Source organism: Thermobia domestica, chromosome 1 (genome assembly GCF_964235325.1).
Source record: "Thermobia domestica chromosome 1, izTheDome1.hap1.1, whole genome shotgun sequence".
NCBI classification, from domain to species: domain Eukaryota; kingdom Metazoa; phylum Arthropoda; class Insecta; order Zygentoma; family Lepismatidae; genus Thermobia; species Thermobia domestica.
In genome coordinates this window covers 319,297,402-319,358,349 of record NC_137454.1, presented here as the reverse complement: position 1 = coordinate 319,358,349, position 60,948 = coordinate 319,297,402, and the positions used below count along the sequence as shown (strand labels likewise).

Genomic DNA, 60,948 nt, shown 5'->3' with positions numbered 1-60,948 from the left:
TCAACGTTTAAGTTTAAGGATTAAATTTCGGGTTGTGGAGCCAGAACTAGTAAAAATTTGCAAGATTTAGAGGAGAATTTAAGTAGAAAAATGTTTTGTATTGCACTTTGAGTGGGGGATCCCGTGGAAGTAGTTAGTTTTCATATAAAAACGTTGTAAATTGGAAAAAGGGCGCCCATGAGGGGAGACAAGGTAGGGCGCTCGCTCCACCTTTAGAGGAAGTTGTGCTTCGGTAGATCGAAAACTCAATAGCTAGTTTAGAATCCTTACCGCAAAATTTGAGACTACATTTGCAATGTCGCTTACACTTGCCCCACTGGAAACCACAACATGGCCGCCCTTGAATTAGAACTACTTCTTAGTCGCGTACGCGTAATAATGTTGTAATTTAACATGAAAGAAGCAGTTATGTTTTACTCGATACTAGATGGGTGTAGCGTTTTACTTACATTGAGAACAATCCGTTCCCCGGACAGTGGTATATTCTACAAATATACGGAATCCTCTTGCTTAGTACAAAAATCAGAACAGAGCATACGTTATACGTATGCTACATAGGCACTGCCCTTAGATGTTACATCATGCCGTTGCAGGATGTTTGATGTCTAACAGTACATACATACATGTATGTTACCTTCGTCAGCTATATGTTATATACGTCCATTTGTATGTGAGATCCTGACCGCCCAGATTGTTTCATACGGAAAGTATATATAGATGGAACACTTGTACAGAAAGTATTGTAAAACATGCGTTTTCAGTTATACGCTTGCTGTAGGTTAAGTCCAAAAAGTACAGGATTGCAAATGTAATGTACGATCTTATGTATGCCGCATAATTTTTTCTCAGTGTAGCTTTGAATAACATTATAGTATTTTTATACTGTTTTGGTATGTGTTTTCTTTGTATAGTGTGCAGGTGGTTCATTTATATAAAACGAGTTTAATTAAAGATTTTATACAAGAACTTGGTATAAATATTAAAAAAACTTCAAAACAAGGGAATTACTTCAAAGTTACCCGTCCACCTAATTTTCAACAAAAAACATAATAAAATCTACAGTCATCAATTTCTACTTGAACTTTACTCATTTTATGTTCTGTTACGTTACCTCGAGGGTGTGAGTAAGGGAGGGGGACCACAATTACATATGGAAATCCATTGTTAACCTAAAGGGAGACTGGCGGGCCGCGAGGAGCACGGTTGTGGTTAGTTAATGGTGGGTGCTGAGTTGAGAGGGAAGAATAAGCGAAGCGAGAAGCCGAAGTAAAGTGGGATAACGCACTACTAGGTTACTTAGGTTTGGTTATGTCTACTTCGCCCTTACCTTAGTGCGTACTTAGGTTTGTAGAGCTCTCCTATCTCAAGCAGAAACTCGTGAACGATTGTTGGTGGTCTTTGTTCTTTCATTCATTAAGCCATAAATATTCAAAAAATTAACCTCATTATTACATCATGTTTTACAAATGTTAGTACTGTCAATTCACATCCAGCGCAAAGACCCTGTACACTTGAAGTCATATTTACTCGAAAATTATCACAATTAAATCGTCCTGAACCTAGAGACAATTAGTTCCCTCTACTTGCGAATTAGTCCCGTCTTTATAACCGTTTATCAAAAGGTATTACACATAAATTACGCTTCACTTACATTTATCAAGCACACAAGCAATCAAATTATTAAATTCTTCTAGGTAAATTTTCAAAATTTTGATAAAAACGGAAGGGCAACAAGAGCCTAAGTAAAGTTGAATTTCCTTATTTCACAGTAGATCATCTCTCGTTCTTGATCTTAATGTTAGTATTACATGTGGGACTATTAAAACATTTATATTTTAATTCTAATTCGTGTAGTTAGTAATACCCATTCAATAAAATTAACGTTTTTTTTCATGTACATTACAGAATGTTAACTTAATGTGTGTGTGTGTGTGTAGAGGGGATAGTAGAATTAAGTAGAAGCGAAATACTTTAATATTCAAGAGCAGATATGATGAATTGTTGATGTTACTATTTGATGAACTATAATATGGTTGGCTCGGCCCCCCTAACTTCTACCGTTCCCCTTCTACATTTTTGGGCTGGCTACGGACTTGAAGAGAACAAAACCAAATCAAACCCTGCGGGGCTTCTAACTCGTTCCTGTTATTATTATTATTATTATTATCATTATTATTATTACTTTTACTATGGATCCGTATAGTAAAACTGCAATCTTATTTTAATGAAAAAATGATGTGAATTTTTTTAAACAAAAAATAAAATCCCTGGATCGAACTTGAAACCACACCGGAAACGATTTTCGCTGTTAGCATATTGCACTAGCACGCTTTCTCTTCTTTTTATTTTTGAAAAAGTTAACTGACTCACCGAACGTGTCTCAGTAACGTACTTGAACTACTTATTACGAATTCTATTTCTTTACTCGCTTTACTAGTAACCTAGAACGACAGAGACACGAACACAGAAACATCGAGCACAGTTAAAATCACAAATGCTCTCCCACCGGGAATCGAACCCGGGACCCCGCCCACCAAAGGTGCACGTGCTAGCCACTAGACCAGTGGGGAGGTCACACGCTCGGCTACGAGGTCCGACAGTCCTTGGCGTTTACTTTGTGTTGTAGCCTATGTAGGTGATCACAATTGATTCCTATTTGTTTCGAATTAGATCAGCGAATACAGGGGTGAAGTAGAATTCGGTGCCTCATACATTCATCTAACCAAGCCTTATTATTATTATTATTATTATTATTATTATTATTATTATTATTATTATTATTATTATTATTATTATTATTACAGTAAAAATTCTCTTAAGGGACACTTCTATGATACGAACACATTTTTTGTCCCTGCAAAAATATATGTTCCCTTATGGAACAAAACCCTCTCTTTTACGGACCCTCTCAGATACGGACGCGGACAGTCCTTTTTTCCCCCCAGACCTTTCAAAAATTCTTCATAACGGACAGAAATTATTCTCGGTTCTGCGATATATTATTCCTCACAAGAGTATCTATCATGAGTCTAGACCTGGTGAATCAGCAAACAGAACAGCTTCAAACTGAACTTTAAATTATTCTTTTTTCCGCCCTCAATAAACTTACGGTAATTTAGCTTAACTTTATTCTTCTACGAGAACAATCATATGAAAGTCTTTGCAACCATTACTTTTCGGTGAATGTTCCACCACAGTTCTTGTTTTTCATATCACACCAAAATAATTTGGACCCTACTAGAATCAATCGCCTTTAACGGAACTCGGGGCTCTTAATTCACTTCACAGTTAATTGTTCCACAGTTACTCTAAGGTTTGCTGTTAACGAGGATTTTGCAATGCATGTATGTACTACAACTACACAGTAGAATAACAATAACCTACCGCCGTTACTGCAATCAACAAAAGATAAACGCTTTATTCCTGCTGTGTTCTTATGATTTGGCTTGCAGCAAGCACTTCACACTTCGTCTCCTACCTTCCAGATCGCTATTACAACTGTGGCATGAAGTATTATGAACATATTCCTTCTTTTCGAAAAAACTTGCTTCAATATGTATAGTGTCATTTCATATCGAGATTCGAGAAGACTGACAAACTTTACTTTAACTTCTTTATAATATTTTTAGAAGTGTTCATAAATAGTTAAAATGGAAAAATTCTTGGAATTCTTACATCTGGCCATAATTTGTGCACGACGTGTCGTTTGTGGTAATCTGGATGAGCTTGGATCCACAATGGAACTTTATCAAATGCACAATTTATTAAAGCATTAATTATTATTTCCATTTTTATTTTTATTTTTGTCTCCGCATCTCGCAACGTCGTCTGACTTCACGCTAAACAAAATTTCTTCTCTCACGAAGCCCTAAATTTCTCTGCAGACGACTCTCCATTCGCACGAATTCGGAAGGAATAATCCCAACATGTTGGAATCGTTCGCATTCGCATCTTCTCGTCGATTTTCGTAATTCGCAGGTAGGAACTAGTAGAGGCACTCGTATTTATTTACACGTGTTGGGAAATTCGCATTTGTATTTGCAATCGCATTCGGAAGGAATGGAGGCGCGGCCTTAGTGTTTACACATAGAATTAATCGTTTTTTTTTTTTTTTTTTTTTTTTTTTGCAAGCCTGCCATGAACATTTGTGTGGGTCCAAGAAAAATTTAAGGGAGCCCGACCCGTCCTGCCTCTCCGTTGATACGGACCTGATTCTCTTGCCCACATTTTTCTGCACATTTTACATGACAAACTTCAAACAACTAGCTAGGGTAGCGCGCGAAAAAAATAATATAGGATAGTGCGCTGAAACTGAAACTGTTGGGATCGGCGTTAATGCCTACGACTTTGATTCCAACCATAGTTTTTCACTGAGACAAAATGCTTGGACTTAACCTGAAAAAGAAAATGATGATGATGACATTATTTCTGTTGGGGAGTTTGGTTTTGACACTTTTAACAATTAATTTTATCCACTTTTCTCTTATAGTATTAGCAACACTAGCGGCACCCCCTGCAACAAATGAAGAACACATGCGAGCTATTAACATTCATATTAGAAATATGGTTTCAACGAAAATAATTGTTTTGTTTTAATATAATATATGTATTGTTCTTATACGTAGGGAAATAGTATCGAAACACTCGCCCAGACAATGAAGGTTTTGAATAGACGTTGTGTTTATAATCTACGATCACTTGAAACTTTCATCTGTTATCATAAAAGTGTTCATTTCAATTTTCGTAAGTTTCATTTTAATTACTATTTTTCAAATTTTGATTTTGGAACGAATTGATGTAATGAAATGGTATTACTCGAGCAGACGGTTATACCAAGCATTAACGCATTTCTTACATACAAGTTAGAGCTGTGTGTTTCTTTTAGCACAGTATGCACTAAATAAGTTCCAATGCTACTTGCAATTTGACTTTAGGAGAGTTCGGTATAAATACAATGTGGACATATCATGAAAGCTACAGTGCATAAAACGGAATCCAACTTGTGTTAGATGGCCACTGAAAAACGAATGCTATCTAACCCAGTCAGGGCAGGAACGCAGCAGGAGAGCCCGCGCGTTAGCGAGGGGGTGCGTCCGTAGGGAGCAGGCGCACGAGCGACAGGGGGTTATACGCAATAATGAGGTTTAGTGGAAGAACACAAACTCTGTGCACTGCAGTAATTACTTCGATTCACACACACATTCCTTCACGTAAAATGTTTCATATTGTATTTTACCTATAAATTTTGGTAGAACCGTCTGCTCGAGTAAATACGCATTCGCATTTTTAATATTCACCTAGCACAAGTTGGTTCGTGTTTTATGCACTATTTTTTTATGCCATACGTCCACACTGTTTATACTGATTCCTCCTTAATTTAGCCTGCAAGTAGTAATGGAGCTTCTCATTTAGTACATGCCCTGCTGAGGAAATACAAAGCTTTAACCTAACCTGAAGATGCAGGAAATGTTTCAAAATATTAAGGAACCGTCTGCTCGAGTAATGCCGTGGCCACCTAACAGGATACGTTGAGTTATAAGTCGCCTTCAAAGCAGAGGCGTGTAAACTTTCCTAATCTCGAGAAGAAAATTGTGTACAATACTTCCGTATTTTCAATTCGTTTCCACACTTACGAAAAACTATTCTCCTATTCAGTAGCTCGTCTCTTCCACACAATTTTAACAATTGACGCTCGTTATTTTTTTATGACTATAAAATTCACACACGATATGTCACAACCTTAACATATATGCACCATTTCTACACTGCCTTTTCCGCCATTAAATCATAATAATTGTACCTCTTCGTCATGTAGTCCCTTATCACGGAAGTTACGAGTGGGATATTGTAAGTTACTAAACGCAAACTTATTTCAATAAGTAAATGGTATTGGAATGTGTATATTGTGTGCAGTGCTTCCGTTATGAAGGATAATATGGCAGTGACACAATTAATTTCTGACCTTATTATTTTAGATGCAGGTATCCCACCTACAAAACTAAGAGTCTCAGGCGTTGTGAAGCAATAGTTAGGACTAGTTTTATCAAATACAGGTATAGTTACTTACCTGGGGTGTTCTGGGTTGAATTTGTGTTTTCGTATAATCTTCCGCAGATTGTGGCCCTGAATAAGACGCCTGTTTTCAATGTTATATTGCTATTTTTTTTTTTATTATTTATTTTAATATACCTTACATAGACTTGTTTCATTTCCGGGGCACATTGGTTCAGTGGTAGAGCGCTTACCTCTGGTGCATGAGGTCCCTGGTTCGATACCCCGGCCAAGTGTTAGTGGTGGACGACATCGTGTGTGAGAGGGTTCTCGGGGTACTTCCGTTTCCTCTCACTTTCTCATTCCACAACTTCTGTCATTCACATGCCTTAAGCATCCATCTCTCTTAGCCAAACGGGGATAATCATGGGACGTTAAACTGAAATACTATTTCATATTTTCCTTCTTTAATTTCTGTCTCTCACTTACATGTTAATTACAATTATTTCTTATTTTAATCCTTTCTTTGTTCTTGACAAGATATGTATTCCTCCCTATTGTATTACTTTGAAAAGTTAGTGCTGCGCGGTAATTTTGCCATTAGTAGTTTTAACCTGGTAATTTTAGCACCAAAAACAGCAAACGGAAATACAGGAAAATGATAATATATTCTCAATACGATAAATATTTAAATTATATCTTATAAACTAGAAGTGTTCCAGCATGAAGAGACATACAGTGACGGATGTACAAACACCAGTAAAAGATAATATTGGCAGCTTCATTAGGTATTCAAAGGAAGTAAAAATTATCCCCTAATGGTTTTGTATTTTACTTTTACTTTCATGTGTATACAGTAACAGGTAATTGGGACTATAGGAATTATTGAATTACGGAAAATATTGAGGATGCCATTTAATAACTCTCTATCTACGTCTCCGGATCTGTGCCGGCATAGTTAGCTGTTGTAAAAAACTTTTATGCGTATATCCATCGTCCCTGACGCGCCTGGTCCCTAGGAACTCACCCCGTCGCTGTTGCTCGGCCCGCCTGCTGCACTCCTACCCTTATTCGATTAGGTGGCTTTTTAGTGGCAACCTAACACAGATTGGTTCGTATTTTATACACTATAGTTTTTATGCCAATGATTACACTGTATTTATACTCACCACCGTTCAAATAACGGACCATAATCAGTACCAATTGACTTGAGGGCGAAACTAAATAATACTCAAATTCGAATATACATTTATGCCTGAAAAACAAATGAATTTCAACATGTAATTTAATATAATATATGATTCATAATAATACCAATTCCAATACATTGCACTTTATATTTTCCCGATGAGGGTACTCGGTCGAGAAAGTGTGAAAAGCTTTTTCAGACCAGTCATCCTGAATGAGGTTTTCTTGGGTTTTTTTCATTCATACCAGGGAAATGCCGGGATGGTATTTCACATATAGGTCGCAGGCTACTTTGTTCCTTGTTTTCCCTGGATAGTGTGCTCATTGATGGACGTCATCCGTCAAAGGTGACAAGCTAACATAGCCATCAATGCCAACAGCCCAGAAATGTATTTTTAAAATCATGCATTTTATATTTACACCTGTAAGTTTCATTGTGCACAACATTAAATGAAACAGGATGCAAAAATTCTTCCGTATTATTCGTTCCGGATTGTATGCTAAGCACAGATTTTAGATTCTTTTCTGCGAATGCTTCTAAATTTGCTTCGTCTTCTTGGTTGACTGTTTCCCTATGGCAGTCTGCAAAAGTACTGGCAAGGCAAAAGTAAGGCAAGACCATGCCTTATTCTTACTGGATATATTGGATTAATTTCCAGATTGACGGATGAGACATGTCAACCAGATGTTTTAACTTGTAATTAAAGGACTCGTATATATATTGTTTGTTCTCGGCTCCTTGTTTAATGTGGCATCGTGAACATTCCATACTTCTTGAAGGAAAAGAGCGCGCATATTTCTCAAACGGATGTTATCATCGTTACTTCCAAAAACACGAACACGCCGATATGTACCGGAAACGTAGATCTGGTCGAAGTAATCCATAAGCTCTACTATTTCTTCTACAGCTTCTTTAAGGAGTTTCATTCTCTGACGTTCATTTCGTATTGGAGAAAATTCAAAGCTGTTCAGTTTTTCGCAAAATACGGAACTCGTCATTCTGTTTGTAAATATTTGTAAGGTAAAGTTCTTGAATAGTTCTCCACGTAGACTGAACTAAGTGAAAAAAACAACCTTATTGTTTTGATTGTGTTCATTGCTGGTATTTCAAAATCCATGATAATGTTTGCAGGGATTCCCGGCGGGAGCTTATGTGGTTCGGATTCCACGTTAATCAGTACGTCTACATCTCATATAGCCTCGCTGCTGAACGGGACGTTAAACTCAACTCAGCTCAACAACGTTTGCAGGGAAAAGGAAAAGTTCGTTGTATCGTTGAATCACAGCTCGAAACAATTCCTCGTTAGAATCTTGGGTCTTTCTCTTCATCAGGGCATACACTGTCGTGATATACGTCTGTCCTGTTGGCATTCGTCTTACACACACTTGGCTAAAATGTTTAGGAGCCTACAAAAGATTCCTACCATTAACCACGTATCAGCACTAGATAATTCTCTGACACAATTTATGTCCCAAAAATATACATATATTTAGGAGACTTGAATATATTTGAAAGCTGTGTTTGTTACTTGCCGTTATGCAGAATTAAAATGCCATGTCAAATAAGACTAGAATTTGATTTTATGAGACCAATATGTGAGAATGTGGTATTTTCGTTTATACCAACTTTGCCTTTTATATATTATAATTAAATAATAGACTTATCGTGAGCGAAGCAAACAAATTTTACTTTATTATAAAACATGTGACAGTTTCGTCAACTAAACTCGATAGTATCTGATGAACCAAGTATTTAGTTGGCGAAGCTGTCACAAGGTATTAGTTTTATAATACACTTGCTTTACTTTGTTTAGCGATTAGTTGATTATTTAATTAGAGAATGTGGTAACAGGAGGTGGTTTAATGTATTGCACAATTTTCAATTGATATATTTGATCTTTCAAAAAAATCATAGGACTACAGCAGAGATCGTACACACACATTCCAAACGCAGTATATAATTTTAATCAGTAATATTTTTCTGTTTAAAATAAAATAAAAAGGAATAAATTATAAACTTTTCCAGGGATAGAGTATTTTAATATTTTGCCGAAATTTGCACGTGAGAAATGGTGTCCGAGGCGTTATTTGTGGCGGCCTGTGTCTCAGGCTAGGATTATTATTATTATTATTATTATTTTGGAAAGGGGGAACAAAAAACAGGTTTCTTACTTTGTCCTGAATTTTAACATCTGTTATATTGAATAGCATCTGAGACTATGAATATAAAAAATTTTTCTTTGCCTGACTGAATTGGTGTGGAGTAAGCCACTTCTTGTATTGCAGGTTATGTAAAAGATTTTTTTTTTGTGGGGAAGGGGGAAGAAGGTAGTCATACTAAAGCTACAATTGAGCACTTTCGAACTTTGCTTCAATCTGAGACTTATACTGTGTAACCGCTCAATTCTTTTCGACACTCTTACCGCAGATATGAATTTTTTGCATTTAGACCATTTTTGGAACTTTTACTCTTATTCTTATTCCTGCTCCCCAAAGTTATAACGTATAACCTTTTTCTGAACTTCCTTTCTCAGCATTGAGATATAGAATCATTAAGATGGTTATGGATAAAACTTCTTAAAGTTCTTATTTTTTGTCTTTTATAAAAATTTTTAACGATTATACCTATATATATATATACTTCTGTCTCTCTCTCTCTCTCTCTCTCTCTCTCTCTCTCTCTCTCTTATATATATCGAATTTAAGGAATAAATCCAACTTACTAAAACTACTGTTTCGAAAATAAGGTTCACAAATAAAAAGAAATGTATATGGATCTGTATCCGCACAGTAAATTCTGAACTCAATACTGACAGAGGAAATAATTACAAGAACTGAAATGTCACTGTAAACAGCTTTACTAATAGAAATCAGAAATTAAACTTACTTTACAATTTGTAGATGGTAATTGGTTAATATGACTAACACTAACTATAAACGTATTTTCCGCCAGGCAAATAAATCTTTAGTAATATTTTTTTCAATTCCTAACATCATCGATTTATAGTTCTTTTTATTATTATTTTAGGCTGTTTCTCCACGTTACCACTAACCAGTGAAGAGGTTAGAAAGAAAAGAAGTTACTTGTTTTCAAAGGAACAAGAGAGACAAAGGGGTATTATTGGACGAATAGAGAAAATACAAGTAAAATATAAAGGCCTTCCTAAAGATGCCAATCTGCTCATGAATAAAAAGATCTCTACTCCGTTTAACTGCGCGCAGCGTAAGTTGATCATTTCTGTTTTTTTATGCTACTTCTGCAATATTAATGCTTATTATTTAAAATTACTGAAGCTTAGCAGTTCTTCGTGATGCATATTTTTTTTGTACATCTGTTCTTAGAGTTATTCTTGTTTGAGAATAATTTTTGTAGTATGAAATTTCAGCAATCATTGCTACTTCGAATTTTAATATTTACTACAGTACTTTTAAATAATGAAAAATATTTCCGGGATAGAAAAGAAGCAGAGTACTAGATATTGCATTTACACGGTTTAGGAGTTTAAAACGTTGTAAAACAAAACTTTAAGCCAAATTCAAGATAAGGTAGATTAGAATAAGGGAATAAATTATAACAAGTAAGCATAGTTTATTATTATTATTATTGTAAAGTTCAAAAGGAAAATACATTTTGCTGAAATTTTATTTACGTTTCCTGCCACCACGTATACGAGGGTCACTACGAAAGTTTTGAGATGTGAAATAGCTTACACAAAATCAATTTAACACTTTCATTTTCTCAAAGTATTCACCATTACACTGTACACACTTTTTGCATACTCGAAAACCACTTTTGGAATCAGTGTTGCCAGTTTTTTTCTTCAAGTGTTGAAAGTTCATTCTTTTATGCCACTACAGCTTCTTCAGGGCTGCAAAATCTCTTCCCACGCATGCGATCTTTGATTCTGGCGACCAGAAAAAAATCATGCGGGGCCAGGTCAGGGCTATACGGCGGATGAGTCATAAGTTTGACCTCCGTAGATTCTAAAAACTGAATTGTGATGTTGGCCGTGTGTGCGGACGCGTTGTCATGATGCAGCAGGATTCCACGCAATCCAGTTCTTGGACGCCGTTCCCGAAGCTTCTGTGACACTTTTGTTCGGCAAACAGTGGTGTACCATTGAGCAGTAACAGTCCTTTGTTCTTCAAGTAGAACAGTTGCAATATGGCCAGATTTGGAGAAGAAAGTTGCGACCATCTTCTTTCTCATACTTCGCGGTCGTTTCACTTTCGTGGGTGGATTTTCGTCTGGAAAGATCCAAACTGTAGACTGGCGTTTATTTTCAGGGTCAAATTGATAGATCCAAGTCTCATCACCAGTAGCAATGTCAAGGACGCGTCGAGAATTGCCTCCATCAAATCTTGCAAGCATTTCTTCACACCATTCCACACGTATGAGCCTCTGCTGTTCAGTCAAAGTGTGAGGCGAGATGAAACCCTCCTGAGCCGAAGATGATCATAAAGAATTTATGTTACTGCCGGCGATCCAATGTATGGTTATATATATTTGTATATGTGTATATATGTACATATGTACGTGTTTGGAATTGTTCATATGTATATATGTATGTATGTAGGCATCTATTTACAAGAATATCTGTGTTGTTTGTTTTCTTTCTCTCTCTCTCTCTCTCTGTGCATGTCTATATGTATGTATGTGTGTGCGTGTGTATGTGTGTGTTGTGGCTCTGCGTATGAATGTGATGTGTGTGGTGGTGCATTACCGTGTTTGTACATAGGTTTGCCTCTGTAGGCTTTGGTAGGCTTTTGTTTTGTGTTTGCTGGTGTATTATTGTGGATTTGCGTATGTATGTGATGTGTGTGGTACTGCATTACCGTGTTTGTACAAATGCATACCTTTGTAGGCCTTGGTAGTCATCCCTTTGTGTTTGCTCTTGTATTACTATGGTTCTGCCTATGTATGTGATGTGTGTGGCAGTGCATTATCGTGCTTGTACATAGGTTTGCCTCTGTACGCCTTGCTAGGCTTCCGTTTTGTGTTTCTTGCTGTATTACTGTGACTTTGCTTATGTATGTTTCTATCTGTGGCAGTTCATTATTCTAGGTCCGCGTATATATCTGTTTTATGTGGTGAAGCATTAGGGTGTGTATACATGTGCATGTCTGTATGTGTGGTTGTGTATTGTAGCTTTCCGTATGTATGACTTTGGATGTGGTGTTGTGTTGTATGCATTGGTAAGCATGTGTATGTATGTGCACTTACATTGTTTTGTGTCCTGCATTGGTACACATGTTTTTATATGTGATATTCTCCTGTATGTATTATGCCTTTACACAATTTTAATTTTAATATCATTTGAGTATACAAAAAGTTTTTCACTTACCTAAAGGCTTCTGCGTAAAAGATATTTGTTTGCACAAGTAGGAAATTGTCTTTGATTTGAATACATAATCATTAATATTGGGTTGCGGCAACGCGTCGCGACGCGGGTTGCGCGATTGGAAAACGCGTCCGGACGGAGACGCGAATGTGAAGACAAACATTACAATGTGACGCGCGCGGACAGGTACGTGTTACGCGAAGATTAGTAATGCTATGACAACGTATGGTATCTATACACACCGCTCCTGTACACAAGAGAACAGTAGTGATTTTCATATAGGTACGATATGTAGTCTTGCTGTTCTTGTACGCAACACATTCAGTAACCGATAATACAGGCTAGATTTGTGTACTGCTTGACAGTCACTATTCAGGTGCACGTGTACTTTTCCCGCCAGGCACAAATTTGTTCATTTTTGTGCGCGACGGCTACCAGTATCTGACATGGTTGCGCAGTAGGTACATTATATGTTAGTTAGCAGTCAATGTTGAGCGTGTATATTCTCCCGACATGTTGAAATTAATCCATTTTTGTGCGCCAAGGGTACCAGTAACCAGACCGGAATACAGCAAATTATGGATGCGTTAAAATATTAAATAATACTTTTGATAAAGTGGGTAGTTGCAAATAAGTAGGATCAATATTAACAGAGGAAAATCATATTCACGGAATTAAATGTCGACTAAAAGCAGGGAATTCGTGTTACTATTCGGTTCAAAATCTCTTGTCGTCGCGAATTCTGTCGAGGAATTTGAAGCTTAAAATATACAAAACGATAATCATGCCTGTTGTTCTGTATGGCTGCGAAACATGGTCACTTACTCTGAGGGAAGAACATAGACTGAAAGTATTTGAAAACAAGATCCTGAGAAGAATATTCGGACCCAAGAGGAACGAGAATTGGGAACGGCGGAAACTTCATAACGAGGAACTAAATAATTTATATGGTTTATCCAACATTGTTAGGGTCGTCAAATCTAGGAGGCTTAGGTGGGCGGGTCATGTAGCTAGAATGGAAGAAAGTGGAAACGCTTTCAGTCTTGACTGGAAGACCAATCGGTAAACGACCATTAGGAAGACCTAGGCACAGATGGGAGGACAATATTAAGATAGATCTTGCTGACATGGGAATAGAAAGTAGAAACTGGATGCAGTTAGCTAAGGATAGAAGTCAGTAGATAGGTTTTGTGAACGCGGCATTGAACCTCCGGGTTCCCTAGGCCATAGAGTTAGTTAGTTAGTTAGGGTACCAGTACATAACATGGTTGCGCAGTAGGTATATGTTAGTTAGCAGGCAATCTTAAGATGAGCGTGTACATTTTCCCGTCACGCACAAATTATAGCATTCTTTTTGCGCAAAAGCTAAATATTAGTAAATTGGATGTGCAGGAGATATAGTTACGTATTATGCAGTACTAAGAAAAGACTAACAGAGTTGAGTTTGCAGTACTAACAAAGTTGAGTGCAAACGTGAATGCAAACTACAAACTTTTACGGGAACTTATAATAAAATGTTGACGGAAGTATCTTTAATGATACCCGATAAACCAAAATGTTAAATTTCCCCGCTACTATTACATTTTTGCCTTTATTAGGATTAGGACATTGTTTTTCCACTATTCCACATTCCCTATAGGGATTTTCACTATACTATTTAAATATTTTTATTGCTGATGTCCAGATGGACATGTTCACTTTTCTCTTTTCTTCATTTTTTATTTTTCTAATGTTCTGACTTCCCTATGCTGATTTTAAATATACTATTTAAATATTCTTATTACTGATGTCTAGTCGGACATGCTCACTTTTTTCATTTTATTTTTTTCCAATGTTCTGGTGTCCCATTGATTTTCACTATACTATTTAAATATTTTTATTTCTGATGTCCAGACGGACATGTTCACTTTTCTCTTCATTTTTTGTTTTTCCAATGTTCTGACGTCCCTATGCTGATTTTCGGTATACTATTAAAATATTCTTATTACTGATGTCAGACGGACATGATCACCTTTTCTTTTCTTAATTTTAGTTTTTCCAATGTTCTGACGTTTCTAGGTTGATTTTCACTATACTATTTAAATATTCTTATTCTTGATGTCCAGACGGTCACGTTCACTTTTCTATTTTCCTCATTTTTTGTTTTTCCAATGTTCTGGCCTCTCTATGGTGATTTTCATTATACTATTTAAATATTCTTACTACTGATGTCCAGACGGATATGTTCACTTTTTTCTTTTCTTCATTTTTTGTTTTTTCCAATGTTCTGGCGTCCTTATGGTGATTTTCACTATACTATTTAAATATTCTTATTGCTGATGTCCAGACGGACATGTTCACTTTTCTCTTTTCATATTTTTTTGTTTTTTCTAACTTTTTGGATTTCCTATAATGATTTCAACATATTTAATATTTTCACTAACATTCAAAAGATGCCTATGTAAGGTTTTCTCCCACCCTTATAATTACACTGTAGGCGGCATGACTTTGATCCCCCCTTCCACTCAGTCGGCTTATCTTTGTTTTCCTCTCCTATTCAGTCGGCATTCCTTTGATTTCCTCTCCCAGTCACAACAATCTTTGATTGTGAACTGATAAATTGTTTTCCTCTCCCACTCAGTCAACCTAACTTTGCATTTATTTTTCACTCAGTCGGCTTAACTTTGATCTCTCCCACTGTAGGCGGTATTCCTTTGATCTTCCCTCCCACTCAGTCGGCTTAACTTTGAATTCCTCTCCCACTGTAGTCGGCATGGCTTTGATTTCCTCCCCTATCCTTTGTTTGCAAAACATGTTGAAACTTGCTTTTACACTATATTTGTGTGTCGTCATACTTTGTAATGTATATATACCGTATTGTTGTACAATTATAATCATTTGAATGCTGACGAAGATACTTGCATGACGTAATTTTATTACATCCTCGATTTTAAATTATTCTATATTATTAATCAAGTTAAAATTGCACATAAGAAAATATTGAAAGTTATCTGATCACATAAGAAGAAATTATTGTGGTAAACAAGACAAAACAATCAGATATATCGAAGTCGAAGTGACTGTATTAAGGGACATACAGAAACACCAAATTATTATAATATTTATATTAAGAAACTCAATTCCTGATTACAGATGGAGTTCTTCAACTTAGAATTCAATGTGGTGGACGAAACCCTCTTCCAAGAAGAATTAAAGGGTCTGCATAATGGTGAAAGAGTCCTGGTGGCTTGGCAGAAAATTGTAAAATTTTATAAGGATGGACATAGAGGAAGTGAAAGGTGTGAGTACATGCTTTTATTATTACACCAGTATTTTGCTTCTAATGAACACACAGTTTTGAATACATGTCTTTCCTCTGCAGATGTATTAGATCTTTGCAGGATTTTTCAGAGGGGAGAACATGTATCATCTAGCACACGAGAAGTTTATTCATCATTTTAATAGGAGGAAGGACAATTTGATAGAGTAAATGATAGAGAAGTATCTGAATTTTATCAGTATGGCTCGCGTTTTGTTTTGGCTCAACGTAATGTTCTAGCATCGTCATGTAACAATTCCGTAGCCAATACCCACCAAGGAAATTCAAACTTGGGTAATATGATGGATGATAGAATGATTGTTGATGATGCTGAACAACAAGAATATAATCAAAATTCCGTTAATGATAATGATGATTATATAGAGATATTGGGAAAGTTTTTAGAAGAGTTGGGTATCGATGCAGTTTCATCTGCTCAAATAATTCCTGTAAACAGTGTTCATCCAGATGTGCAATGTTCACGGGATACTATTGGCTATGGATCAGTATCTCCACAGCCAGGACCATCTCATGGAAATGTGTCGCATAGGCACGACCAAGTTGGTCACAAACAATTTAAAAAATCAGATGATGCTAACTTCGAAATCGTAAGAGATAGCACAAAAAATTTCACGAATTTTAATCTTCGTGGAAGAGAAATCGCAATTCGTCTAGCCGGTGATCACAATATTCAAAATCCGGAAGGATATATTAAGAAATCAGTTAACTTTGCGTTAGACGAGGTTCTCGCTGACGCCCAAGCAGAGGATTACGTTGGTCTCTGTATCGATAGCTCGAACAGTAGAAACAAAAAACCAGCGTATATTCTTGGAGAAGAAAGAGCGATTTAAGTGCTGAGGTCATTTTAACTTCATTGGAAAATATACTAAATTCCAATGAAGAATTCTTGCTCGGAAATGAAGTCCAATTTCGGTTTCATATAGTTAAAAACGTAAGCGGGCAAGGTATTAGGAATGATTGTAAAGCCGCCCGTTATGAAGACATGGAAAAAGTTCTTAACCGCCATATTGTTTATATTAACAGGTCTGACATGCTTTGTCTGCCAAAGAGTATTGCTTGGCATTTGGAGAAATATGAAGACAGTAAATACAATGTATAATTTGAAAAAAAGATTATGAGAAAATTTGGAAAAGTAAGGCAGAGCAACTTTGTAGGGATGCAAATGTTAATTTTAAAACAAAGAATGCTTGCGATTTAAGCGATCTTGATACTTTTCATAAATATTTTTCAAAAAGGTATCGAATTGTTGTTTACGAAAGAGATGAATCCGTTAATGAACGTAAATATAAGGTACATGTCCCTGGAACTCCTGCACCAAAGTAAGTGTATATTTTTTTTATGAAAGAGGTATTACAGTTGGCCATTTCGCACCAATTAAGTGTATTACATCGTTTTTAGAAAATAGAAAGTACTGTACTAAATGTTTGGAAGCATACGATGATCGTCGGCATAAACACAAGTGTGAATTGCAGTGTTTAGCCTGCAATAAGCAGCATTACCAAAACCCGACATTACGAAAAATCAAATGTGATGCATGTAATAGAAAGTTTACTGAGGGTGAATGTTTTAATAATCATTTGGCACGTAATAAGGCTGGCTTTAGTGAGTGTCATTATGTAAAGGTTTGTCCCGACTGTAATCGCATGACTGACAGTAGACTTCGAAAACTTGCACATAAGTGTGGTGAACATTTTTGTGCCACATGTAAGGTTCACGTAAAACCTAATCATCAATGCTTTGTGCAAAAATTGAAGCCTACACATATCAAAAGGTTTATGTATATTGCATATGATATTGAAACGATGTTAATGCCGGAAAATGAGAACGGTGAAAGGAAATATGAAGTTGCCTTGATTTGTAGCAGACATACATGTTCATACTGTATGAGTAAATCTTTGGATGATTCCTGCAACTTTTGCGGTGATAAAAATAAAAATAGATCGTTTTCTTTTAAAACAATAGATGACTTCATTAAACATGTTTTAATGGGGCGTCCAGTGTTTCAGCGGATAGTAATTTTAGCGCATAATTCTGGGCGTTTGATGGTATCTTCTGCTTAAATCTAATTGATAAGCAACATATTATTCCTGATGTTCTGATACAAGGTCAAAAAATATTTTGTATGAATATCGCAAATAGATTCTTGTTCCTTGGAATTAAATTATCCAAAATACGTAAAATTTTAAGTGCATCTGGAAATTTGAAGATGGAAGATTTCCCATATTTATTTAACACTTTCGAAAATCAAAATTATGTAGGTCCGGTTCCCGCTCTTGAATATTTTGACCCTGACTCGCGAAGCACGGAAGAGAGACAACAACTAATCGCCTGGCACCAAGAACGTGCTGCAAGTGGCGAGGAGTATGATCTCCAAAAGGAAATGTTGGCTTACTGTGAAAATGACGTTAGAATTCTTACAGAAGCTATCATCAAATTTAATAACATCATAGAAGAGAAAACGAACGGTCTCCAATGTTTTATTGCTTGTTCGACGGTTGCAGGGTTAAGTATGAAAACGTACCGTACCCTGTCCTTACCGGAGAATACCATTGCTGTAATTCCGCCAAAGGGATTTCAACATAATGTGCGACAAAGTGCAAAAGCACTCTTGTGGTTAAAATATGTTGAAAATCAACTTGGTAGGAATATCCAGTACTGTGGTACTGGTCCAGAGGTACGCTTCGGTAAATACAAGGTTGACGGATATGATCCAAGTACGAATGCAGCGTATGAATTTCATGGTTGCAGTTTCCACGGGTGTGTTTCATGTGCTCCTAATAACCGCAATGAAATTATTCACATTTCTCAAGATATTTGCGATACGTATGCAAGACGGTACGAACAAACCATGAGACGTCGAGAATACGTTTAAAATCTTGGTGTAAAGTTACACGAGATCCAGAAATGTACTTGGTACAATAAGGTGAAGACAAAGATTTACAAAAGTTCATTAAAGAACATTGTACTCATCTAGCGAATCCTATTGTTCCTAGAATGGCGTATCAAGGTGGACGTAGTGAAGTCTTCAGATCATACGTTAATTGCAAGGATAATGAGATAATTTGATATTTCGATATTATATCTTTATCCTTTTGTAATGGCACGTAGACCAATGCCGATTGGAATGCCTAAGATTCAGAGGGAGCCGGATTTTCCAGAAGTGAAAAATACTCATGGGCTAGTGAAATGTACCATCATGCCTCCAAAAGATATGTATTTTCCTATTTTTCCATATGTGGCAGGTGGACGCTTACTTTTTGGACTGTGCCGGACATGTATGGAAGAAGAGAAAAATAATGTTGTAGGGGAATGTACACATGAAGGAATGGATCGCGCAATAACAAGTACATTTTGTACTCCAGAGCTACACCTTGCTCTTAAAAAAGGTTATAAGATCATCGATATTCACGAAATTTGGGAGTTCGAACTCATAGATCCAGAAGAAGAGAATTCAGGTGGTCTGTTCGGGAATTACTTGAATTCCTTTCTTCAAATGAAGCAGGAAGCTTCAGGTTTTCCTACTTCTTGCCAAACTGAAGAAGACAAAAAGAAATATATCGATGAATATTATGCTCATGAAGGCATTAAATTAAATTATGATAATATAAGGAAGAACACGGGATTGCGCGCTACAGCGAAATTATACCTTAATTCGTCGTATGGGAAATGGGGTTAGCGCCCGGACACGATGAAGTGTACAATCCTCAACAACTCAGAAGAGTTTCTTAGGTACCTTTCATCAGTGATTCCAGTCGGTGATAGGCTTTTACCTATGAACTACAAGGACTTGGAAAATGATAACAGCCCGTTAGGATTTTCCAATGTCGTCTTGGCTGCATTTATTCCTTCGTGGGACAGACTTAAACTTTATGACTTTTTGACTGCTGTAGGACCTGAACGTGCACTTTACTGTGATACGGACAGTATTATGTTTTTGCAACGGAAAGATGAGGAACCCGTGTTACACTTGGGTAATTATCTTGGGCATTTAACAAATGAAATAGATGAAGGGTGGGAATTTATCACTCTGATCGCACTTGGCCAAAAAAATATTTTATGAGGCTTAGAAATGCCTCAGGGGGAATTTCGGCACATTTACAAAATTCGGGGGATAACACTGAACCATAGAACCTCTGAAAAAATTAATTTTGAGAGCTTCTATGGGTTAGTGCGAGAAGAAATTGAATCTGTAGTAATAGAAAATCCTACAAGTATTATCCGGAAACGCGGGTTCCAAATCTTTTCAAGACGTGAAACCAAAACACCGTATGGTTAACAAAAAATATAAACGTATTGATGACGAAGACGATATTCTTTTACATGACGTACAAAAGACTAGGACCATACCATACGGTTACCAAGAGACTTAACGTTTGACCCACGAACGCCAAATGCATATTTTTGACGGTTCGCTTCATATTGAAGCTCTGTTTATTTATTGACACGTATTGATTACTCGAACAATCTATGATTGTGATTATATTAAGAACCCGCTTTCAAAGAAACTCGTTAGCTTTAATATTCTATTTGATTTAATATTCTAGTCATTTTAAATAGTCTAGTCATTTTAATTTTGAGTGAGTGAGTGTGTGTGTGTGTGTGTGTGTGTGTGTGTGTGTGAATGTATAAAAGGTGAGCTTTCTATTCCATGCATTCATTTGATAACAAGATGTTAAAGTTTAATAATCCTTCTACCATTTTAATTGCTGGTCCTTCAAGGACTGGTAAAACTGGTTTTGTAAATCGTTTACTTAATGAACGTGAACACATGTTTATTACAACATTTCGTGAAATTGTATGGTGTTATGGTGCAATAATACCACACTTAGATTCCCATGCAAATATTCGTTTCGTAGAGGGAATTCCAGATATGAATACTTTTCACATTGAAGAAAATTCATTATTAATATTAGATGATTTAATGTCTGTGCATTTTACAAAATATGCACATCATAAAAAATTAACTGTTATATTTCTAGTACAAAATTTGTTTCCAAAAGGAAAACATGCACGTGATATTAGTTTAAATGCTCATTATATTATAGTATTTAAAAATCCACGTGATAAATTACAAATTCAATATTTAGCTAGACAAATCATGCCACGACAAAGTAAACATATCGTTGATGTATTTGATGAAGTAACACGTTCGCCTTATACTTATTTATTATTTGATTTAACATTGATGCATTACAAATACGTACAAACATATTTCCGGATGAAACAGTGTACGTGTACACAAGCGTAAAAGACGAGGAAATGATAGTTTATGTTTAGTTGGTATCAAGATGTTGAAGGTGAAACAACACTTTAGTACACTCCGTGCTCTGTGTAAATGTAAAGCAGCAGAACGTAAACATATTCTGAAAAGTGCTTCAGGTGATTTAATACGAACCATTTCACAAGTTGCTAAAAATACAATAAAAGGGAACGTTCCATTAAATTCTCGTCAGAAGCAACGATTACGTAGAAATAAAAAGATCTTGCGAGTTCTTTCTCAACAACGTACAGCATTAAACAAGAAAAGGAAGATATTACTTCAAAGAGGTGGTGCGTTCTTACCAATGTTACTAGGTCCAATTCTAGGAGCTGTAGCAAGTAGTATTTTTGGAAGGTAAAGAATCATGTCATATTTACGTAAAATGATTTTAGTTCCTGAGAATGCAATGCATCAATTTCAATCAAATGCTAAGTCTATAGATACACATCAATCACGATTAGATGAAGAAATGAGTAGTATTTTACAACGTCGTGATCTTAGTCTTGAAGAAAAATGGAAAATGTATCAGCAAGCATTACATTAATATTTACAATATTCATCTACACAAAAACCTGTTACATTTCCTATTGTTGAAAAAGAAGTTCAAAAAACACCATCTGAATAAAAGAATCATTCTATTTTACTTGTATCGTACATTTTACAATCAGTACTGAAAACACATCGAAGGAAAATAGATCTATTAATGAAACAATTAATAAATTCAAATAAAATAGATTGGGATCAATCAGGAACAGTAAAGATACATGTAAAACAGATTCCAGGTTCAAACATTATAGATTTAGTGAATGATGTTTGTATGCCAAAATATTCAAGACAACCAGTGGGAATTCAAGAGTTTAAAATTTTGTTAGAAGAACTTAATGTTCCTAAAGAATTTATTTCTACTTCTGTGAGTCCACCGAAAGTTGTTAGTAGTAAAATTCGTAAAACAGATTTTTTAAAATTTTAAAAAGAATATAAAATGTAATAAAAATGATAGTTATCAAAAATATATTATGAATATTCAAATCCTGCTTCTTTATCTAGTATTAAAACATTGCATCGTAAAACTAAAATATCACAAAAGAGAACAAAAGAATGGTTAGCATCACAAGACGCTTATACATTGCATGCAGCAGCACGGGATATTATCCAACCGCGTACCATTTAGTCGAAGAATTAAATAAGGTTTCCAAATTCATAATATTAATGTGTCAAATACAGTATTCGTAGATTGTGATCAACGTGTTAAATCACTTACATTGTCACCAACATTGTCTTTACAATTAGGATTTCCCGAAAGTATAGATCTTGTTTTACATAAACGTGGATTTAAACAATCTTACGTTGATATTGGTTATTCACATCAAATTTTTGTGTATAGTGATATTGTCTATCTATCTATGTATCTCCCTTGCGGGAGATTTTAAAATTAAAGTCACAGCACTAAGGCCAAGTTGACTGTTTCACTAAAATTGTCTTAAATCTTCTTGTTGTTGTTATAATTGTAAAAAGATGGCCCGTTCCAAAATGGACGAATTGGCCTGTTTCAGATAGTTCTGTTTCCACACTAGTTTGTGAATTAAAAAGGAAGGCAGAAGCGTAGAACATACAAAAAATTATGTAAAACACTATAAAAATTGTAATGCACTATATTATGTCCAGAATGGAAATTGTTGTTAATAATTAAATTGAAATAGTTAAAGAGCATGACGCTCTATGATGTAAAACATTCTACGCCATCTTGCCAACCCTAGTGATATTGTCCAATATCAATATTTAGGTGATACCATAGCACCATTATTACGTATTGCAACAATTTGCAATGTGAAATACGGAAAAGTGCAAACAATTACATTTCAAGATATTCATTATTTACCAGTTTCAAAATTTTGTTTTAACAATATCGAAGTACTACTAAAGGACCATGCAGGGCGAAATTTGCCGTTTCGTTCCGGGACATTGACGGTAACACTTCATTTTAAACGCGCTGCTCCTAAATAAAATATGAAATCTTGAAATCTTTGTATTAAATTACTCCGAACAAAAGGTGTTTTGTTTAATGCACGCTCCAAATACATCTTATAAAGTAGTGCTTCAAGAAGTTACAATGTATGCACGACGTGTTGACACATCTGCAGATATTATTATGGAAATAAATTCAGGTATGGTGCATAAAACGGCCAAATTACCTCTTACAAGAGTTGAAACTCGATCATATATAATACCTCAACAAGTAAATTCATACAATCTTGATAATCTGTTCCTCTTAAATGTACCTAAAGCAATCGTTACCGGATTTGTCTCTAACGCAGCCTGTAATGGGAGATCAGATATTAATCCTTTTGAATTCCGAAACTTTAACGTTAACAAGTTGCAACTACAAGTTGGTTCAAAATCATTTCCTCCCAATCCCCTCACCCCTGATTTTTTAAATAATTTATACGTTCTAAGTTACCAAACTGTTCTCCGGTACAGGCATATTTTACAAAGATGAGGGCCATACTGTTATCTATGATGAATATCCACATGGATACACTCTTTATTCATTTATTCCATTCCCTACTGCTACATTAGATGATACTACATGGGATGTTGTGCGCGATACTCCCGTTAATTTAAAAGTATCATTCAAAGAATCATTAACACAATCAATCACTTGTATTGTGTATGCTCAATTTGACTCGCTCATACAAATAGATAAAGATAGAAATGTATATAGCGATAATTTATTTTAAATTTTGATCAGTTGAGTAGTATGAGTGTTGTTCACTTCTCCGCTTGCCGTGGGGAAGACGACGATGAACTTATTGTTAAAGAGTTAGCAATAGCTAATCCAGATATATCATTCTTACAAAACTGGATATTTAAACCTCCGTGCGCTACTACTGAACTGTGTGAAACAATAATAGAGGCGAAAAAATACTTGTGTGATAATTTTTATGGAATCCAATGGCATGAAGGGGATGTCGAATACTCGCACCTTAAAGAAATTCTTCGCAAATATTGTACAAATATTTCATCTGTTTACACTTTCGACATAGCTCGTCAGGACTTTCTGCAGGAAATTCTTCAATGTGATATTATCAATCTCGAGGATTTGGACTGTCCACGGTACACATCTCTAGGATTTCATGTTTCAAAGTGTGCACATTATAATCATAGCTTTGGACATTACAAGTGCAGTGTGCATGAAGCCTTATTATACAGTGACTATGTAAAAGTGTATGACTATGTTTTGTTTGTGAACAATACCAGTGATAAATATATTCCTACTCCGTTTAAAAAAATAAAAAATCATGTATACAGATGAAATTTTAAAAGTTCTTCTCAGTGATAAACAAACTAGATCATATGTGAATGGAATTTATTCCATTGATACAATTCCATAAACAGTGCAAACTCCTCTTGAACTAATCATTAATCTTGATACATCAAATTCCACAGGAAGTCATTGGGTTGGACTATACATAAACAAATATCATGAAGGATTTTATTTCGATAGTTTACGAATGCCTGTGAATGAAGAAATTCATTGATTCTTATGTATACTAAAGTTTATTATGTAAATAGTCAAACATACCAACACGAAGAATCAGTGTTGTGTGGATATTTTGTATTATTTTTCATGTATCATATAGTACGCAATAATTCATTTGAAAAAAACTTTAAGTTAATTTCATAAGAAATTTAAAAAAGGATGATAAAATTGTACATAATAACGTAAATAAATTTCTAAAAAGAAAAAATATTTATCTGAAATAATATCGTTTGTATATATTATGTACATAAATATATAAGTCAAAAAAGATTTTTTAAAATAAAAGTTTTAAATTTTACTTCATGTTTTTCATTTCACAAACATAAAAATAAGAAAGTCAAGTTACATCATTGAAAACGTGTTAGTTAATGCTGTTGATCGTTGAAACTTCCACCAAAAATTAAGTTGTTGTGCATTTCGATATGCACAACCTGTTTTTTCTCAAGTTGTATATTTTGTTCATGAAAAGAACAATATTCATTCATAACATTTGCACATAATTCATTTAATGGCGGACATTGTTTTGTTGCAAGATCAATAACTATCTAACAAAAATAGTTTCTTAATCCAAATGGATTTCTCTGCACCTTTACAATAAAAGGTTGCATCTTGCAAACATAATCGATATACAAGGTTACGTATATGTGATACAGTATATCCGTTTTTATTATTCCAAGTTAGTCCAAGTAAGTTTGATATTAACCAATCAACTTGTTTCTGACATCCTAAAGATAATTGATTGTATTCAATCGGAGATTTTACTAAACAATGAAAATTTACTGTATCATCACATGCAATTAAACAAAATTCACGAATAATGAATTCATTTGAAAGCTTGTATGTCGATAATGTATTCATTAACACATGGTGAAATTTCATGTTTACGATTCAACAAAACGGAATTGTGTGTCCTACAAATTCCATGTTTAAACATTCTCGCGTTTTTCGTATAAAGTTTATAGTTGAGATTTTACTATGATGATCTTCAAATATTTCAAACAAATCAAGAAGAGTTATTTCGTTGGATAAATGCTGTACAGCAAAAGTTCCAATATCATCAAGAAGCAAACACCGGTGTTGAAGATTCAACGTGCATTATTCACAGGAAATAATATTTAAACATAAGTATACATTTATAGTTTTTAAAACACACAGTTCACTAATATTATTGTCACTACAAGATACACAAATATAATCATCATCACCACTGATATGAGAATACATCTTTTTTCAAACACTGTCACTTCAGTTTGCACACAATTTTTTCACTTTGCAAAGCCTTTCTTTTTATCTTTACTTTCGAAAAATTTAATTCAGTCAAAAAATTAGGGTCCTTCAATTAAATCCAAAGTGGTTTCATAAAAGTTCTTGCGTAAATATGCCAATAATGTGCGTTCTTACATATACGTAAAATAAGTCCTCCACTTCAACGTCTAGCAGATTTCAAGGCGTGATCTTCTAGTTCCTCTGGACTCAAAAACAAAGTCGTCCCATTTGATTAGCCAGTGCTTCTGTGCATCCTCCACAAATTAATATTTTCTCAGTGTCCCAATTCAGAATTGCATCAATTACACAATCACGATCCACTTTTTGACTAGAACATAAACAGTTTAAACTCCAACATTTTGAACTTGATCGGCTTAACAGCGATGTTGATGCAGGTGGCGTTGGCGACACCGTTGGAAATGGTGTCTCTGGTTCCTCCAATTCGCCTTCTTAATCCGAAGATGATGAATAAATTTCATCATCCGAAGATATGTAGACTACTTCAATAGATTCCGGGGAATTTAACCTGTTGTCGTTCTTTAACTTCTTCGTTCCCGCAGGAGGCGATGATAGTGTCTCTTCGTCGTCGATTTCGCTAAAAACTAACTTTCGTACGGGAGCCATAGCGTAATACGTAAAACACTCTCCTGAAACTCTGTATTTAAGCGTTTACGTCACAACAAAATGGAGTCCTAACAACAGCAAGTTCATACAAGCCACTATCACGTAATCATTAAAAGAAAAAATCTTGGAATTTTTTCCATGCGTACGTGACTATTCAAAGTCGAATTACTTCTCTGTCAACAATAGAAAAACTTTAACGCACACCTGTGTTCTACCTCTCCCCCAAACAAATATAAGCTTTTCTTAGAAATTCCAAAAACATCTATTGTTCATGTATATGGTCAAGGTTAACGCAATTCCTGAATACAATAAAAACTTTTAACGCAAACCTGTGTTCTACCTCTCCCCCAAACAAACATAAGCTTTTCTTAGAAATTACAAAACAAACTTCTGCGTACGTGACTATACAAGGTCAAACTACTTCTCTGTCAACGATAGAAAAAAATTAACGCACACCTGTGTTCTACTTCTCCCCCTAACGAACAAAAGCTTTTCTTAGAAATTTCAAAACACTTCTGCGTATGTGACTATTCAAGGTCGAACTACTCTGTCAACAATAGAAAATAATATAAACAAAAGAAAGTAATATGCGCTTCTCTCATCTCCACCCACTACATTCTTCAACCACCTTCCTAAATACGAAGAATAAAGGAAGCCGGCATGTCAATGACCTTAATTTATTACATATACACATCTGCGGCATCCATTGTTCGTACACGTGTACATGTGTACTCAAGGATAAACGACATTCCTGTAAACAAAGACCTATTGTCAAACACCATTATCTTGACGCCAGAAGTCTCAATTTGGACCTAAAGGGTTGAACTATCTTTACATCCATCTCCTACTTACGTGTTTCGTATTTTCCTGAAAGAAAAAAAAAACTTGAGTGGACCGATTCGTTGAGTGGCGGGAGGAGTGAACCGAAGCGAATGAAATTGTATATAGATATTGGATATGTAAAACAAGGCCTTTTATGTTTTATAAGTGTCGTGTCTTTATCCATTTTTTTTCAAATTTGGGATATCAACTACAAGCACAAACAGTATAGCGTATTTTATAGTATTTCAGGAGGAATCTTTAACCCTGACAATGTTTTTACGCATAAAAAAAGTGTCAATTTATTTCCAGTTTGCTGTTGATCTGCCAAATTCGAAGCAAAACGTATAGGCACACTTGAGAAAGACAAATGGCCTTATTTTGCATTGGGTCTATATAATATCTACACACAATTTCTTTTGCTTCGGTCCACTCCTTCTTGCACTATTACCTTAATATTTACTTTTTCCGGATGGGGCTTAGCCCCCGCACTGTTTTCCGCAAATATTAAAACACGTTTCATTTATTGTTTTACAAATTGTCCCTATACGAAGTTTCGTTGCAATTTTCCAGTTTACGAGCTTCTGACGTATGCTTATTTGCACTTTCGATATTTCGTAATCAACGGTTTACAAGGTCCGTACCTCACTCAACCGTTTTTTTTTTTTAGGAAAATACGAAACCCAATTATCTCATTTTACGCCTACAATATCTGTACACAACGTCATTCAATTCGGTGCATTTTTTGTTGCCTTTTGGCCTCAAATTTCAAAATTTTGGGTGGGGGCTTTTGCCCTCTAAAACAGTTTGTCCGCAGAAAATAAAAAACCGTATTCGTTTATTTTAGCGTGCTGTTCCTACACAATGTGTCGTTTCAGTTTTTCATGACCTTCAAGCACATCTGACATACTGTTATTAGCACTTTTGACATTTCACCATCAGTTTTGGAGGGGTCTGTGTCCCACCTAAACAGTTTTCTTTTTTCAGGATAACAAGAAACCCACTGGTGGCGACGTAGAAAAATTCGCGTGTAGAGGGATAAATGGCTGAGGTCTTTTTAATTTGGCCAATCAGAGCTCCTTTAATCGTGTATATTCGACAACAGCAGCTTCGGATCAGATAAAATACACTCGCCATGTAATTTTATTACAAAATGACGCGTGTCTGTTTACTTTATTTCATAGTTTTCCCATATTGACTTTCTAATGATCGGCGACAGTTTTCACTTACGAGGACTGAATACCGCCGGAATTTTTAAAATGATCCCCATTGATTTATATGGGAAACTATTCCACTTTTTGGGCCGAAACGAGACGGAATTTCAAGATTGATTGTATTGATTCCTTCTGTGTAATTATTAGGTTGTCTGTATCTTAGTGAAAATTAATTTATTTCGTACGCAAATTTAATATTATTTAAAATAGAAAGAAAAATGCGTTACTGAAGATCAAAATCATCTGATCTATTTCTGCTTGGGAATTGAGAGAAGGCAAAAAGCTAAAGACAAATTACATTATCTTAGGAAAACGTATGATGCAGTACTAACGCAATTGGTTAACATTTCTAAGTGAAATTAGTGGAATTCAAATCGTTAATTGCTCGTTTCTCGTAACTGCATCTTATATTACCATCTAGTGGCGAGCAACAGAACACAGTGATGAGTGGATGTTGGTCTCGTGGAGGAATATCAAGCTCGTATGTTTCTGCTACTCTCAATTGCTAAATTCAAAGTTCAGTACCTGTGTGGAAAAAAAAAATCATGCCACGAATAAATAAAAAAAAAGGTCGTTAGTTTTTATCAACGAAGAGAAAGAAGGAGTTTGAACTTAAAATCTTGGAGAAGAACATAATATTATAAGCGAAGTTCAACGTAAAATATACAATATAATTTTTGTCATTATACAGAAACCTTGAATGTAGGTTGGAAGAATCACTCAGAAGTTTCAGCTCGTATTAGTTTCAGGCGGGCTCGCGTGTGGCGTTGCCAATTCTCCTGTACCTGTTCTGAGTGCGGCACAGTCACTATTAGATCAGCTGAGGGAAAAAAAGAGAAAAACAGCTCGCACAATCAGCGAGTTGTTATTATTCTCACTATATTTACGTTTTAGTTTCTTACTATATTATTGTTTATAATTAAGCCATGACCTTCTGTGCAGATTACAGTCATCTCCAATAATCAGTGCCAGGTCTAGGGGAAAGGGGCAGCAAACGCTCCAAGCGGCAGTTTAGGGGACGACAAGCTGCAAAAGTAAAAAGTAAAAGCTCCTAAAAGGAAATACAATCATCTATTGAATTCAATTTGGCCTAAACGTCTTTCAAATTTCAATACCAGTATGCTCATACATTTGTAATGTTAATGCATACAACTTACCTTCCTCTGCAAATCAAAATACTTAGGCAGGTCTCCATTGAAATTTTTTTTTAAAAAAATGGACCACATGATGCGAGACCACGGTGGCCGTCACGTCGGCTAGTCGTGTTGTGTAGCTAAAAAAAGATGACTCTTCTCTTCACTGCCCTGATTAGGCCCTTCAAACTTTTTTCCTTCTATCGAAGCCAGGACTGCCTATTTAGGAAGTCTCAATGTTGAGGATTGCTAGTGGTAAAAGTGATGCATCCGCCGTTCTGTTGGAAAGGGTGGCGGAACTGGTGGTAAGTGCCGTAAAATTTTACGTTGCCCCAATGGGAGAATATCTAGATTCGAAACTACCAATATATATATATATATATATATATATATATATATATATATATATATATATATATATATATATATATATATATATATATATAACCAATTGAAAATAACTATGTTTGTGAGTAAATCTCCTGAACCGCCCAACCGATTTCGATCAAATTTTTAACATGGACGAGTTTCAAGTCTGGGTTGGTTTTAGGCTATTCACTTTGTTGGTAAAGCTGAGGGGAGGGGTGTAAAAATAAAACTTAATAACTCCTGAACCACTCGACCGATTTTGATCAAATTTTAACATAGATGAGGTTCAAGCCTGAGACCGTTTTTATGATTTAAATTTGACGGACCACCGTGAGGAAGGAGAAGGAGGGGGAGACATATAAAAATCAATTTACATAAGACTGAAAGTGACTATTTTTGTAACAATAAATGTTGAACTATCTGACGGATCTTAATCAAATTTTCAAGATATATGGGGTTTGGATCTGGAAACAGTTTTGTAATTTCACTTTAACGGTACATCCCAGGGGAGGGGGACGTATAAATAAAAACTAATAAAACCTAATAACTTTTGAACCAACCAACCAATCTCGATCAAATTTTCAACATGTGTGAGGGTCGGGCTTTGGGTGTTTTTTTTTTATCGTTTCACTTTGACTAGCTAACGTAGGAGAGGAGGAAGGGAAAATATATGTAAAAAATTGAAATAAAAATTACTACCTTTGTGACCACCACTCTTGAACCACCCGACCGATCTAAATCAAATTTCCAACATATGTGATTTTAGGGACAGGGATTGTTTTAGGCTATTCACTTTGACGATGCAAAGTAGGGGAGGGGGAGAAAAATTTTAAAATGATCAAAAATGACCGATATTAGTGTTGAATCCATAGTTTTCGGGGTCGATGAGAGAAACAGTGACACTTCTGATGCTGTTTCAATCCAAGCTCAGCCCTGATGGTTTAGGAGCGGAAGAGTACAAAGTAGAGGAGGGGAATACACATTTAAAAATGATCGAAAATGACTAATATTAGTGTCGAATCCATAGTTTTAGGAGTAGCTGAGATTAACAGTGACAATTCTGATGCCGTGTGCCGCAGCACGGAGGAGGTGGAGGGAAACTATATATGATAATAATAACCGAAAATGACCAATATTGGTGTCTAATCCATAATTTTCGGGATCGTTCTGATGAACTGTGATATTTTCGATCCGGTTTAAATGCAAAATCAGCTTCCACTTGCGGGAAGGGGAGAAAGAGATATATATAAAAATGGTCGATAATGGCCACTATCAGTGTCGAATTTATAGTTTTCTGGGTCGCTTATATGAACAGTGATACTTTCGATCCCGTTTAAATTCATATTAAATCTCTCAACTTGGGAGAGGTGGAGAAAGAGATATTGAAAAATGATCGAAAATGACCGATATTAGTGCTGAATCCACATTTTTGGTGGTCTCTGACAAGTAAACCTTACGTTTGGGTGAATCGAGTTGCTGACTGAGACACATATGAGAAAGTAGTACTAAATGTGGTCAGTATTTCAGTGAAGTTGTAGGTGCGAAGCTCCAGGGGTTTAGGAGATACAGCTACCAGAACATCACATGGAAGTACAGAATAGTCTTCATACAGTTGGAGGTAAAAGCCCTGTAAGACCTCTTATAACGACAAAAGGTGAATAACAAATATATGGGTACATATTAGGACTAGGGGGAAGTCATATAGTAAGGGTATACCTGACGGCAGCCATCTTGAAATCCGCCATTTTGAATTAAGGTTAAGTTTATAAAATAGGAATAGGGTCATGTGATACATGATTAAAGGCGCAAATTTAATTAGAAGAACAATGGTAACATTAATTTTGATTTACGCGCAATTGGTAAAAAGTTACAGGGAAATTAAATATTGTTGCAGCATATGTATTTGTCCTTTACCCCACCTTCTAAATATTGTGTTAATGATAATAATTAAATAACAAGAGAGATGTTATCGTGTGTGCGTGGCACAGACAAGGTGAGCAATAGTACAGTGAAGCCAAGAGCGAGCGAGAAATAGATGTGAACAGGATACAAGAAAAACAACGAAATGGCGTGCAAGCACAGCATCAAACAACTAACATTGTAACGCCACCATTGTATTTCTGGTTAACTTCTAGCCCGAAGTCATCTATTGCATTATTCTATTCCGATTTAATTTTGTGCTGGTTAATGATAAAGCAAAAATGGTTATACTGTTGGATTTATGGTAAAATTTGCTATTAATAAGGTTTCACTGTTATGCGTTTTGTTTAAAACTTTCGTCTGAGTCAAAATGGCGGATTTGAACATGGCCGCCATCAAGGCAACTCTTACCATAGACCTAATATTTATCCACCTCCTTCTTATTTAATTATTATCATTAACACAAAATTTACTAGGTGGAGTAAAGGACTGATACATACGTTGCAACAATATTTAATTTCCCTGTAACTTTTTACCAATTGCGCGTAAATCAAAATTAATGTTACCATTGTTCTTCTAATTAAATTTGCGCCTTTAATCATTGTATCACATGACCCTATTCCTATTTTATAAACTTATCCTTAATTCAAAATGGCGGATTTCAAGATGGCTGCCGTCAGGTATACCCTTACTATATGACTTCCCCCTAGTCCTAATATGTACCCATATATTTGTTATTCACCTTTTGTTGTTACAAGAGGTCTTACAGGGCTTTTACCTCCAACTGTATGAAGGCTATTCTGTAGTTCCATGTGATGTTCTGGTAGCTGTATCTCCTAAACCCCTGGAGCTTCGCACCTACAACTTCACTGAAATACTGACCACATTTAGTACTACTTTCTCATATGTGTCTCAGTCAGCAACTCGATTCACCCAAACGTAAGGTTTACTTGTGAGATGAACAGTGACACTCGATACCATGGCCCGCAACATGGGAAAGGGGGAAATATATATATAAATGACCGAAAATGACCAATATTAATGTCGAATCATTGATTTTTGGGATCTTCGAAATGATCAGTGATCTTTCCGATGCTGTTTCAATCGATGCCATTGAAAAGAAAAACAGTGTATTTCACGGTTACTAAACACACGGAATACGGAGTAGTGCGTTTTAATTTTAATTTCAACCCAGCGAAGCGGGTAATATATGCTAGTAATACTAATAAAGCTTGTGTCCTTTCTCTATTTCAAAACCAGCTACATATCTCTTTCCTATAATATCTGTTACTGCAGCTATCAGTATATTTTTGTTTTTCGTTTTTATACAACACCAAATTTAGAAAGGATGGTCCATTTAATGTGGGTTCGGAGCTTGAATCTAATAGGCCGTTTCCAACCATACTATCATGCTTCCAGGAAAACTGGATTACAGGGCAGAGTCTAAAGCAAGAAATTTATATTTCTTTTGCTAAAAAATCTAGTTTGCATACTAGTCATAGCACATGTTTAGAGCTTTTTTCAACGAATCCTAACGGCTGACTACTTTAATGCTCATATTTCATTCTCATGTAAAAATTTAGGGTGAGCCCGGCCCCCTAGACTCCCGTGAATACTGGCCTGTGTGACCCCCCACCCTCGAACGCAGTTTTCTGGGTGAAAGCCTCTATTCTTCCTTTTGTCTGTCTAGGTGGGCACCGTTGATGATTTTGTGAGGCTTTCCAGGGACAAAATTCCCCTCGGAGTTATATCTCCTATGGTGCTCAATATGGGTTGAGTTGATTTTATCGTTTCTTTCAGCAGCGAGGCTATATGAGACGGGACCTACTGATTAATCGTGAAATCCGAACCACATGAGATCTCGCCTTAAATCGAACCCGGGTCTCTCACGTCAAAGGCGCGTACGCTAATCACTTAGACACGAAGAAGCTCGGTGCTCATATTAGTAAAGAAGAAAGTACATTATGGGAATTTCAGTGCAGACAACTAAGTACGACGACTGTTAAATGAATATTTTTCATCTTGAATATATTGCGATAAGTTTCAATCTTATTTGATAATGTCATTTTTTTAAAAATAGCATTCTCTTTTCTGTAACTCACTTCAGTATACAAGTTAAATTTCAGACAGTGTGCAAAAGAAGGTTAATGACTACAACGTACGATGGACTTTCCTGTAAACCATTTTTGTAAACCGATGAACAAAACCTTTCTTGTAAAAAAATGAAATATTTTAGTTTTACATCCCACGATTATGCCGGTTAGGCTAAAGGAGACGGTGATGATGAATAATGAATGAAATGGTGGAATGAAGAAAGTGGGAGGAAACGAGAGAACCCCGAGAAAACCCACGCACACGGTATTTATCCACCACAAAGTTCACTTGGCGGGAGAAGGGTTTGAACCCGAGACCCCTAACAGCAGAGGTAAACGCTCTACCACTGAGCCACCGCGGCCCCCTTTCTTGTAAAATTCAGCGTTGCAAAGAACCTGTGTGATTGACTGATAGCTACACAAACTGACAGAATGAAACTGCCTCAGGCTAAAACCAAGCTGCAGGCATGCGTTCTTTTGTGCCTTGTAACATTAGAAAAAAACACACACAGACACAAGGTCAGTTGTCAGTTGCTTAGTTCTTTGTAAAACAACTGATAAGGCTAGTTTTCTGTTATAAAAATTATATTTTTCAATTGGAAAAACAATCAAACAAACTGTCACTTTTCAAATCTGTTACATTTACTAGCCCGCCATTTCCATAATTTATGTATGAAAACGTTAACGCAGATGTCAAAAATGTAAATTATTCATGTTCCTGATATATATATATATATATATATATATATATATATATATATATATATATATATATATATATATATATATATATATATAGATAGATAGATATAGATAGATATAGATATAGATATAAATATATATATGTGTGTGTGTTGTGTGTCACACAACTCTGTAACAATTTTTTTTTTGTGAAAAATGCTGAACTACGAAAACATGACGTATGCCTTGTAGCAGCAGACTAGTTTCTCCACTTAAGCCTACGAGTAACGGAATCACCTACAGCCAAACAATTGCAATTCATTCATTAGTCATGGCTCATCGTGGTCAGGATGTTCGCGAGCAGCTTACTGTTTTTGTTGAATACCGTGGTATGAGTGTGAGACAAGCTAGCGAACGTCTTGGTGTTCCCCGTTCTAAAGCATATACTTGGTGGAAGAAATACTCAGAGATAGGTAACGTGTCTAGAAAACCTGGCACTTGCCTTCAAAGGGTTTCAACCCCACAACAAGATCGGGCCCTAGTTGATGTAAGCCGTCGCAATCCTTTTATGTCATCCCGGCAGTTAGTGATAGCGTCTCGTTTTCCTGGCTCCTTCTTCACCGCTCGGCGACGCCTTAAAGATGCAGGGCTTCACGCATATCGAGCCGCGTGTAAAGAGCAATTGACGGATAGTCATAAAGTTGATCGAAGCAAATATTGGTCGTAACTGGGACCATGTAATCTTCACAGACGAAAAGATATTCTCTTCAGCAAATGATGGTCCTCGACTTGTGTATAGACCCACAGGAAAACGTTACGATCTACAGTCATGCACAGAACGCATTGAATGGGGCATGTTACTATTCACTGCTGGGGATGGCTGTGTAAGGATACAGTTGGTGAATTACACCGTATAAAAGGCCGATTGAACAGCCAGAAGTATCTGGATATTGTGCAATATGGCTTGCTTTCCACTGCAAGAAATTTATTTGAAGACGGCATTGTAGAAGTTCAACAAGATCATAGCTCAATACATGATTCCCATCCAGTTCAAGCCTGGTTTCAAGAGCAACCCAATGTTGAGCTAGTCGACTGGGTTCCCAGAGGATCTGACTTGAACCCATTGGAAAATCTATGGGCAAAAGTTATAAGAACTCTACACGAAAATTGGCCTGATCCCCCACCAAGGACAACTGACGCACTTGGGAGCTAGTTTCTGACGCGTGTGAAAAAATAGTACAGGGACATCAATATGTCGCTAGCTTGGTTAACTCATTACCACGATGATTAAGATGTGTCATCGAAGCTAACGGCGATTATACGAGATGTTAATACCTGAATAAAGATTTGTCTTCATACCCAGGTAACCTTCGAGCTTTTTCAAGAGCTCACTAAGTTTTTCCATTTTTCTTTAATATTGCTTTCATTGGGACGTTTGCGTTTCGTCGGAATGTGCAATATATATTTATTTCTGTTCCTTTGTTTACCTTTACACAGATAGTCCAGTGGTTAGCACGTGTGCCTTTGGTGTATGGGGTATCGGGTTCAGTGTTGGGCAAAATTAATTGAAATCAATTGCAATTGATCAATCAATTGAAAGTAATTGCTCTGAAAATCAATTGCAATTGATTTCAATTTGTAATTGACAATTAATTTCAATTGCAATTGAATTCAATCATAAAATTTGCAATTAATTTTTCGTCAATTGTTAATTGTTAATTGGTCACCAGGCAATTCAAACTTTTAATTGTTAACTGTCAATCGCAAAGAGTGCAATTGAAACATTTAATTGTTAATTGTTAATTGCTGTGTAATTGTTAATTGCAATTGAAATCAGCAATTAAAACTGAAGATAAGAAGATATGTGTATATTGTGTTGTCCACTTGTTACTGTTTTACATATTTCAAAAAAGGTACATATGTCAAAAATGCTGGATAACTACCATCCCTTCGCCCCCTGGGAAGAAAGCCGTGAAACTAAGTATTTTTTAAATATATTGTTTATGATTCTATTCCCCTCGAAAGAACTCTATATGCCCATCATGCATACAATAGGGATGGGCACGAGCGAGTTCGAGCAAGTTTTCTTTAAACCTCGACTCGACTCGAAGCAGACATCTTTGAGCTCGACTCGAGAACTCGACTCGAAAAATTTCCCCCAACTCGACTCAATTCGGATCGAGTTTCCAGTCGAGTCAAGCCAAAACGAGCCAATTCGAGCTAAATCGTTTGTGTAGTTCCAAATACTAGTCTCTTCAAGTATCCTACATAGACAATATAATTATCCATGATACTACTACTACTACTACTATAACTAATTATTATTATAACACCGTGTATGAACATGGAATATAGGCGATTTGTATCTGAATACTAAAAATTAGTTGACTGTCGATCTCGGTCGTTAAGAAATCTTCAGGAGGCAAGGACATCGTTCACGAGGTACTAGGTTTGAGTTCAGGAGGAGCAAGTATTCGAGCTCGAGCCAAAAATTGTTAAAAGTTATAGGACTCCAGCCAAACATGTTCAAAACGGCTCGACCCGGGTTTAGGGCTGTTAACGACTCAAGCGGCTCTCTCACAGCTCATTAACCTATGGAGCCGAACAGAGAAGTGAGGCGAGCCAACAGCTCATCCAACCGAACCAGCTCGAGCCGGTGGCTCACACGAGCTGAACCGAACCGAGCTGATTGCTTACCCCAACCGAGCCGGTTCGAGCCATCGGCTTAGTTGAGCTGACTCGAACCCAGCCTATGGACTCGTTTCAACGGAGCTGGTTCAAGCCATTGGCTCCAATCGAGCCGAGTCGATGACTCGTCCCTACCGAGCCGGCTCAAGCCATAGGCTCAATTGAGGCCAGTCGATGGGTCATCCCAACCAAGCTACCTCAAGCTGTTCGCTCAGTTGAACCGAGCCGAGCTGGTTGACATCACTATCCCGGTTGGGCTTCTACGTTGGCTAAAAAAAAATTAGACCGTGCAGTTCTCAGCCTTGATGGTAAGAACTACAGTATATACTTATATTGGTGCTCACGGCGTCATTAACTTGTTCCGCCACCGACGAATTTCGAGGTACTTTGTTTTGCATCTTTTGTGCGTGTTTTGTATCGCTTTGTGAGCCTATTCACACATTTTGTGCGTCACCGGTAGTGGGTCAAAATGGGCCTACCAATATGGCGGAACAAGTTATTGCTGTTCCGCCACCAATGAATTTCGATGTCGTTGCCTCCACATCGTTTTGTGCCGTTTTGTGTGTCTACTTCCACGTTTTGTTCATCATGAGAAGTGGGTTAAAATGAGTTCCCAAGGTGGGGCGAAAATGAATCACTGTTCCGTCACCAACGAATTTCGAGGTCGCTTCTTTCGCATCGTTTAGTGCCAGTTTCTTGCCGTTTTGAGCGCGTATTTTCACATTTTATGCGTCAGCATAAGTGGGTCAAAATGGGGTCCAAGATGGGACGAAAATGACCAAGAGTTCCGCCACTATCGAATTTCGAGGTCGTTAATTTCACATCGCGTACCCTTTTGTGCACCTATTTCGACGTTTTGTGCGTCACTGGAAGAGGGTCAAAATGGGCCTTGAAGGTGGGACGAAAATGGCTCACTGCTTCGCCACTTCCGAATTTCGAGGTCATTCCTTTCGCATCGTTTAGTGCCAGTTTCTTGCCGTTTTGAGCGCGTATTTTCACGTTTTGTGTGTCACCGGAAGTGGGTCAAAATGGGCTTCCAAGATGGGACGAAAATGACCAAGAGTTCCACCACTATCGAATTTCGAGGTCGTTAATTTCACATCGCGTACCCTTTTGTGCGCCTATTTCGACGTTTTGTGCGTCACTGGAAGAGGGTCAAAATGGGCCTCGAAGGTGGGACGAAAATGACCCATTGCTTCGCCACTACCGAATTTCGAGGTCCTTTCTTTCGCATCGACTAGTGAATTTTCGTGCCGTTTCGTGCCCCTATTTCCACGTTTTCTACGTCACCGGAAGTGGGTCAAAATGGGCTTCAAAGATGGGACAAAAATGACCAAGAGTTCCGCCACTATCGAATTTCGAGGTCGTTTCTTTCGCATCATTTAGTGACTATTTTTAAAAAAGTTTTCTGTGCCTACTTCCTCGTCTTGTGAGTCACCGGAAGTGAGTTAAACGGGCCTTCAAAGTGGGAGTTAAATGACTCACTGCTCCACCACTACCGAACTTCGAGGTCCTTCTTTCACATTAACTAATGCCTGTTTTGTGCCGTTTAGTGCCCCATTTCCACGTTTTGTGCGTCACCAGAAGTGTGTCAAGATTAGCCTCCAAGGTGTGAAGAAAATAACCTACTGTTCCGACACTATCGATTTTCTAGATCGTTTCTTTCGCATCGCTTAGTACCTTTTTCTTTTTTTAAAAAAAAATGTTTTCTGCATCTATTTCTCGTCTTCTGCATCACCCGAGGTGAGTTAGACGGGCCTTTAAAGTGGGAGTTAAACGGCTCACTGTTCCGCCACTATCGAATTTCGGGGTCGTTTGTTTCGCATCGTTTAGTGCCTGTTTTGTACGTTTTGTGCGTCACCGGAAATGAGTCAAAATGGACCTATGAATATAACGAAACAAGTTAATGCTGTTCCGCCTCCAACGAATTTGGAGGACGATTCCTTTACATCGTTTAGTGTGTATTTTGTACCGTTCTGTTCGCCCACTTCCACGCTTTGAGCATCACCAGAAATACATCAAAATGGTCCATCAAGGTGTGAGGAAAAAGAGCCATTGTTCCGGTCGTCTATCAGAACAAAACATGGCTTAACCATTTGAAATGGTTTTTATTAGTTAACACTTTCACCTACCTCTGAATCATGGGCACCCGAAGGGGGCAGATTGGGCTGCCCTCTGACTCACGAAATGTATACAAACAGAAATACCAAACATAATATATAGCAACCATGAAGATAGCCCCTCCTAGAACATTTTAGGGTGCCATGAGCGGACTGGCTTGTTGTCACGCCATTTTTATTAAAATGCGTATCCTAACAGAGGAGAGGAGTTAAAATTTATGCCAAAAATAGAAAATCTCACATTTGTGAGATGAAACTTGACCCTATGCCGTTAACGTCGCCAATATCTAGTGGCCCACTTGCGGCAGGGTTTCCTCGAGTCGAAACAGACATCTAGAGTAGGGGTGTTGCAGTTACCATCACGTAGCGGCGATGACTTCTTTTCGGTCCGTCTTTTGATTCGTCGTGGAGAATCGGCGAAGGGACCAAAACGACTTATCACCAGTCATGTGCATTCGTTTATTATTATATATTTGTTTTTCCTGACGAATGTTCCTAAAGTGAGCTTCGGGGTCAAGAGTAACTCATCCTTCTACATCACAAGGTTGCTGTTTCACGCCATTCCGGGAGAACTTTATATATATTTTGTAATTGCTTTTTAGACACATCTCAATGTAAATGAATCATGTACATAGGCTATTTCACATATTTTGGTGGAGTAATTTTGTACTTCATTGGTATTTTGTCGCGTTTCTGCCACCGGTGGTCCACTGGTGGTATAATTTTCAAAACGGAAGTGGGACCACCGCGGATCGTTGCAGTGGGGCCATCAATTTTTGGCGAGAAGTCACTAGTTACCCATCGATGGTTCATCGACGCTTACGGCACGGGGTAACTCTAAATTAAATTTAAATAGGAAATCACTATAGTTGCTGTAAGAACTAGTTTTTGAACTTAAAATGTGTAATATTGGTCTTTTGAAGCAAACATTTCCTAAGTTCAACTTCGAGTATCTTCGGGAAACAGTAAACCAAAGATGATAGGTTCGAACCCACAATCCAACGTTCACAATCGAAAACATTCTGTAAATCAGTATTTTCCTCTTTTAAGTGTAATAAGATATGTCGATCCGTTATTAACTATACTGTAGAAACAATTCATCATTGTAATACTTAAGGATAAAGTATTTCGAAATTATGTATACATGGGAGCACATGGTAGTTGCCTCAATCCAGCTATAATCAATGCTCTCAATTTCCTTCGTGCAGTTCAAACCGATTTTCCTGCAAGCTGTTGCACAACGACAATTAGTCTAGTTGTCTACGTGTTGAACTGCTGAGCCAAAGGACGAGGGATCGAATCTCGGAGAATGGCATGAGAATTTTTATTACTTGCAGAATTATACATTTCACCCATAATAAAATGAGCATTCAAACAGTTTGTGCTTCCGCGGAAGAGTAAGAATTTATATCAAGTTAAACTTGTGAGCAGTGAAGCAAAACGAATTGGGCACTTGGTTGTCCGAATACCTGACGATTTGAATAAATTATACGACACGCCTTTAGTATGGAGTTAAATAGCTTTCTGATACGTATAAAGCAATCTCACTGACCTAAAATCCATTATGAAATGGGACCTACCAGAAACTTCAACATCACGTCTGCGTCACTTCGGTGAACGCTGTGTCGTAACTTCCTATATAAATTTCACTCACTTGACGTCTAGTCAGTCGTCCGTACTTGGTTTGTTAGCTAACTATATTAAGGGGTATAGACGAAAAATATACAAAATCCATTTTTCAATTTTGTCAGAAAACGAAGAAAATGTGATGCCCTTATGTTTCAGAATTGTTGAACTTTTTTTTTTTGGGGGGGGGGGGGTAGATTTCATTCATCTGGTGTAAGTAGTGACTACTGCTGTTAACCATTGCTTTCTTTCATTTTTCATTTACACATCCTATCCTCTTTCAAGTTCGGTTCCATATGCCATTCCATTTAGTTTCATATATTCTGTTCGATTAAATACACATTCCTCAATCTCTTATAATATGTCCAAATTAACAAAACGGTTCTCTTGCTTTCTTTGTAATAATGATAATTTAGATTTCAAGAGAGTTAATTTTAAATAAACTTGCAACCAATTTGTTAATTACTACGAGCATTGAGTTCTTCCTCATTGTGTGTTCATATATATTCTTCAGTGTTTACATTCTAAGAATAATAAATATTTATGTCAAAATTAGATATAATTGCAGTATACGAAGGTGAAGTGGCTCATAAAGCAGTTCAAGCCAATATCTTACTTCAATCTGTATCGTAGATAAAAAAGTGAATATTCGCATCCAAAATTGATTTTATCTAGGTAGGATGGATAGGGATGCGCACGAGACAAGATTTGAGGCCGTCACGTCTCGACAATATGCTGTAAAAGTGATGACTCGAAAAATGTATATTTTCCTATTGGAAGAGCTGTGTCTCGACTCGAATTGTGTCAGGAAAATTCTTTCTCGACTCGACTCTGCGCATTCCTAAGGATGGACAGTTTGAAGAGCCCAGTATTCCAAATCTGGCGGGGTAACCAATTACTCCATTATGCAACATCCATTATTATGCACTTCATTTTCATAAGCTTCTTATAATATCTATATCGATTTCCTACTTAAATTCAATTATAGATAATTGTTTCTTATGTAGCAGCTAATATCCATGTTATACAGTACAAAACAAGTACACATTCAATGTAAATAAATAAAAATGTAAGATATTACAGATTACTGGCATTGCGATTTAATCCGACTTTAAGCAGTATATATTTTCTAAATAATTGTTTAAATTGCTTTATAAGAATCCAGATTATGAGGTACCCTAAGTTTTTGTAATGCAAAATAATACAAAGATATATATATATATATATATATATATATATATATATATATGTATGTATGTATTTTAGGGGACTTCCGGGCTTAATCCCCCCGAAATTTTATGTTTATTCAAATAAAATATTGTAAAGTGAATCAAATATCTTGTAGAATGTTCATATTTCTAAGAATGAAGTTAGCAAATCCCCCCGAAATATATATATGAATAATTTTCATTTTGGACGTGTGGTTTTAGGTATTCAACTGTGTTCACATTTCTCATTTTAGCGTTTTCGTATATATGGCGGGCTAGTAAATGTGACAGGGATTTGAAAAGTGACAGTTCGTCGGATAATGTGTTTCCAATCACTTCACAGTAGAAATTTATATTTATAAAATTTCTTATATTTGGTCTAGGAATTAATTCGTGCGGTTGGTACGCACACATTGAAGCTGTAGTACAAACACAAAATACATAAATACCTTAAGAAAAATATTGTCCATCGCTAGCCACCACTTTCGCCCATCTGTCAGGCAATGTACGGATTCCGTGGCGAAAGAAGTCCTCATCCTTGGAAGCGATCCAGTCAGAGACCCATGTTTCGATATCTTCTGAAGAAGTAAACCGCTGTCCAATCAAATCGTTGTTCATGCAATCGAACAAGCAGTAGTCCGAAGGAGCAACGTCTGGTGAATACGGCGGGTGGGGTAAAACTTCCCATCCGACATTTTCTAAATAGGTTTTGACCGGTTTTGCGACATGTGGGCGAGCGTTATCTTGTTGAACAATAAGTTTATCATGTCTGTTCTCCCATTCTGGTCGTGTTCTGGCCAGAGCTTGCTTCAAACGCATTAATTGTCGTCGATAACGTTCTCCATTCATAGTTTCACCCGGTTGCAGCAGCTCATAGTACACCACACCTTTCATATCCCACCATATGCACAGCATAACCTTTGCACAGTGAATATCTCGTTTTGGTTGTGATGGACCTGGTTCACCTGGTTTCACCCAGGCCTTTTTTCGTTTAGGGTTCTCGTAATGGATCCACTTCTCATCACCCGTAATAATTCGATGCAGAAACCCCTTTCTGCTCTGTCGTTGAAGCAGCAATTCGCAAATGGTTTTTGGTCTTTCAACGTCTCTGTCTTTCAATTCATGTGGAACCCAATGTGACATCTTTTGAATCATTCCCATGGCTTTCAAGCGTTTGGAGACTGTTGTTTGATCAACGCCTAATGCTGCTGCAAGTTGTTCCTACGTTTGACACGAATCCTGCTCGAGCAATGCTGTCAATTCTTCGTCTTGAAATTTTTTTGGCTGTCCAGCTCGCTCTTGGTCTGCCAAGCCGAAATCACCACTTCTAAACCGTGCAAACCACTTCTGACACGTTCGCTCAGCTAGAGCATGGTCACCATACACTTCCACCAAAATACGATGACTTTCAGTCCCACTTTTCTGCATGTTAAAGTAATGCAGCAGGACACCCCGCAAAAACACTTTATCAGGCACAAATTGCGCCATGTTCACTTAACTACAAACTGGTGTTGTTGACGCTTTAATCCACTGCCCTATACTACGAACGATACGCGATGACAGGGGTTTGCAACACATGTGTGGATACACGGAACTGTGGGACGCTCCGTTCGTTCCGCCATCTCTTGTCCACCCGCACGAATTAATTCCTAGACCAAATATTTTTTTTAAAAAAAGGAACTCTAACTTTCCGCATGGAGGCTCGAACCGTCGCCCTTCATTTCAGAAATGTCAGTAGCAGTACTAAATCCGCTTGACCACAGGCGCAAGTTACAAGAGATTGTGTTATAACATTGATAATAGAATCGCTCCAAGCACAGGCTCCTACTTGGAGGTTCAAATATCCATTTTCTGTCGTTTTCAGCAATTTCTACTTACGATAATAGTTGATTTTGCATATTGGAACTGTGAATGAGGTGTGCAATCTATATTAATCTCAGAAATAAGTAGTTTGATTTTGTTTTTACATTTTCACATCGCTCGGATGACAGTACAGTTTGCAGCTAGAGCCTATATAAAGAACGGAGGGAACATGCAATTCCCTGTGTATAGATCTGCGGGAATTGTGACGGATCTAGGCTCACTTTTTCGGACATAGTTTCTGAACGAGTTTCCGGCTTTTTGTGAACAGGTGTGTACAGGGGCAGCACAAAGGTCACCCCAAAGAAATTGAAGAATTATTTGGATATTTTATGAAATGGTGACTGAGGCAAGTTAACTACAATTAAATATGATATTTCAATTAACTTGAATCTTAGAACACGGTCGAAGTTAAAAGAACATCGTTAAAATTTTAAAAAGGGAAGATGCACATATTTGATCTACTTTGTCTCAGTATAGGATTGGCTATCGAGGAAGAACTGAAATTATTTGAAGTTCATGAAGTTTAAAAGTTATGCCTTTTAGGCTAATGAAGACAGAGAGATCACGCATGGCTATGGGGTAGCGTGTGCGACTTTCGCATAAGAGACCCGGCTCCGATTAGCGGCGGGAGCGCAAGCAGTTCGGATCTCTCGTTAAGCCGTAGCTCCATGTCTCATTTAATTTTGCTACCGAAGGGATGCTAAACTGAAATCCGATCCAATAATAAAGTTAATAGATGGAAGCTATTTTTGGGAAATAATTCGTGAAAGGAGAATGTAGGAGAAAACAGGATAATCCCGAGAAATCTCACGGGTACTATGGTATCCACTACAAACTTTTATAGTCTGGGATCGAACGAGGTCCATCCCACACCAGAAGTAAGCGCTCTATCACTGTCCCAAGTTACCCTGTCCCTACTTTGGAGCAAACACTGATTCTGACAGATGTATCGATATACTAAATATTGTGTGTGATAAACCAACATACAAGAAGGACAAACGGTCAAAATGTGGGATTCGTGGAGTTTCCTTCGTGCGAAAATGGTAAGTACGTTTTTCTATGGCAATTTTCTTAACTGGATGGCCACGTCTCTTAGGGATTGGGGGAGGACACGGTGACTCAGTGGTAAACAGTTTGCGTCTGGTACGTGGGGCCTCTAGTTCGATCCTCAGCCAAGAAACTTTGTGGTGGACATCATCGTATATGTGGGTTTTCTTGGGATACTGCAATTTCCTTCCACTTTCTCATTCCATCATATCTTCCATGAACATTCACTTGCCTTAATCATTGTCTCCCTTAGCCTAAAGAGCATAATCGTGGCTCATTAAAATGAAATACTTCATTTCATTTTACAGGGGTTGCTTACAGTTTGTGGGTGGGTTACCGTTTTTAATAGATAGTATTATTGATACTATTATTTGTATGATAGAAGGAGTCTATGGGCTCATTATTTTCGAAAGGCTAAGAACTACAATTGTACGTTGATTGTAATAAATGATAAAGGTACGAACTAAATTCGATCTGTGAGTCTTTTAGCATTATTAGTTGTATTATGGACAAGAAATAGCTTACATATCTACAAAGAAAACTACAAAGGGTGTTCAAAAAAGTTTTCCACAGTGGTCTGCATTTTTTTTATTTGTTGCAGGAGGAGAACGAAATTTTTCGTGATTATCCTTGCAACATTTAGCTATACACTGACCCTACTCAAGGTAGCCTCCATCAACTGTGACGCATCTGCTCCAAAGTTCTTTCCATGATGTAAATGCACTTTGGTAAAATTCTGGGGATTGACTTTTACACCATCGCTTGACACAGGAAATAAGGTCTTTCTCAGTATCAAATGTTTTACTTCGCAGGTGGGCCTTCAGACGTGTTTTGCTTTCAGGTTCGGACAAAAACAACCATGTTTCATCCTGGGTAATGTCGCCGTCAAAACAGTTTCCACTCTTCGGTAAAGGTCGTCATGAAACCCTCGCACACATCCTTCGTCATCTTTTTCATTTCTCTTGTCAATAATCTAGGCACCCAACGTACACAGATTTCTCTGTACCCTAGTGACTGTACCACTGATACCACACTACCCCTTGCCAAACCAGTCATTTCAGCAAGCTGTCGTGTCGTCACACGTCTGTCATTTTGGATGATTCGATTAATGGTCTCCTTATTCACATCACTCACTACCGTCGATGGTCTACCGCATCGTGAATTGTTCGGTAGAGAGAAATCACCTTCTTTAAACCTCTGCAACCACCGCTGGATACTGCTGTGATCCAATGTGTCCTTCTCATAAACAGGGAGCAACTTCCTGTGAATCCATGTGGCAGAGTCATCGCCGGTCTTGAAGAGGAACTCCATCACTGACCGTTGTCGCAATATGACATCTACTTCACGGTCCATTATGACTCACCTGTAAATAAAAGAAAATACTTGAAGGGTAAGGGGAATGTCACAAAAATGGATTTTTCGAGAAAACATTGTTTTAATATTGAAAACCGCGTAAAAAGAATAGGGTTAGTTAAATTTTGGCCCCTTTTTACATGGACATTTCTCCATCTACGCATTCATGGCATATACAGTCAAATAGTACCAAGTCACCAACAGATAGGACAAAGTACCCGATAAAGCACATACATGGACATTCTTTGTTTTTTCCCCTTACCCTTCAACCAACTTGCAGCTAAATGTTCCAAGTATGTTCAGAAAAAATAATTCTTCTTATGCAACAAATAAAAAAATAGAGACCATTGTGCAAAACTTTTTGAACACCCTTTGTAACAGTGAAATTTGATATTCGACAGTGAAATGTAATAATATACAACTTGGATATCAAATTTCGCGGTTAGTTTTCTTGGCTTTGAATATGTTCAACTTACATGTGTTTTCGTGATAATTCAAACTTTCAACATACGAGTATCAGTCTCGTAGATTTTCGTAAATAACTATGAAGATTATCCTAAATCTTTCAAATAATTACAGATAAAGACCACTAAAGTTCATAATTAACTTTTGAGAACATGCTGGCCCTAACTGATACATCAAATCACTATCTTTCCATTTCCAAACTTATCACAGGTTTCAAAATGGCGGATATCAAGATGGCGCTGGAGGTTCGTCATCTACTCTACCTATTCTTCTTTTGTCAATATGTGAAACTACCACCGTTTCCATTGTCTATCTTTCACTATTTTCACGATTCAATAGTTTATTTGATGTATTTCAATAACATAACATAACCCTTCTCTCATCAATTTTGAACCCCTCCGTTTCTTATGACGTTCAGCACTTTTCCACATCCTATATCAGTCGCTCTATGTCTCATCCCGCAACTCGATTAATCTATTTGGACCCCTTACTTGTCAGACATTTTCTTATTGATGGAGGAACAGGGAAAATAATTCTACAATGACTGACAAGTAATACTTCCCAAGTGTAACACTCCAATTTTGATAAAATTTGCCGAGTTAATACTACACGTAAAATAAACGAATACGTGATTTTTATTTTCTGTGGAAAAACTGAGTTAGGGGCAAAAGCCCCCACCCCAAATTTTGAAAGTTGACGCCCGAAAGGCAAAAACAAGTAGGCCGAAGTGAACGAAATTGTCCACAGATATTGTAGACAAAATGAGGAAATACGGGTTTCTTATTTTCCTGAAAAAAGAAAACCCTTTAGGTGGGATACAGACCCCTCCAAGACTTTGATCGTGAGATATCAAAAGTGTTCGTAACAGTATGTCAGAAGTGCTTGAAGGACATGAAGAATTAAAACGACACATTGTGTAGGAACAATACGCAAAAAATAAACGAATACATCTTCTTTACTTTCTGCGGAGAAACGGTTTTAGGGGGAAAGGCCCCCATCCAAAATTTTGAAATTTGAGGCCCAAATGGCAAGAAGAAGTACACCGAATTGAACGACATTGTGCACAGATATTGTAGATGTAAATGAGATAATTGGGTTTCGCATTTGTCTGAAAGAAGCGGTTGAGTGAGGCACGGACCTTGTAAACTGTTGATTACAAAATATAAAAAGTGCAATTAAGCATACGTCAGAAGTTCGTAAAGAATATGGAGAATTGCAACAAAACTTCGTATAGGGACAATTTGCAAAACAATAAATGAAACGTGTTTTAATATTTGAGGAAAAACAGTTTTGGGGCCTAGATCCCATCCGAAAAGAAGCAAATAATACCGTAATAGCGCAGGAAGGAGTGGACCGAAGCAAATGAAATTGTGTGGAGATATTATATAGACTCTATGTAAAATAATATATCAAGTGTCACAGATCAACAGCAAACTAGAAATAAATCGACCCAATTTTTGCTTATGCGCAAAAACACTGTAAGGGTTAAAGGTTCCTCCTCAAATACTCTAAAATACGCTGTACTCTTTGTGCTTGTAGTTTATATGCCAAATTTGAAGAAATCGGATGGAGACACGACATTTGTGAAACTCGAAAGGTCTTATTTTACATATCCAATATCTATATACAATTTCATTCGCTTCGGTCCACTGCTCCTGCCACTCAACTCCTCGGTCCACTCAACAGTTTTTTTTATTCGGGAAGACACAAAACACGTACTCCCTCATCATACCTTTACAATATTTGTGCACATTTAATTCACATCGGTCCACTCCGTTTAGCCTCTCGGGCATCAACTTTCAAAATTTTGGATGGGAGCTTTTACCCCATAAAACCGTTTTTTCGCAGAAAATGAGAAACCGGTATTCGTTTATTTTTTGCGCATTGTCCATACACAAAGATTTGTTGCAATTCATTATATCGTTTACACATATCTGACATACTGTTACTCGCACTTTTGATATTCCGTGATCAAAGGTTTGGAGGGGTGCAGGCCTCACCCAAACGTTTTTTCTAGACAATACGAAAGCCGTGTTCCCTCATTTCACGTCTACAATATATGTGCCAAATTTCATTCATGTCGGTTCAATTCTTCTTACCTTTCGGTGTCAAGTTTCAAAATTTTGGGGTAGGTTCTTTTGTCCCCTTAAACAGTTTCTCCACAGAAAATAAAAAACCGCATTCCTTCGTTTTTTAAGTATTGTCCTACACAACGTTTCGTTGCAGTTCTTCATGTCCTTTACGCACATCTGACATACTCTTACTAGCACTTTTGATTTTTCGTGATCAAATGTTTGGATCTTTCCATGACCCACCCAACCTTTTTTTCAGGAAAATATGAAACCCATATTTTCTCATATAATGTCTACAATATCTGTGAACAATTTAATTCATTTCGGTTCACTTTTTACCTTTCGGGCATCAACTTTCAAAACTTTAGGTGGAGGCCTTTGCACCCTAAAACTGTTTCTTCGCAGAAAATAAAAAAAAAACAGTATTCGTTTATTTTTTGCGTATTGTCCATACACAAAGCTTAGTTGCAATTCTTCATATCCTTTACACACATCTGACATACTGTTACTTGCTCTTTTGATATTCCGTGATCAAAGATTTGTAGGTGTCCGTTCCCCATTCAACCAGTTTTCTCCGGAACATATGAAACCTGTATTCCCTTATTTCATGTGTACAATATCCGTGCACAATTTCATTCACTTCGGTACACTCCTTTCTGCTTTTCGGGCGTCAATTTCCGAAATTTTGGATGGGGCCCTAAAACCGTTTTTCCGCAGAAAATAAAAAAAAATCTATTCGTTTAGTTTTTGCGTATTGTCCATACACAGTTTCGTGGCAATTCTTCCTATCCTTTAAACGCAACTGACATACTGTAACTGGCACTTTTGATATTTCGTGATCAAAGGTTTGAAGGGATCCGTGCCCCACCTAACCGTCTTTTCCGGGAAAATACGAAACCCGTATTCCCTCATTTTGTGACTACAATATCTGTACAAAATATCATTCATTTTGGTTCACTTCTTACCTTTCGGGCGTCAACTTCGAAAATTTTGGGTGGCGTTCTTTTGCCCCTGAAATCCATTTTCCGCAGAAAATAAAATGTTACGTGAATATAGAGACTAGATCGAAAATTTTAGTGTTGTATTAAACGATTAATTTCAAAAGGTGTCTAAAAAGCGAATTCACGGAAACAATTCACTTTTAGAAACAAACAAGGTGAAGTGAAAGGAAAAACAGGAACTATTTGTAAAATAGAAATGTATACCTGTGACAAAATATTTGTGAAGGTAGACAAGGACTTCCGTACTGACGTCACAGAAAACAACCCTTTTGTGGTTAAGATAGTCCAGAAATAGAGAACAGAAAGATGAAAAGTGAAAAACAAATCGTGTATAAAAACTCTGGTAAAATCTACCAGAGGCAAGTTGCACTAAAACGACGAGACTATACGAGTCGCGTTCTCCGAAATCGTTAGTCGCGTATAACTTTGTACGGCTTGTTACTCTATTGTTGGATGTACTATTGGAGACTAAAAACATGTAAGTTGGAATTAGTCTTTATTGTTTTCTGACATGCATAATATTATAACCGGAGGTAGCATTAGTCCAGATTATATTCCTCAAGCACCTTAGGCCTTTGTGCCAGGACTTGTATTTATGTTTGTATCTATATTGGCATTTGTAGACTCATGATCATTTCATTTAATTCAGATTATTTAATTTAATAACCTTTCATTGGAAATGGACAGAGTCAAGCAATGATATTTTAATTTGGTTTATAAGTATTTATATGAGATAATTGGCTCCAGTTTCATGCCGACATTCAGGTCGCGCATTAATGTAAACTTTGATCAAGTTGTAAGGACCAATTAAGCTCGATCTGATAACTTCTCTTGATTGTAAATAAATGATGGACTAGCAATGAGTGTTATCATTAAACTTTAATAATTGTGATTAAAATCCCCGTTCTCTCACGTGACAAGATAATTAGCGAGTTAGATGTAAGTTCCATCAACTTAGTTAAATAATTACATCATCCCAACCATTATGCTATCAAGTAATCACAATTAATCATGTGAATAATTATGCGAAAATGTGTTATTTTATGTGTCATGGCTCCCCGAACTTATAGAGGAATTATAAGGATTATGCTACTTTGGTTCTGATTTTATGCTATGCATGACTTTTGCTCCTAATCTTTAAGTGACATTGTATTTTTCGCTGTTCTCTCTCAGTGCAATTTGCCATTTTTTTGTGTTTAGTTGTGTTTCTTAGTGTGAAATTGTGTTTACTATGGCTAATACACGCTCTGGCAGTAGATCTAATAGTGCTAACCCCGTTTCGATGATAATCCCTTCTGTTTCTTTAGATGTGTTTTCTGATGGACCTTCCGAAAATGTAGATAGATTCTTAGCGAACTTTGAACGTTTAGCCGAGATTAACGGTTTGTCTTCAGATCGCATAAAGGCTATTTTTCCCACGTGTTTGAGTGGTCCTCCCTTATATTGGTACAAAACCCAGGAAGATGTTTTACGTACTAAAGACTGGGCAGGATTAAAAGCGGCCTTTGAAGAACAGTTCGGTTCATCTCAGTTACCTTTAACGGCGTTGAATGCGTATAGATCGCGAGTTCAGGCCCCGGTAGAACTTTTAACGCATTTCTTATTCGAACAGAAATTTTTAGCAGATAAATACAATCCAAATCTATCATTTAAAGATTTCGTAGCAGACGCGGTCATTGCTATGCTTCCATCGCATATGCACTATTTTTCACAAAAGACGTACCCTAATTTTGATGCTTTTGTGCAGGACGCGTTTACACGTCAAAAAGCAGACCTACTGCTTCACAAACGTCTTTGTGATCAAGATACTGTAGCTAGCGATCCCAGGCACCATGCAGTGGTATCGCCAGCAACGGCTCCCAAAATGCAATCGAACCCGGTAGCACAGGCAGATCCTTTTTCTGAGATATTGGAAAAACTCGAATCACTCCAACTCCAGTTTAATCAAAAGGCATCCGTTTCGCATGTTCATTTTGCCGAAAAATCTTATCGCCCCCCCCACCCCACGGGCACATTCACCTGCTAATGATGGTAATTATCAGCGGCAGCATCACCATCCTCAGGCGCAACCGACATGCCAACAATGTCCACCGTGCTCTCATGGATGGCAACAAAAGGGATATAAAAAAGGGCAAGGTTCTGACAGAGGCTCGGAATCGAACCCAGTACGTAACACGAAGCAGAAGCCCAAGAACAAAAAGAAAAAACAGGCAGACAAACAGCCCATGGGGAATAATCCCCAATCATATGTCGGGCAAATTCCCCCTGCATACCCTCCGTATGCATCACCGTATCCATACTATGGATACCACCCTCCTCCTCCATACCCATTCTACCAACCTACGCCGCATCCGGTAGCCCAGCCACCGCAAACTTCTAGTGCCGTTACTGATCAAAAAAACTAGGTACGGTGCAGGAGCCTACCGCTCCTGCAGTTTCGCCCGATCCTACCCCTGTAGCAACAACCCTACATCATGCAACTTCATCTATTACGCTACCACTACACCTCGATGGTCAATTAGCATATGTGGAAGGTCATTTAGGTAATGTAAAGAAGCGTTTCCTCTTGGACAGTGGCGCAGAAACGTCTATAATTCCGTGGTCCACACTGCCAAAAAACGTGTCTGTTTTTCCGTTACAAACATCCATTTATGGTATCAGTGACAAACCCATGGTTCTGACCCATGCTACGTATATTGAAATTAAATCAGCTGGATAATCCTTTACTGTATTGTTTCGGCTAATCCCTATTCCGAAATTCCCCATAATTTTGGCAAATAATTTCCTCAGAACACACCAGGCAGTAATTGAATACCAGACGAATACGCTTACATTGCGTCATTTAGGTTACTTTCCGAACAAAGAACAGAAATTACCACAATGCATTAATAAGTTGCCGGATGAAGTTGCAAAACAGGTGAAAACAAACAAACACTTAACGTTGGTTTGTAAACAAACTACCACGGTTCCTCCACGTTCAGTGACGTTTGTCCCACTTGAAATCCCGTTAGCTATTAGTTTCAATACTCTGCACATTCACACGCCTATCAACAGAAACCTTAAACGTTGTTTCATAGCACACACGGCAGCCAGCGTAGACAACATAGCGGTTCCAGTAGTAAATTTGGCTTCCAAGCCCAAACGTTTTCATAAAGGAACGCCTATAGCTATTGCGTCTGAGCTAACTGACATTCCAGAAACAGCGCGAGTGAATACCATTAAAAAGCTATTTACTCCTACTAGGCAGCAAGTGCAACAGAAAGTTAAACAGCGAATGGGAACGATAGGACATCTCATTGACCAATCTAAATTTAACATAAACCAAGATCTCACGGCACAACAGCAAAAACAGATTAGAGATAGGCTGATGAAATACGCAACTGTTTTCAAATGGTCAGACGTAGATTTTTCTCATATTGAAGCATATGAAGCATCATTAGATCTTCAATCTAGGGCAGCGTTTCCCAACCTTTTTCAACTTGCGGCACACTACGGGTGTTACTTGGATTCTCGCGGCACACTTATAGATATTATTATTTGTAAATATTAAACACAGTGTTTTTTTCTATGATTATTAATCTTCTCACAGAGGACAAAGCTCTATCACTGTTTTCCCCCGTGGTAAATCATTATGCTTATTTTTCATTGTGATATAAAAATAGAAAACAATCGCAATGAAAAATTGGACTCAGGTTTTTAAAAATACGCTTTCTTTTTAAAAACTGTATCCAACCTTTTACTAAGAAGGAAGATCACTAAATAACGAACGATCAAACAAATCACTCTTAATTTTAAAACACAAACTTAGGTGTTTTGTCGAAAGAATTGAATGATATTTTAAATTTTCAAGTTACGAAATAGTCTGCAACAATAAAGAAGCAATAATGATCATAACAATGATAACCTTTTTTTTCAACATTAGAAAAGTACAGAACAGTAACCCGGTATGAAACTTAAAATTGTAGATTCACAGTAGAGGTTCATAGCAATATAAAAATACAATATACATTTTTCCCTAGGTTTTGCAATTTGATTACTATAAAATTAATAATTTTGTTTCGATTTCTCGCGGCACACCAGCGGCACATTCACGGCACACTAGTGTGCCGCGGCACACCGGTTGGGAAACGCTGATCTAGGGAATCGTTTCGCTCTCCGATGTTCACCATTCCGCACCGTCTTAGAGAACGTGCGCGATAACAGATTCTCAAACTTTTAGAGATGGGAATTATTGAGCTTAGTGATTCTCCCACGAGAAGTAACGTCTTAGTTATCCCAAAACCTAACTCAAATGAACTGCGCATTTGCCTGGATCTCAGAAAATTGAACCTTCACTCTTTGACTATAAGAGATGCTCCAGCCAACATGGCGGATGTTATAGATAATTTGGCCGATGCTAAATTCTTTTGTACCTTAGATTTAACAGAGTCATTCTACCAAGTTCCATTAGATAAAAAGGATAGACCTTTTACGTCTTTTTCGGTCCCATCCCTAAATTTAACACACTCGATGTATCAGCTGACAGCAATGCCAATGGGTTACGTAAATAGCACAATAATGCTTGAACGTGTTTTACGGGACATTTTCGAAAATGTAGACCCAATTAGACTCACGATGTACGTAGATGACATATATCTACACGCCCAAACTTTTGAAGAACTGCTTGAGACTTTGGATAAAGTACTTGCTACTGCCCAACAGTATAACGTACTCTTCAATCTTAAAAAGTCCGTGTTTGGTGCTACTCGATTAAAATGTCTCGGGTTCATTATTGAGAATGGTCACATACAACCTGACCCTGCTAAAATAGAAGCAATTCTGAAAATTCCCAAACCAACGACGGTGAAACAACTGCGGTCGTGGTTAGCTTCAGTTAACTTTTTTCGTGGATTTTTTGCCAATATTTCCCTTAATTTGGCACCCTTGTATGATGCCTTAAAAGGTGCACCGAAACAGTTAATTTGGAAACCAGAGCGTGAGAAGTCTTTCCAAGAAATGCGTCAAGCATTGACGAGCCCAACCCTCCTCCAAATTTACTACTGACACCACCCATGCCTTAGTAGTGGATGCCTCAACCATTGGCGTTGGAACGTGCCTGTTACAAAAACGTTCATCCGACACAGAATGGCATCCGGTGCAATATGCATCATCGCGTCACCCCCCACGAAAAACACCTCTGCCCGTCTATGAATTAGAACTATATGCAGTCTATTTTGGCTTACGCAAATTTTATAAATATCTAATAGGTCAGGAGTTCATAATTTACACCGACTCAACGGCAGTCACGGCTTTAAAAAGTTCGGATCATCTGAGTGGCAAACTTCAGCGTTGGCGAGATTTCTTTAGTACATTCTCGTTTACAATCCATCATATAAAGGGCCAGAATAACACATTAAGCGACTTGCTTAGTCGGAACCCACTTCCGGTCTCAGAGGACACCATTGGAGAGGCGGAAGAAACTCCCCACGAATTTCAATTGTTGGCACTTGATAAGCGTGTTGATGTTGGCGAACTACAGCGCCAAGATTCATTTTTTGGCAAAGTGATAAGAACACTACAAGCAGATGACACATCGCACACACAGTATAATCAATGGAAAAAGGAATTCACGATTTCCAAGGGAATTCTTTATCGAAAAATTAAAGCCATCCCACAGGATAGACTTGTACTCTGTGTCCCTAACAAACTAAGGGATTCTATTTTTGCTGAGTTGCACACGCACTCGTTGACCCACCCAGGCTTTACTAAGCTGTATCAATTGGTAAAGGCAAAATATTACTTCCCACAAATGAAGAAATGGCTGCATAGTAAACTGCGGAAATGCCATGAATGTTCCTTATTCAAACGCTCTTACAAATCTTGTGTGGAGACTATTCAACAATTGCCCCAGAGTACTATTTTACGATGTTTTTCCATTGATCTTGCTGGACGTTTGATACCGTCTGGACCGGAGAAGTATCAATACTTTTACTTGGCAACTGACCACGCCAGTGGTTACGTCATCACCGCACCTATTAAATCCCCAACATCAGAAGCGTTTATTAACTTTTTCATGGATCACATTGTGATTCCCTTCTCGTGCCCATCTACCTTATATTTAGACCGTCAAACCAGCCACACCTCCATAAAAACCAAGAAATTCTTAGAGAGTATGGGAGTAGAAGTAAAGTACGCCCTTCCCGCCCATCATCAGACACTAGGTCACGCCGAAAGTCGAATTGGCGATATACAAAATGCGCTCCGCTTTCTCACGAAGGATCAGCATTCACGCTGGCCTGAGTTTCTTCACATTGCAACGGCATCTGTGAATAAGACTCCGATTATAGAGCTTGGAGTGAGTCCATTCTTTATTTTGTATGGTATTCAACCTGTATTTGCCATAGATCGTGTATTGAATGCCCCGGAGGATAACCCCGACAATCATGTACTGCTCACACAAGCAAGGGAAATGCGTGATTACGTTTTACATAGACGGAATCAAATTTTCGAGCGTCGCCAAGAAAAGTTACACTCGCGAAAAACGCCGACGGAATTCTTACCCGGTCAGCAGGTTGTTGTCAAACGTTTATACACAAAACCTGGAGATTGTAAGAGCTTTCAACAACTCTATGACGGCCCTTACGAAATCCATCGTAAACTTGATGGTAACTCATATCTAGTTACTATTAATGACAAACAGGTTCCGATCACCAAAGCGCGCCTCAAACTCTATATTCCAGAAGATGGACCTAGTCCCGAGTTTGTAACCAAATACAGGCAATATTTACAGTCAGATTAATGACGTACAAGTGTGGAATATCATGTATATGAGTGTATTGTATAATTGCAACCTTCATGTTTGAACTCCCAATTCTATTTCACGTTCTCACAATCGGTTTCAGTTATTTTTTCTTTCCCAGTAGCTTTAGCAAGAAAAGAGTACTTTTTTTTTAAAAAAGCAATTCTCTACTCGATGCTGTTTCACTCACTTTCCCCTCTGTTATTACAGTTACTGTAGGAGACTCAGATATGGATTCCAACTTTCACTACTGCTATTTCTAGCTTACATAATGTTATGCGCTCCCATCATATTACTTGGGAATGCACCTTCACTTGTTAGCAGGCTGCGTAGCATTGTTTACGGCATACGCACAAATGTATACTCATTCATTGAACAAGTCATCCTACACATTTTTTTCTCTCGACCGTAAGCAGTGTATATTCTCTACATGACTGAGGGAGGCATTGCCCACCCCCTAGAGCTAGAATGATCCCCCGGAAATGGCTAACGTTATTAGCTTTGCATATTTAACGTGACGCATTGGACTAGGCCCCCGCACTAGTTACGGGCGCCCCCCCCAATAAGATGTTTTCTCATAGATGCATTGACCATATGTGTTCTTTCTTTTTTAAATTACGGAAATATTATGATATTAAATAGAGCAACACATATTGGGCTAGTACCCTCACACACTCATCTCATAATATTCCCACACTTGTACATACAACATATCACTGGACGAAAAAAAAATGTGGACATTATGTTCTGTACTGTTGGTTACCTATGCTGCCTACAATATAAACCAATGCAAATAAAATCCTGTGAACTACGGATTTTTCATGTCCGGTCACAGAGGGGACTTAACCCGCGTTTCCCCCATTCGGAGCTTAAAATTCTTTTGCATTTGGAAAATACGATTTGTTCACCTCTAAACACTGCAGTAATAAGCATACATAAATGAGCAATGATTAATGTAATCCAATATTTTAAACATATTACTTATAGATTTCTGTGCAAATATGTACTGATAATCTTATTAAGCAGAAAATGCATTTCGGTGGTAAAGGTGAAGAAGTAGGAAGCAGCTTCGTGCTGAATGCTTCGACATAGGCCGAAGTCAGTTAACGACACAATTGTGTAACACCCACAGAAAACACGACATAGGTCGTGATTAGGCCCTCTAACCCACACCCACCCTTCCCTACTTGGATATATACTCTAGGTTTAGGCTAGATAAATGTCACATAGATATATACTCACCAGTAACTGCTTAAAAATATTAACACGCCAATAAATCACGCGCGCTCTTGGTGCCCGTAAGCAAATCGTCGTCGGCAATTCAAAACCTGCTATGTGCATTTTGCAGGAGAAGCGAAAAACAGTATCCTGGTTAGATTTTTCGCTTTATAAAAGTGATGTTATAAGTAATATTTGATGCTGCACATAACTTGATACCTTCTCAAGTAACTTGAGAAGATATCAAGTTACGTGCAGCATCAAATATTACTTATAATATCACTTTTATAAAGCGAAAAATCTAACCAGGATACTGTTTTTCGCTTCTCCTCCAAAATGCACATAGCAGGTTTTGAATTGCCGACGACGAAATATTATATACGATACGATCGCGTTGCTGTTCATGGTTACTACACCTGTTGTCAGTTTAAAACTGCCACACTAACACTCTGGATTTCAATTATGCATCAGCTTGGAATTTCCATGACAGGGTTTCTCACCCCCTGTGATGTCACTAGCCCCTTCCCCCATTACTTTTGCATACAAGCAATTAGTTTCCACGTTTCATTTCCGGGTTTACCCAGGTGGCAACCCTGTGACGTCACTGACGAAACTATATGTGCAGTTGACCTTGCCTCAGCAATTACTGTGTGGAAAGAGCTAAATATTACCTTTAACAGTTACAAATTTCTCTCGAGTATACGGAAATTGTCAACATTAGTTATCTGTATTTAGACATAGGGAAAGAAACTCGGCAATGAAATATAATATAAAAATTTTCTTTGCACACTTGCAATTTATATTTAGGCCTATACTACTATCATGTAGAGTTTTTTTTCTGCATCCTAAAAAAACACCCGGTAAACTCCTATATCATAGATACATTTCCTTTCCAGGTATTCCTTATGGATCCTGTTGCTTCCAGTGGTACAAGCAGCACAACATATTGATATGAACACATTTGTAATTACATGTGCAAGCCTTGGTACTTTGTCCATTATTGCCGCCTTAATTGCTTGTATTTGTGTTTACAAATATGCCCGCCGACGGCCGCGATCACGATTCTACCGGAGGTAGCATTAGTCCAGATTATATTCCTCAAGCACCTTAGGCCTTTGTGCCAGGACTTGTATTTATGTGTTACGTGAATATAGAGACTAGATCGAAAATTTTAGTGTTGTATTAAACGATTAATTTCAAAAGGTGTCTAGAAAGCGAATTCACGGAAACAATTCACTTTTAGAAACAAACAAGGTGAAGTGAAAGGAAAAAGAGGAACTATTTGTAAAATAGAAATGTATACCTGTGACAAAATATTTGTGAAGGTAGACAAGGACTTTCGTACTGACGTCACAGAAAACAACCCTTTTGTGGTTAAGATAGTCCAGAAATAGAGAACAGAAAGATGAAAAGTGAAAAACAAATCGTGTATAAAAACTCTGGTAAAATCTACCAGAGGCAAGTTGCACTAAAACGACGAGACTATACGAGTCGCGTTCTCCGAAATCGTTAGTCGCGTATAACTTTGTACGGCTTGTTACTCTATTGTTGGATGTACTATTGGAGACTAAAAACATGTAAGTTGGAATTAGTCTTTATTGTTTTCTGACATGCATAATATTATAACCGGAGGTAGCATTAGTCCAGATTATATTCCTCAAGCACCTTAGGCCTTTGTGCCAGGACTTGTATTTATGTTTGTATCTATATTGGCATTTGTAGACTCATGATCATTTCATTTAATTCAGATTATTTAATTTAATAACCTTTCATTGGAAATGGACAGTCAAGCAATGATATTTTGATTTGGTTTATAAGTATTTATATGAGATAATTGGCTCCAGTTTCATGCCGACATTCAGGTCGCGCATTAATGTAAACTTTGATCAAGTTGTAAGGACCAATTAAGCTCGATCTGATAACTTCTCTTGATTGTAAATAAAATGATGGACTAGCAATGAGTGTTATCATTAAACTTTAATAATTGTGATTAAAATCCCCGATCTCTCTCACGTGACAAGATAATTAGCGAGTTAGATGTAAGTTCCATCAACTTAGTTAAATAATTACATCATCCCAACCATTATGCTATCAAGTAATCACAATTAATCATGTGAATAATTATGCGAAAATGTGTTATTTTATGTGTCAAAAACAAACCCTTTTCCTTTATTTTTGCGTATTGTCCATATACAAAGTTTCCTTGCAATTCTTCGTGCCCTTTACACACATCTGACATACTGTTACTAGAACTTTGGTTTTTCGTGATCAAAGGTTTGGAGTAATTGGTACCCCACACAAACGTTTTATCCAGAAAAATACGAAACCCGTATCCTCATTTTGTCTGCAATGTCTGTGAACAATTTCATTCTCTTCGGTTCCCCTCTTCTTGCCTCTCGGGCGTCAACTTTCAAAATTTTAGGTGGGTGATTTTGCCCCCTAAAACCGTTTTTCCGCAGAACATAAAAACCCGAATTCGTTTATACTTTGCGTATTGTCCATACACCAAGTTATGTTGCAATTCTTCATGTCCTTTACACACATTGACATACTGTTACTACCACCTTTGATATTACGTGATCAAAAGTTTGGAGGGCTTCGTGCCCCACCCAACCCTTTTTCAAGGAAAATACGAAACCGTATTTCCTCATTTTATGTCTACAATATCTGTGAACAATTTCATTCACTTGAGTTCATTTCTTTTTGCCTTTCGGGCGTCAACTTTCAAAACTTAAGTGGGGACTTTTGC

The 60,948-nt window shown here is 37.3% G+C and overlaps 1 protein-coding gene across 2 annotated transcripts; it reads left to right on the top strand.

Moving 5' to 3' along the window:
• The first annotated feature begins 4,266 nt into the window (after positions 1 to 4,266).
• On the top strand, positions 4,267 to 24,919 carry LOC145662717 (uncharacterized). 2 transcript variants are annotated; one of them, XM_081728578.1, is made up of 3 exons: positions 4,267 to 4,743; positions 10,208 to 10,402; positions 15,654 to 24,919. In XM_081728578.1, exon 3 carries the CDS (start codon positions 18,938 to 18,940, stop codon positions 19,514 to 19,516), a length of 579 nt encoding a protein of 192 aa, XP_081584704.1. In that variant the 5' UTR covers positions 4,267 to 4,743; positions 10,208 to 10,402; positions 15,654 to 18,937; the 3' UTR covers positions 19,517 to 24,919. Both variants share the same exon structure in this region, with proteins under 2 accessions (XP_081584704.1, XP_081584711.1).
• Positions 24,920 to 60,948: the final 36,029 nt, after the last annotated feature.

Bases quoted from the DNA above. Each gene is read 5' to 3' on its own strand.
- LOC145662717 (XM_081728578.1), top strand. From the start codon at position 18,938: ATGGCACGTAGACCAATGCCGATTGGAATGCCTAAGATTCAGAGGGAG.